A 72089-nucleotide genomic window follows, 5' to 3' on the forward strand; every position below is an offset into this window, starting at 1 on the left:
GAGGAGAGGAACATGCGGCGGAGAGGCCGAGTCGTCCATGAGTGGGTTCAACCGCCCGGGTTGAACGCTTAACGGGTCAGAGACCCACTACAATCCCGATCCGACGGTCCATATTGCGACTTGGCCAGATCTGACGGCTAGCGAGTTTGCAGGTGACGTGTCCCTATCCGTTAGCGCGCTTTTGGTGCAGGATTCTTGCTGCAGGGCAGGAGGTAGGCCTCCGGCTCCGGGAGAGCTCCGGCATGCTGTGTTGCTGCCTGACTAGAGATGGCCGATGAGGTCGACTCCTCCGGAGACAGTCGGGACTCGGTGGCGCTCACCCTAACCAGGCGAATACCGTGCACTAGCGGGATTTATTTATGCAAAATATTCGAATTATGAATAATGATTGCTATCCATTTTACGTATTTCGTATGAATGTTCGGATTGCAGCCGTGATAGGTATTTTAGCTTAGGCTCCGTTTAGATCAGCTATTTTTTAAGCTATGATAGTCAAAGAGAACTAGCTAATTGTGTTTTATAATCTGGATGATTGAATAGTTCAAAATAGGTTACAGATAAACTATAAAGTAGGCTGTTTGAATCAGATAGAATTTTTTAAGAGCTAGCAACTTGTATTAATAAATCAAAACAGGGCTTTAGAAAGTTTTATTTGAATGATAGAATCTATGTTCGAGTCTTGAACTCGAACTGAGGTGTCTATTTTCTTCTTAATAAAAAATTAGCATCCATTAATTTTGCTAACTTGCGGGCTCTATCAAAGATGTTGATAGCGATACGGTTTGCGTTACTTGATCAACTCAAACAGACTTTTTATATCCTTTCTAATCTATAGGAATAGAGATTTTAGTGAAAAAATATTCTCTAATGACCTTTTAATTGGATGTCCAAATATAGACATCATGTATTCTGTATTTTTCGCTTCCAAAGATAAAAAAAAATAAGAATGACTCTCTCATGTACACAAGAATACAAGATATAGAAAAAAACTGTTGGAGGGTACAAAGATATAGGAATTGATTTTTATTCAAATAACTATCTAATGATGATTTAGAGAATAAGGCCCTGTTTGACAGGGCTTCACTTCACTAGTGAAGCCATTTTTTTTTTTTTGCTTCAGCTCCACGAACTGTTCCACCGGTGGGGCTGAAGCGGTTTTGGTAAACCGTTTGGCAAAATGGCTTCCCTGTGAGAGCATGTTTTAGGGGCCTGGAGGAGGAGCCGAGAGAAGCCACTTTTTTTGCTCTATCCCACCCCAAATCACTGTGAGAGCATGTTTTTAGGGGCTTCACAAGTGAAGCTATTTTACTTTACCCTGTTTGGTAGAAAATGGCTCTAAACGGCTCCTGAAGCCAGTGGAGAAGCCCTACCAAACGGGGCTTAAGTTTTACTAGCAAAAATACCCATTCGTTGCGGCGTGAGAAAAAATATCATATATTTATGAAAGCGACAGCAAATAGTACACACGCATGTGCGCGCACACACAATAATATAAGTTAATGATGGTAATAACATATCAATATCCTATTAACATGTATCAAATTAAAATACAATAATCTTGATAGATTTCTTTTTCTTCCAATGCAAAGCATTGAAAAAATTAGACATATTATCATAACTAGCAAATATGTCCGTGCGTCGTAATGGGAGGAGAAAAAAACTATTAACTGTTAATAGGAAATAACGACAATAATGATACATTTCTATTTATGTTTTATCATTTCTCTAAAATTTAAAATGTGTAATTTATTTTATGAGAACCATGACATCCATAATATAAATCAATATTAGCAATAATATGATAATGTTCTATTAATCCTATATCAAGTTAAAATACAACCTTGATACATTTTTTATCCTGTTGCAAAGCATAGAAAAGAAATATTTAGATGTCAATATATCATAACTTTATTTTTTAAACTATGCGTGTGTTGCTAAAGTTAAAAATCAAGCTCTCTAAAACTTTCTTTAAGGATTCATAAAAATATGTAATTCTAATTATGATTAAAGTCGACAAGAAATTACTTGCAGGCGTGTCTAAGAATTGGTTTGTCCGCCGAAGATTACTAAAGGAGACCTCTTTCGATTTTCCATTTGACAGGCCTTATAAGGATTTGATAGATACATTTATTTATACTGAATTCAGTTCATGGTTTAATTAGTCGGACCATCGACTAATCTAGATTTTTAATAAGAATAAGTTTTCATTTCTAATCAAAACTACATCATCAATTTCGTAGTGTAAATTTTGTTTTTTTAACAAAGGTCAATGGTTCAGAGATCTATAATTTGTTCGTAATCAAAACATAATCATCAATTGGATGGTGTAAAACTTTTTTAAAGAATGGCCAATGGTTCAAAAATCTATAATACTATATTTATTATTATTTTGACATTTATTTATAGAAGCATTGAGCGCAACAAAAAGTCACGTAATCAAAGTGTGACAAGAAAAACAGAAACAAAATCAGAAATCAGAAACAAAGGATAAAAAGTCAAAAATAAAACAAATCTAGAACTCCGGAACAACCGTGCGGAGGGGACTTGTCCACAACTCGGAAACAATCGAGCGGAGTGGACGACCAATCAGAAAGCTGAGCACAACAACAATAAAAGAAAACAAATCGACTCGGTTACGGAAACAAATCGAAACTCTAAAACTACTGAACGTGGAGCGGGCAGAGAACGAGCGCTGGATATGTTGGACGAATTAGGGATAGATTTGAAATTGATGTTGATCAAGCCGGTTTCATCAGAGGGAGGTCCATATCGGAGAATTTTGTCTACACCACAGAGCTTGTCCAGTGCTGCTACCAGAGGAAAGCCCCAACACTAGTCCTCAAATTGGATTTTGCAAAAGCATTTGATTCAGTCGATTAGGACTGCCTCGATGTGGTCTTACAACGTCGTGGCTTCCCTGATCGATGGCAGGAATGGATCCAAGCAATTCTGAAGTCCTCACGATCAGCAATTCTGGTGAATGGTTGCCCTGCCCCCTGGATATCGTGCAAGAGAGGACTAAGACAAGGAGACCCCTCTCTCCTCCTATCTGTTCCTCATTGTGGCCGATGTGTTGCAAACCCTGATCAAGGCTGAGGGGGACAAAATAAGACACCCGATGACTGATCAAGCCTGCCCGGTGCTGCAATATGCAGACGACACATTGCTGGTTGTCCGCGTGGATAGCAGCGACATTAGTCACTTGAAGCTGTGCTTGGATCAGTTTGCCCAGGCCACCGGCCTGAAGATTAACTTCCACAAAAGTACAGTCATCCCAATGAACGTTCAACCTGCACAGATTCAGCAATTGTTGCAAATTCTTCAGTGTCAGCGAGGTGCTTTCCCGCAGACATACCTAGGGTTACCACTATCGAACACAAAGTTGATGTTAGGAGTATGCCCTAGAGATAATCATAGAGATGATTATATTGCCTTGTATCCATGATATATTATGAGTTCATTGAATTTCCATTAAAGACAACCTGTATCGATTAGCAATTATGTGAATTGTTTGTGAAGCTCTTTTACTTGAATGGTTATTCTAATGTTGTCCCTGGTCAGAGTTCGTGTGAGAACACACATGAATAATGGATCAGCACATTATTAGTTGATGACTATGTTTCACAAGTCATAGACATGGAGATGTCAAACTGATAATGTGGGCACATGTATGACATGGGGCTGGACTGACCCAACGTGAGATGTCGTTATTATCTCTATTCACATCATGTACGTTATGTCCTTAGATCTGAGATTGTTGTACGTATTCAAGATGTAAAACGACCTACTCAGGGACTATCAAACGCTACTCCGTAACATGGGAGTTATAAAGGTGGTTTTTGGTTTTGCCGGGAAACATGCTATGAGACATAGACAATCAAGATGGAATTTGCTCCTCTCTATATATGAGAGAGATATCATTGGATCACTCTAATGATTAGATCAAGAAATGCATGGCCGTGCTTGGGTTAAGTGTTAACCTATGAGTTGGACCAAATATCGTGAGGCAAGGGAATAACAAGTATATGGTTTTGTGGTGGTTCGTCTGATATGATCTTTGCGTACGCATAGGAGTTGACAAGCCTTGCTAGAGGCCGCTATCAACTAATGACCGAGTAGGAGTACTCGGGCCATATCTGTGTGTGCGTGAACCCATAGGGTCCCACGCTTAAGGGGTTAGAAGCCTACTTCGAATTGGATCCGAATTAGACAAGGCTTAGGGTTATTAATGGGTCTCCAACTCAGAAGCTCATTAGGGACGCCTATAAATATGTGGGGTGGGGCAACGGGGCAAATCAATCCACGCCTTTTGGCAGCCGCCGCCGCCCATCCTATGCCCGCACCTGCTGCTCCTCGCGGACCTAGCAGTCCGGAGGCGCAACGCTTCCTCCCTGTACGTGTGGATACATCGGAGGTGCTGCATCTGGAGCACAAGGACGAACCGCACGAAGGGGACAGATGGACAGACGACCTTGTAACTGCACGGCACTGCTACGACGCGTTCGACTACATCGAGTCGCTTCCGCTGCACCTGCGCGTCTAGTGGTAATCCCGTGATCTATAACTAGCAGTAGATTCTGGTTTATGAGGTCAAAATTTTTGTTTTTCGGCTAGCGTAGCATCCCCATAACCCTTCAGTGGTATCAGAGCAAGGTTCGTGATTTTACCGTGTTGGTCTTGTAATGATCTACTCGTACCGGTCGGAATTCCGCCATCCGAGTTAAGTGATACATGTAAATCCAGTCATGGCAAGATGGAGATTAATCAGATTGATCGAATCAAACCTAGGTCAAGTGCCGAGCGCATGTGATGCGCAACGGTGATGGATTGGATCTACTGCGGGGCGCCGGGGTGCAAGGAAAAGTATTGTTCGGTAAAACAGTCATAACTTTTGCATACGACCTCGGATTGAGACGAATTCTATATGAAAATTGTAGAGAAAAATTTTTTACATCCGATTCTCGCCGGCTTTGCCGGTTTCGCTGAAATTAGATTTGCGAAAAATGCCGAGAAGATGGTGTTTTTGGTGTTTTAAGAATAGACGTCGGAATCGGTTAACTCTGTTTTGCAGGAATTTATGACTGGTATAGCCCTTATGTGTATGTGATGCATGTATGTAATTAATTCATGGCTTGCATGTTGTGAGTATGACAATATGGCTGGAGCCACTGAGATATTGTCAAATTGATGTAATGGCCTGCGTGCCAAACTGTGATGATCCTATCCGCGACTATGTAATCTTCTTCACTGCCTTGCGTTAGTGATAGCTAGTCTTGGCGGACTCATCACTGAAGGATGGCATACATGGATCATGGAGATGGAGATCATCATGAGGAACAGTTCGATGGAGATGGAGATCCCCAAAGGAACATTGGGCTATACCATGACATAACTCTGTGTTAATGCCGTTCTTACTATATTCTACTTTCATGTGCGATAATGTTTTTGTCTACATGTGATGGTGAAGTAGAACGATCCCTCGGCAATGTTTAAGTTAAAATGCTTCCCCAAACCTTGCACTGTCAGGTGTCTTGTACAATCGGTGGTGGGTCTATGAAATTAGGGTGCCACTGGTTTTCCTTGACTAGACAGGTTCGTATCGGATACTTACAGCAGAAGGTTTGGTTACTTAAACAAGGTCATCCTAACGGTTAGGGACCTTGGAGCATGAGTAGTTGGGCACCAAAGCATAGAGATGCTACCCAACAACAAGAGTCATATGTGATATGATTAGCAAAGAGTTGCTTACCAATCTACCATGTCTTCTAGTGGTGATGCTAAAGCTCACTAGTAGACTTGTTAGTTGTGGGTCTTGAATCACTAAGTTTCAATAGAGGGATATTGATTTTAGTGGGAGTAGATTATATTAAAGTTTTAATATTGTTTACTCTATCTTGGATATATTGTCTTAGTATTTTGCATTACTTTTGTTGTAGATAAATGACACCTAGCAATCAACCATTTACTTTGTGTTCAATTCTTGAGAAAGATAAGTTGAATGGAACAAACTATGCGGATTGGATCCGCAACCTGAGAATTGTTCTCAAGGCAGAGAAAAAGGAAGAAATTCTAGACACCCCATTACCAGATGAGCCTGCTGATAATGCACCTGTTGCGGAGAAAAACGCTTACAAGAAAGCATGTGATGCTGATCTTGAAGTGAGTTGCCTTATGCTTGCTTGTATGGAACCAGATCTGCAGTTGCAGTTTGACAATAACCATGCAGCGCACGATATGATCGTAGTGCTCAATGATATGTTCTAGACTCAAGCCAGGACTGAAAGGTTCAATGTCTCAAAGGCTTTTGCTAAAACCAAGCTACCAGAGGGCGCAGCAGTTGGGCCACATGTGATCAAAATGGTTGGTTACACTCAGAGGTTGGAGAAGCTGGGCTTCCTAATTGGCCCTGAATTAGCTACTGATTTTATTCTCGCATCTCTTCTGCCCAGCTATGGAAATTTCGTTGCGAACTACCATATGCATGGGGCAGAGAAGGGCTTGAATGAGTTATGTGGCATGCTTAAAATAGCAGAGGCTGACATCAAGAAAGGTGCTAGCAGTAGCCATGTGATGGCGGTCCAAAACAAGCCTAAGTTTAAGAAGAAGGGCAATTCTTGGAAGAAGAAAAAGGGCAAGGCTAAAGATGAGATCTCTAAGCCAAACCCACCTGCGCCCAAGGCTGGACCACCTGCTGATGCTGAGTGCTTTCATTGTCATGGGAAAGGTCACTGGAAGAGGAACTGCAAGCTGTACCTGGAATCCATTAAGGATCGTGGTAGTAAAGGTACTCCCGCAGCTTGTACACTTGTTGTTTATGTTATAGACATTTTCCTTGCTAATTCTTATATTAATTCTTGGGTATTTGATACCGGATCGGTTGCTCATATTTGCAATACAATGCAGGGAATGATAAGAAGTAGAAGCGTGGAAAAGGGAGAAGTTGATTTCCGCGTGGGCAATAATGCAAGAGTTGCTGCGTTGAACGTTGGGACGATGCAACTCCACCTCCCATCAGGATTTATTATGGAGTTGAATAATTGTTATTTTGTTCCTAGTTTAAGTCGAAACATTGTGTCACCTTTATGTTTGATGAAGGATGGTTATTCATTTGCGAGTAAAGACAATGGTTGTGTGATCTCTAAAAATGACATGTTTGTGGCTTCTGCATCCATTGTGAATGGGTTATTTATTTTAAATCTTGAAGATGCTCCTGTCTATAATATAAGTGCTAAAAGGCCTTGGCTTAATGAGTTAAGTCCTACCTATATGTGGCATTGTCGTTTAGGTCATATAAGTGAGAATCGCATGAAGAGGCTCCATTCTGATGGGCTTTTAACTTCGTTTGATTTTGAATCATATGAGACATGTGAGGCTTGCCTGCTGGGCAAGATGACCAAGACGCCTTTCACAGGTTTTCCTGAGAGGGTGGCAGACTTGCTGGAACTCATACATACTGATGTATGCGGACCAATGAGTACGACAACAAGAGACGGATTCCAATACTTCATAACCTTCACTGATGACTTTAGTAGATATGGCTATGTCTACTTAATGAAACATAAGTCTGAGACATTTGAAAAGTTCAAGGAGTTTCAGAGTGAAGTAGAGAATCAACGTGGCAAGAAAATTAAGGCTTTGTGATCTGATCGTGGAGGCGAATATTTGAGCCATGAGTTTAGTAATCATCTAAAGAGTTGCGGAATTGTTCCACAGCTTACGCCACCTGGACGCCTCAGAGAAATGGCATGTCCGAGCGACGTAATCGGACTTTGTTGGACATGGTTCGGTCTATGATGAGATAGTCAGACCTACCGTTATCATTTTGGGGATACGCTCTAGAAACAGCAGCTTTCACATTGAATAGGGTACCATCTAAGTCAGTAGTTAAGACACCACATGAGATGTGGATTGGTAAGAGTCCCAGTTTGTCTTTTCTGAAAATTTGGGGTTGTGAAGTTTATGTCAAACGACTTATGACAGATAAACTAACACCCAAATCAGACAAATGCTTTTTCGTGGGATATCCGAAGGAAACTTTAGGGTATTACTTCTACAACCGATCAGAGGGCAAAAGTGTTTGTTGCTCAGAATGGTGTTTTCTTAGAGAAAGAGTTTCTCAAAAGAGAGAAAAGTGGACAGAAGGTGTATCTTAAAGAAGTTCAAGATGAGCCAGTTGGGAAGGACTCTACGAGTGATGCTAATGTAGCAGAACAAGTTGAGATACTCGTGGCAATAGAAACACCGCCACAACCACGAAGGCCAGCAAGAATTCATGAGTTGCGTGGGGATTTGTTATTGTTAGACGATGATGAACCTACAACTTATGCGGAAGCAATGATGGACCTAGATTCCGATAAATGGCAAAGTGCCATGAGATCCGAGATAGATTCCATGGGAAACAATCAAGTTTGGAACTTGGTTGACCCGCCTGATGGGGTTAGACCCATAGAGTGCAAATGGATCTATAAAAAGAAAAAGGATATGGATGGAAACGTTCACATCTATAAAGCTCGACTTGTTGCAAAGGGTTTTCGGCAAGTTCAAGGAATTGACTACGATGAGACTTTCTCGCCGGTAGCGATGCTTAAATCTATCCGGATCATTCTAGCAATAGCTGCTTATTTTGATTATGAGATATGGCAGATGGATGTTAAAACAGCCTTTCTAAATGGAAATTTGGATGAGGACATGTATATGATACAGCCCGAAGGTTTTGTTGATCCAAACAATGCTGGAAAGATATGCAAGCTTCAGAAATCCATTTATGGGTTAAAGCAAGCATCTCGGAGTTGGAACATTCGTTTTGATGAAGTGGTCAAAAGGTTTGGCTTTCATCATAATAAAGAAGAACCTTGTGTTTACAAGAAGGAAAGTGGGAGCGCTGTTGTTTTTCTGATCTTGTATGTGGATGACATATTATTGATTGGGAATGATATTCATATGTTGCAATCCATAAAGACTTCATTGAATAATAGTTTTTCTATGAAGGATTTAGGAGAAGCAGCATATATTTTGGGCATCAAGATCTATAGAGATAGATCGAAGAGGCTTATAGGATTAAGCCAAGATACGTACATTGATAAGGTGTTGAAATGATTCAACATGGAATAGTCCAAGAAAGGGTTCTTGCCTATGTCACATGGTATGTGCTTTAGCGATAAACAGTGTCCTTCGATAGCTGATGAGTGGAAGCGCATAAGTAAGATTCCATATGCCTCGGCAATTGGTTCCATCATGTACGCCATGATATGTACTCGCCCAGATGTCTCATATGCTCTAAGTGTTGCGAGCAGGTACCAAGCTGATCCAGGAGAGAGTCACTGGCCACTTGTTAAAAACATTCTTAAGTACTTGAGAAGGACTAAAAATGTGTTCCTAATCTATGGAGGTGAGGAGGAGCTCGTTGTAAATGGTTACACCAATGCTAGCTTCCAAACTAACACGGATGATTCACAGTCTCAATTAGGTTTTGTGTTTATAATAAATGGTGGTGTTGTAAGTTGGAAAAGTTCCAAGCAGGAGACGGTGACCGATTCTACAACAGAGGCCAAGTACATTGCAGCTTCTGGAGCTATGAAGGAAGGTGTTTGGATGAGGAGGTTCCTCATTGAACTTGGTGTGTTTCCAAATGCATCTAGCCCATTGAGTCTACATTGTGACAACAATGGGGCAATTGCGCAGGCTAAGGAGCCAAGGAATCACCAAAAGAGCAAACATGTACTGCGGAAATTTCATCTCATTCGAGAGTTCATTAGACGAGATGAGATCAAGATGTGCAAGATACACATAGATTTGAATGTTGCAGATCCTTTGACAAAGGCTCTTCGACAGCCTAAGCATGAGGCGCACATAAAAGCTATGGGTATTAGATATCTTCGTGATTAACTCTAGTGCAAGTGGGAGATTGTTAGGAGTATGCCCTAGAGATAATCATAGAGATGATTATATTGCCTTGTATCCATGATATATTATGAGTTCATTGAATTTCCATTAAAGACAACCTGTATCGATTAGCAATTATGTGAATTGTTTATGAAACTCTTTTACTTGAATGGTTATTCTAATGTTGTCACTGGTCAGAGTTCGTGTGAGAACACACATGAATAATGGATCAGCACATTATTAGTTGATGACTATGTTTCACAAGTCATAGACATGGAGATGTCAAACTGATAATGTGGGCACATGTATAACATGGGGCTGGACTGACCCAACATGAGTTGTCGTTATTATCTCTATTCACATCATGTATGTTATGTCCTTAGACCTGAGATTGTTGTATGTATTCAAGATGTAAAATGACCTACTCAGGGACTATCAAATGCTACTCCGTAACAGGGGAGTTATAAAGGTGGTTTTTGGGTTTGCTGGGAAACATGCTATGAGACATAGACAATCAAGATGGAATTTGCCACTCTCTATATATGGGAGAGATATCACTGGATCACTCTAATGATTAGATCAAGAAATGCATGGCCGTGCTTGGGTTAAGTGTTAACCTATGAGTTGGACCAAATATCATGAGGCAAGGGAATAACAAGTATGTGGTTTTGTGGTGGTTCGTCTGATATGATCTTTGCGTACGCATATGAGTTAACATGCCTTGCTAGAGGCCGCTATCAACTAATGGCCGAGTAGGAGTACTCGGGCCATATCTATGTGTGCGTTAACCCATAGGGTCACACGCTTAAGGGGCTAGAAGCCTACTTTGGATTGGATCCGAATTAGACAAGGCTTAGAGTTACTAATGGTCCTTCAACTCGGAAGCTCATTAGGGACGCCTATAAATATGTGGGGTGGGGCAACGGGGCAAATCAATCCATGCCTTTTGGTAGCCGCCGCCACCCATCCTACGCCCGCACCTACTACTCCTCGCGGACCTAGCAGTCCGGAGGCGCAACGCTTCCTCCCTGTACATGTGGATACCTCGGAGGTGCTGCATCTGGAGCACAAGGACGAACCGCACGAAAGGGATGGACGGACGGACGACCTCGCAACTGCACGGCACTGCTACGACATGTTCGACTACATCGAGTCACTTCCGCTGCACCTACGCGTCTAGTGGTAATCCCGTGATCTATAACTAGCAGTAGATCCTGGTTTATGAGATCGAAATTTTTATTTTTCGGCTAGCGTAGCATCCTCATAACCCTTCAGTTGAGAATATCCGTGTTTGCTCCACTGATTGCCAAGGTTGACAGACATTTGGTAGGTTGGAAGGCAACACTCCCGAGCTCCGCTGGAAGAGTTGTACTCATCAATGTAGTCCTTGACGGTTTACCTACATATGCAATGGGTGCTTTGGCGCTACCGATCGGGGTGAAAGAGGCACTGGACGCCAGGCGCAGAGCATTCTCGTGGAACGGCTCTAACAAAACCTCAGTGGCTAAATGTCTAGTAGCTTGCGAGAAGGTCTGCAACATGAAGGAAGATGGAGGCCTTGGCATCAGAAGGCTAGACACGCAGAATGCGTGCCTGCTACTCAAACTCATACACCGGCTCTACCATCCAGGTGATTCATCATGGGCAACATGGGCCAATCAACATATTCGGCTGGCTGATCTCCGTGGCGACATCACTAGAGACCACTAGGGTGCACTAAGGGACTTGTTGCCGGCTTACCATAGTATCTCATTCATCACACTGGGGGTAGCCTATTAGTGTTCTTCTGGATGGACCACTAGCTGCCACTGGACTCAACACTTGCTGCAACTTTCCCAGCGCTCCACAGTCACTTCGTGGGAGGTGATATGATAGTTCAAGAGGTGATGACCCGAGGCATTATGTTGCTCTTACAGGCAAGACTCACCCCTAGGGCTGCCGATGAGCTTCTTTTTTTCGCGATCATGCATGGACACATATTTCATTAAGAAGAATAGAGTTTGTTACAGAAGGCAGGCGTGACGGTAATTCAGGGTTACCGAGGGCCGACCGAAAGAGAGCACCAAGGCACACGAGGTTGTAATCATGGTTTCCTTTATCGGCCGAAATCTTCTGATATTTTCGATATATCCTTTTTATCCGTAGGTGCCCATAAGAAAATATCTATCTTTTTCGTATAAATTTTGTTTAAATTTACTTAAATTCAAATTAAATTTTATTTGAATTTGGTTCGATATTTCTGATATATCCTGTTTATCCTCTTTATCTGTGACCCCCAATAAATTTTAATTTCCGGAAATGAAAACCTTGGTTGTAATTACGTCATATAAATTTCACGACCGTTGTTCCAGGGCTCAAATTGACGCCATCAGTGCACCGAGGTGCTTGTAGCCTGCCATGCACCAGGCGTCAGCTTCTTCCTAGATGGAGACCTCAAGACGTGCCGCTGAGGTTGACACTCCATTGAAGGTTCTCGCATTGCGTTCTTCCCAAATGGACCAACCGATGAGGAAGAAGAGGGAGTCAAACCCACGGCGGAGCTATTTTGGTAGCGCCTTCCTGCATCGCAGCCACTATGGGATAGCCAGTTCATCTTGAACAACGATGGTGTACTACAGGTGTAGCTTCCTGAACCAGGCTTCCCAGACCTCATGACTGAAGGGGCATCCAAGAAGGATGTGGTTCATCGTTTCGGCGCCCTAGTCATAGAAGATGCATGCATTCAAATCTTGCAGACCATGGTAGAACTGTCTATCCGCTATCCAGCATCTACCGTTCATGACCAGCCAAAAGAAGAATTTAACCTTCGATGGCGCGGATGTTTTCCATATGTGCTTAGCTCCAAGAGGCGATGATGATCTGATAAACATAGCACCATATGCAGATGCTACAAAGTAGCACTGATCAGCGGTGAACCTCCAGGCGAAGGTGTCTGGCTGCGCCGATAACTACACCCCCTCCAATAGGTCATACAGGCAGTCGAACTAGAGCAGGACCTACATGGTTAGCGTTCCGGTGATGTGTCGGATCCATGCGTTGTTGTGTAGGGCCTCAGCAACGGTGGCCCTCCGCTTTCTCGCTTTCACCGCAGCGGAAATAGAGGGAGCAACATCCTCAATGCTGTGGCCATCAAGCCATCTGTCTATCCAGAAGAATGTGGACTCTCCATTCCCAAGCATGAATATAGTGGCCGCCTGGAACACGGCAATAACTGCCCATTCCTTCGAAGCCAGTTGAGCATATTGCCCTTCCATTTCAGTATTCTTGCAGCGACTTTATCGATGAGAGGCTGCTCGTCAGATCTCTTGAGTCTCCAGACAGAAAGCGGTGCCCCAGATAGCGACATGGGAGGTCCTCGATCCGGCAGGAGAGGATATCCCTAACTCTGGCAATGTCGTTCTCCGAACAGTGGAGCAGGGACGCTACACTCTTGTCGAGGTTGGAGAACAGGCCCGACGGTAAACCAAAAATGGTGAGCACTGCCTTGATGACCTGTAGGTCCCTCACATTAGGAACCATGAACAGAACTAGGCCATCAGCATATAGACTCGTCCTGTTGCTGACACTATCATGCAGAGGTGTTAGAAGTTGCTGCTGCTCTACCCATTTTAGGAAATGGTTAAGGACCTCCATGGTGAGCACAAATAACATTGGCGAGAGTGGGTCTCCTTGGCGAAGACCGTGAGCATGGCAAATTCGCCTCCCCGGGCGGCCGTTGAGTAGAATCTTCGTGCTTGCAGTGGCCAAGATTATTGAAATCCAATCTCTCCATTGCTGGCCGAAACCCATGTGTTGGAGGACTTCTACGAGGAATGGCCATGAAACCATGTCAAAAGCCTTTGCTATATCAATCTTGAGCAAGATGGTCGGCGACTTCTTTTCATGGATGGCTTTACAAGCAATCTGCACATTCCTGAAGTTATCATGGATGCGACGTCCTTTGATGAAAGTGCTCTGGTTGCGTAGGACGAGAGCATCTAGAACGCCTACTAGCCTGTTGGCCAAGCACTTGGTGATGAGCTTGCTGAAACTGTGTATGAGGCTGATAGGGCGATAGTCACGGATCTCCGTCGGATGTTCCTTTTTTTATTAGTATCAGGTGATTGAAGCTACGGCAGTCCAGCGACCAGAAAGCATTGAAGGCGTTCATGACATCCATCTTGATTGTCCCCCAGGACTTCTTGTAGAATAGGCCGGTGAAACCATCCAGAGCCTTGTCATTCGGCAGATTAGCAATGACCGACCGAACTTCCTCCTCGGTGAACAGGTGCTCGAGCTCTTCTTGAACATCCATCCCCTGAAGGTCCTGTGGATCGAATCTTCTTGAACGCTCTAAGTTTGGTCCAAGGACACTGATGTAATAATCTTAGAGAGCATCGGCCATCACGCGAAAGGGGTCAGCGTTTGTCACACTTGGTTCCCATGCCGTGGCAACAACATCATCGAAGCCCAGCAATTTCGTCCAGAAGGACTCAAACCAGAAGCTACGCTTTAGATCGGTGTTGACCTTAAGCTGTAGTAGCAACGAACAGTGGTCTGAGCAGTCCAAGGATAAAGGCTTGAGCATGTGGTTCGGGAAGGCCGCAAACCAATCCATCGATGCAAACATATGGTCAAGTAGTTCTAGTGTTGGTCTTTCCCTTTCGCTGGACCACGTGAACCTTCTACCGACCAAGTTCAACTCTTCGAGGTTCACCCTATTGAGGAACGCACGGAAGCATCTCATGTAGCGGTGATCTAGCCTATCATTGTTCTTGTCTTGTGCACGGTAGATCATGTTGAAGTCCCCGCAAAGGAACCAAGGCCCTGGGTAAGAGTCCCGAAAGTGCAATAGCTCGTCGAGGAACTCCACCTTCTTGTGATCAAGCTATGGCCCGTAAACGATAGTGATCCACCATTGATCTATCGACACGCCTAGCACGGATAGCTTCATTGAAATGGTGTACCGGCCCTTATGGACATCAGACGTCGTCCAGCAGTCGTTGTTCCAACCGAGGAGGATACCGCTGAACACATTCGTCGTCGAGAGGAAGTCATAAGCAAACGTGGTTCCTAGGATTTCATTAGCTAGTGCATTACAAATGATGGAGAGCTTGGTCTCTAGAATACACACAAGAGTTGGCCTTTCTTGGACCAGGAACTCTCGGACGATGTTCCAGCGCGCGTGGCCATTGAGCCCCCGCACGTTCCAAATGAAGCAGTAAGCTAATGGTGACATATGGGTAGAGTTTTACGACAGTTGGTAAAGAGACCGCTGGAGACTAAGCCTCAACAACGTCCAGACCAACCATGTTGAGCTCCATGGCTACTGGGTCAAAGTCACCGGAGAAGAGTAACTGAAATGCTTACTGCTTGCCACTAGACATGGGCCCTCGGAACATTTCCTTGAACTTGCGCTGGATCTCCGAGTCGCCCGCATCTTCGTTGACTCACACTCCAAGTTTTTCAGGAGCACAGATTGCGCCTGATTGGTGGAGTTCGCCACCCGAGGTTTGGCTGCTAGCCTGCCGCTGCGTCTGATGGAGTGGATTGACACCGGCGTCCTGGAGCGACGCAGCCTTGGCCCCCCATGGAGGACCGACATTTGGAGCCACTGGCAGACCCTGGCCTCCAACTCCTCCTACACCATAGCAACATTTGCAGCATCACCCTCATCGTTAGCCATGGAGTTGTCTTCGTTGCCACTTTCATCTGAAGTAGGTGGATTGGATGACATTAGGAACTCAAGTTCCTTGACATCAAAGCCCAAAGCCTCTTACGCAGTAGGTAAGGCCTAAAGGTACATGGTGATAGTAGGGAGCGGCCTGCTCCCTCGAACATCTGGGCTGGTGTCGAAGGCTGTGTTCGCTTGGAGGAATCTGGATGAATCAGGAGGAATTTGGGAGAGAGAATAGTGATTTTTAGTCATGAATAGTAAATTTCGGCTAAAATTCATGTCATCCAAACGGCCCCGAAATGGGATCCCACAAAGCTAGATGGCCCAAAAGACTGAGTCGTGCGAGCTGGAGCCAACTCAGGCGACTATAGGCCCATAGCCCCTGATATAGATAAGGTCTGATCTTCCGAAAGGTATGATAGCGTCGATTGATGGAGACTTGACATTCATGATCTAGGCTTCAAACCAAGACTAATTCAGACCCTCGCAACTATTACACCACCGCTCCGTTGGTTATCAACCACGTGAACGTGATTGACCTCACCGAGAAGGCTTTCCTATAAGCAAATCAAGAACACAAGCAAGAATGGGATGAACGCAATCTAAAATTGCAAATAAATATGAGACTTATGAAAACAAGGAGTTCAAGTCTTTATTCGAAAGGACTAATCACCACAAGTGAACAAGATCAAGAACTAGAGCCTTGGTTCACAGCAAGCGACCTTGGTGGCACAGTTGCAGCAAAACGATGTCTGTTTCACAAGGAAATCAAGAACTAAACAAAACCCAAACCCTAAGGAGAGCGACGACTGCTAATTATAGAGTCTTGGGTGTCACCCCCTGGACGCGCCCCCTACTGGGCCTAAACATGATACACGGTCCAACGAAACAAAAGACGGTGTTACAGCACCCTAGCAGATTCTAAACGCTGGCTTATTTTTATGATTCCTATTAATTCCGAAGAGCTTTTGACATGAGACCACTTACATTGGCTTCCTTATCTAATTAGCTTTCCATCCATATGTGGATCGTCGAAAATGGAGCCCGGACGTGCCCGTGTGACCAATTTTATGATAGATTGGTCCTAGAACCCGAGATGGGCTCCAACTTCAATTAGACTGGGCTTCCACCATGAGAAAGATGAATTGGACACCCATGCTGGACCTCCTCCTCTCCCTTGCTTATATGCGATGAAATAGTGATGTCCTCATCAGCCCCAATGGGCATAGATGGAGCCGGTTGTCGCATGTCCCCTAGCATAGCTTCAAGCTGCATCGGATCCGAATCAAATCTTGGGGCAGGTGAGATGTGGTCATCGTTGGTGAGGAAGTCAACTTCGCATGCCTGTCGCAGTGGCATGCCTGGCGTAGCCTGCACCCCTATGTCAAGCATAGGAGTAGACACAGGGGGGCATGGTGCCTCGAAGTTGTGGTTGTGGCGATTAGACGTCCGGCATCTCGCGCCCAAGGGGCCCCTACCGAATCGACGTGAGCCATGCCACGACCATGCCCTACCATCCAACGAGCATCAGCCCTCGCGTACCAGTTGGTACATATGTGGGGCCCACCAGATAATTGTCTTCTCTAGCATGTCACGACGTGCATGAGCCCTACCATCAAGGATGTCGATCGGCGATGACTGGGACATCCTTTGCTGTCTCGGGTGGAAGGACGGCTCATAGCCACACCCTAGTGATGGACCACCAAAGCCACCTAGCCTGAAGGTGGCTGGACCAAACGAGTGTGACCTCGATGGCCTATCGATGCCTAGATGGTAGCCGTTGTAGTTGTTGTCCCTGCTGTCATCCGAGTCCTATGTGCCGAGGAAGCCATCGTCATCCAATGAGCTCAACAACGCTTCCTAGTCTTGGTACTTGATCACACGCATCTGAGCAAGGTAGTGAAGTATCGGAAGGTGGAAGCGAATGATCTCATGCTCCCTAAGGAACAAGATGCCTGGGTCATGTGGTTCTAGCGGCTCTGGGATGAGGAGGAGCTTTTGCTCAGGAACCAAGAGCGCATGAAGACAGCATGCCACGACGAAGAGCTCTTGGGCATCATCATCATTGACACCATCAGCCTCAGCGGTAGCTAGCTCAACCTAGGCATAGGATGATCCAAGGAGCTACTGTGCGATGGACTCACTTATGGCGTGGGTGGGGACACCCTTGATGCCGACGAGCACCCTAAAAGTGAAGGAGGCGGCAACTATACAAGAGAGGCATGTCCAGTGGTGATAGGTCAGCATGAATGGCGCTAAGCCATCTGACATAGCGGCCAACACCCGCTCGAGGTCCACCCTATGACTAAAGCGGACTATGAAGTCCTCAGGGTTATGACACATGACCGACATGGCCGCATCATCAGCCCCAAAGTCGACCCATAGGTGCTCATGAACCATTGTTGGCATGATCGGTGGTCTGGTGCCACCGACAAGGGCGACCAATGCTAGTGACAAGGCAGTTTATGCCATGTTGATCTCATCGGAATGTGGAACAACCACCACCTCGATAGAAGGGCCATCAATCTTAGTGAGGCACCAGCGGTGCTCCATACAGATCTGCAGGTGAGGGCACTGCAATGGCCCTCCACCGACCTACACCTCAAGCGCCTGCTCTCGTAGCACCTCATGTGCAGCAGCGTTGTGGGCGCCAACCTCCAATGTGTGGCCCTCCCTAACAGCCGTGGAAGTAGGAGCCGGGTGCACGTCAACCTCCAGAGGTGGCAGGTCAGTGGCAGCAACGACCATTGCCCGTTGGTCAGCATCGTTGGGACTAGGTGGCGCACAATAGCGAGGAATGGAGGGTGACCTACCGGTAGAGTATTGAGCGAGCAGATACCGTGTCATCCCACGCCACCTGCCAGCGCACTAGAGAAGCATGACGGCAGGCCACCCTGCAATGACCCCAGACACCGGCTGGCGAGCGCCGCATCTTGGTGCGTGCCACCATGATGGAGGGTTGCGGGTAGTTGTGTGCCTAGTTGAAAGCTCTAGTTTGGTTTTGGTGAATTGATGAAACCCTAAGTGCTAACCTAGTTTATCAAGTGATCATGAGATAGGTAGCACATTCCAAGTGGTAAAGCAAATGAAGATCATGACATGATGATGGTGATGCCATGGTGATGATCAAGTGCTTGGACTTGAAAAGAAGAAAGAGAAAAACAAATGGCTCAAGGCAAAGGTATAAATGGTAGAAGCCATTTTATTTTGGTGATCTAGACACTTAGCGAGTGTGATCATATTTAGGTTCAATAGCCATACTATTAAGAGGGGTGAAACTCGTATCGAAATGCGGTTATCAAAGTGCCACTAGATGCTCTAACTCATTGCATATGCATTTAGGATCTAGTGGAGTGCTAACACCCTTGAAAATGTTTGTAAAAATATGCTAAAACATGTGCACAAGGTGATACACTCGGTGGTTGGCACATTTGAGCAAGGGTTAGGAACTTCACTAGCGCCCTAGACAGAAAAGATGGAGGTCACTGTAAGTGACCAGACGCTGGTCTCTGAAGGACCGGTGCGTCCAGTCAGTAGCAGCAGAAGAAGCGCAGCGTCGGTCATCGACTGGACGCTGGCGCTGAAATGACCAGATGCTGGCTGGCTACATTCGGTCACACTAACATGGTCATGCATAGGGGAAACGCTAAGTGACCAGATGCTGGGTGAGTCCGGTCGAGCATGATCGGACGCGTCCGGTCGTGAAAAATCGTCTCTGGATGCTTACTGGAAACAACCAGACGCTGAGGTCCAGTGTCTGGTCACTTTGCAGCAGCGCATCCAGTCATCACTTAACCATTGAGATCAAGCGCTCAGTATTTGAAGAGAGAGGGCACATGGCACGCATCGTGTGACTGGACGCTGAGGTCCAGCGTTCGGTCAATATGACCAGAGCGTCCGGTCACCCCATGTTGTGCCTAGTGAAGGGGTACAATGGCTCTATTTCATGGGGGCTTCTATTTAAGCCCCATGGCCTGCTCAAGCTCACTCTCTTGGCCATTTGCATTGACATAGCAACCTTGTGAGCTTAGCCAAAGCCCTCCCACTCATCTCCATCATTGATTCATCATCTTTGTGAGATTGGGAGAGAATCCAAGTGCATTGCTTGAGTGTTTGCATCCAGAGGCACTTGGTGTTCGTGTTTTGCTGCAGGATTCACTTGTTACTCTTGGTGGTTGCCGCCACCTAGATGGCTTGGAGCAGTGAGGATCATCGAGCGGAGGTTGGTGATTGTCTCTGACTCCGATCGTGGTGATCGTGAGGGGTTCTTGACCTTTCCCTAGTCGAGAGCCAAAAGGTACTCTAGTGGATTGCTCATGGCTTTGTGATACTTATCTTGTGTTGGTTGTGCAGCACCTTATTGTGGGTTTAGCGTGTGATGCCCATTAGCGCGTAAACCTCCAAGTGAGTAAATCACCACAACGAGGAGTAGCTTGCTGGCTAGCAAGTGAACCTCGGTAAAAAATCATTGTGTTCATCATTTGATTCTGAGGTGATTGGTCTTCATTGGTATTCATTCTTGTGATTGATTGGCTCCTTCCTCGACACGGCGGTATAAACAAATTGCTCACTCTCTTTACTTTACCGCAAACTAGTTGTCAAGCTCTTTAGTGTAGCTAGTTGTGAGAGCTTGTTAGTTTGGTTAGTGTGGCTCTTTAGTTAGCCTTTGAGAGCACATTAACTTAGTGTAGTGTCATAGCTTTTGTGTGGATAGAAACTATATAAACTAGAATTGTGGTAGGTGGCTTACTATTTTAGTAGGCTAGCACAACACTTGCTTCGCCTTATAATTATCTAACTGGTTTGTTAAGTATTGTTGTAGAAATTTTTAATAGGCTATTCACCCCCCTCTAGCCATTAGGACCTTTCAAGTGGTATCGGAGCCAAGGTCACCGTGATTTGAGGCTTAACAACCTTCGATGTAAAAATGACTCAAATCAACAACACCAAGAAGCCACCCTAATTTGATGGCACAAATTATCCATATTGGAAATCAAAGATTACCACACATATTAAGTCAATCAATAGAAAGGTGGTGGAAACCAAAATTGAGATTGGTGATCCGGAGAATCCCACCGCGGCCGAAGAAGTGCTTCTCCAAAACAATGACATTGCTCTAAGTGCCATTCATGATGCACTTAATAAGAGAACATTTGAGCAAATCAAGAATATTGAGATGGCTCATGAGGCTTGGAAGAAGTTGGAAGAATCATTTGAGGTCACTCAAGCCGTGAAGGGTGCAAAGGCATACATTCTCAAAGAGAAGTTTGCAAGCTTCAAGATGAAGGAGGATGAGAGTGTGCCAGAGATGTTTCATAGGCTTCAAGTGCTTGTCAATGATCTCAAAGCACTTGGAGAAGAGGTGAAGGACAAAGACTTCTCCCACAAGTTCTTGAGATGTTTGCCTTCAAGATTTGGCACATTGGTCACTATTCTAGTGAGGAGTGGTTTTGACACCATGACACCAAACCAAGTGTTGGGAGATATAATGACCGATGATACATATAGAGATGATGATGAGAAGGAAGAAAGGAAGGAAAAGAAGGATGAGAAGAAGAAGAGCATGACATTCAAGGCCACATCATCCAAGGGCAAGGCAAAGCAAGATACATCAAGTGAAGATGTTGGCTCATAGGATAATGATGATGATGAGAGGATGGCTCTCTTTGTCAAGAAATTTGGCAAGTTCATGATGAAGAAAGGGTACCATGCTAGAAGAAAGAAATCTTCATCCAAGAACAAGGAAGAGTCAAGAAGGTGCTTCAAATGTGGAAGCAAAGATCATCTTGTTGCCCAGTGTCCATATAATAGCGACAATGATGATGACAACAAGAAGAATAAGAAGAAGGACAAGAAGGAAAAGAAAGAGAAGAAGGACAAGATGACCTTCAAGAAGAAAAAGGGTGGTTCATATGTGGTCACTTGGGATAGTGATGCTTCCTCAAGTGATGATGATGATGATAGTGATGATGACAAGACCACCAAGAAGAAGACACTTGCAAGCATTGCTATCAATGAGAAGCCTTCTCTCTTCGACACTCCATCATGCTTCATGGCTAAGGCCACTAAAGTACAAACTTGTGATGATGATGAAAGTGATGATGAACATGGTAATGAAAATGATAGTGATAGTGATAATGATGAACCTACTAAAGATGAATTATTTGACATGCTAGAAGATGCCAAAGAACACTTTGACATTAAGAGAAGGGAATGCAAGTGCTTGAATAAGGAGGTAAAAGCCCTTAAGCAAGCCCTTGATGAGCTCAAAGCAACTCATGAGTGGCTAGAGGAAGCCCATGAGAAGCTTGGTAAGGCTCACAAAAAGCTTGAAAAGGCTCATTCCTCTTTGCTTAATGAGCAAGATAAAAAAGAAGCATGTTGAGACTTGTGATGTAGGTTTAACTTATGATATAATTGATGAATCATTATCTATGCCTATTATTGTTGCTCCCACTAACCCTTCTTGTAGTACTTCTACTTTCACGTCATCTAGTAGTGATGGTCTCACTTGTGATACCTCACTAATGGTTGAGAATGAGAACCTCAAGAAGGAGGTCAATAAGCTCACTCACACCTTGGCTAGGGCCTATGGTGGTGAGGACCGCTTGCTTATGTGCTTGGGTAGCCAAAGAGCTTCTCTCTACAAAGAGGGATTAAGCTATACCCCCAAGAAAGGCAAGGTGGCCTTTGCTCCTCACAAGACTAGTTTTGTGAAGAATAATGGTCGGTTTTGCACTAGTTGCAAGCAAGTTGGTCATGTAGAGCAAAAGTGCATGAACAAGAAGTCACAAGCTAATGTATCCTCTATTAAGCTTGATTCTTTCTATGTGCTTACTAAGGGGGCAAATAGTGTAAAGGCTAAGTTCATTGGTAAACCATGGATTGGCTCAAAGAAGAAAGCAATTTGGGTACCAAAGAGCTTAGTAACTAACCTTCAAGGACCCAAGCAAGTTTGGGTACCTAAAAAGAATTGATCTTCTTTTGTAGGTCAATTACAAAGCCGGAGGAAGGCATTGGGTTCTTGATAGTGGGTGCACTCAACATATGACCGGTGATACAAGAATGTTCAACTCAATCAACACCAATGGCAATGATGGTTATGATAGTATTACATTTGGTGATAATGGCAAAGGCAAGGTCAAAGGGCTTGGTAAGATTGCAATATCCAATGACATGAGCATATCCAATGTGTTGCTAGTAGAGAGCTTGAACTTTAATTTGCTATCCATGGCTCAATTGTGTGATCTTGGATTCAAATGCATATTTGGGGTAGATGATGTAGAGATCATAAGTGTATATGGCTTTAATTTGATCTTCAAAGGATTTAGATATGAGAATCTATACTTGGTTGATTTCAATGCTAGTGAAGCTAAATTATCTACATGCTTGTTCACTAAGTCTAGCATGGGTTGGTTATGGCATAGAAGGCTTGGTCATGTTGGAATGAAACAATTGAATAGATTGGTTAAGCATAACTTGGTTAGAGGCTTAAAAGATGTTGTGTTTGAAAAAGATAAGCTTTGTAGATCTTGTTAAGCTAGAAAACAAGTTGGAAACACCCATCCTAAGAAAAGCATGATGAGCACTATTAAAGTGTTTGAGTTATTGCATATGGACTTATTTGGGCCAACACAATACACTAGCATTGGTGGAAACAAATATGGCTTTGTGATATTGGATGATTATACTAGATACACATAGATATTCTTTCTAGTGGACAAAAGTGATGTGTTTGCAATATCCAAATCATTTGTCAAGGGCATTCACAATGAGTTTGAAACAACCATCAAGAGAGTTAGAAGTGACAATGGTAGTGAGTTTAAGAACACTAGAATTGATGAGTTATGTGATGAATTTGGAATTAGACATCAATTCTTAGCCAAGTACACTCCATAATCAAATGGCCTTGTTGAGAGAAAGAATAGAACACTCATTAATATGGCAAGGTCTATGCTTAGTGACTACAATGTGAGTCAATCTTTTTGGGCCGAAGCTATCAACACGGCTTGCTATTGTAGCAACCGCCTCTATTGTCACCCATTAAAAGAGAAGACACCATATGAGCTCTTGAATGGTAGAAAGCCCAACATTGCATATTTTTGGGTCTTTGGTTGCAAATGCTATATCTTGAAGAAAGGCACTAGATTGGGTAAGTTTGACAAGAAATGTGATGAAGGATTCCTACTTAGTTATTCCACTACAAGCAAAGCATATAGAGTTTGGAATTTGGATAGTGGTACTCTTGAGGAAGTTCATGATGTTGAATTTGATGAAACAAAGGGTTCACAAGTAGAGAATGAGAACTTAGAAGATGTTAGAGGCATTCAACTTTCAAATGCCATGAAGAACATGGATATTGGTGAATTAAGGCCTAGGCAAGTGAATGATGATGAAGATGATCAAGTGCAAGTGCTCTCTAACTCAAATGTGCAAGATGATACAACTCAAGCAAGCTCTCATGATAATGAACAAGATCAAATGGCTAGTACATCATCTTAACCTAATGATCAAGCAAGTGCAAGCAATCAAGTTCCAATCCTCCAACCAACCAATGTTGCAAGGGATCATCCATTGGACACTATCATTGGTGATATTTCAAGAGGTGTGCAAACTAGATCAAGATTGGCTTCATTTTGTGAGCATTTCTCAATCGTGTCATCCATCGAACCAAAGAAGATAGATGAAACATTAAAGGATGTTGATTGGGTAAATACTATGCATGAAGAATTAAATAACTTCACAAGAAATCAAGTATGAGAATTAGTAGAGAGACCAAAGGGACAAAATATGATTGGAACCAAATGGGCTTTAGAAACAAGCAAGATCAACATGGGATAGTAGTAATGAACAAAGCAAGATTGGTAGCACAAGGCTATACACAAGTTGAAGGTCTTGACTTTGGAGAAACATATGCCCCGGTTGCTAGATTGGAAGCAATTAGAATCTTGCTAGCCTATGCTTGTGCCCAAAATATCAAGCTCTATCAAATGGATGTTAAGAGTACATTTCTAAATGGTTACATCAATGAAGAAGTATATGTTGAGCAACCTCCTAGTTTTGAGGATGACAAAAAGCCCGACCATGTGTACAAGTTGAAGAAGGCATTGTATGGCTTGAAGCAAGCACCTAGAGCATGGTATGAGAGATTGAGGGACTTCCTACTCTCTAAAGGGTTCATGATGGGCAAGGTTGACACCACTCTTTTCATCAAGAAGATTGGAAAAGATTTATTTGTGTTGTCAATCTATGTAAATGACATCATATTTGGATCAACTAATCAAGATCTTTGTGATGAGTTTGGAAAGATGATGGCTAATGAGTTTGAGATATACATGATTGGAGAGTTAAGTTACTTCCTTAGTCTTCAAATCAAGCAATTGAAGAATGGTATATTTGTGAGTCAAGGCAAGTATATCAAGGACATGATCAAGAAGTTTGGCATGAGTGATAGCAAGGCTATTAGCACACCAATGGGAACCAATGGCAACTTGGATAGTGATGCAAGTGGAAATATGGTGGATTAAAAATTGTATCGGTCTATGATTGGAAGCCTACTCTATGTGACTGCATCAAGGCCAGATGTCATGTTTAGTGTATGCATGTGTGCAAAATTTCAAGCCTCACCAAGAGAAAGTCATTTGAAGGCTACAAAGAGAATATTGAGTTACTTGAAGCATACACCAAATGTTGGTTTGTGGTATCCCAAAGGAGCAAAGTTTGAGCTAGTTGGTTACTCCGACTTGGATTATGCGGGATGCAAGGTTGAAAGGAAGAGCACCTCGGGCACATGTCAATTGTTGAGAAGATCACTTGGTTCATGGTCATCAAAGAAGCAAAATAGTGTTGCATTATCAACCGTCGAAGCCGAATACATATCCGCCGAAAGTTGTTGTGCACAAGTACTTTGGATGAAGGCCACTTTGAGTGACTTTGGAATCAAGTTCAAGAAATTGCCATTGCTATGTGACAATGAGAGTGCAATCAAGTTGACCAACAATCCGGTTCAACATGCAAGAACAAAGCACATTGATGTCCGCCACCATTTCATAAGAGATCACCAACAAAAAGGGGACATTTGCATTGAGAGTGTAGGCACCGAATATCAACTTGCCAATATATTCACCAAGCCATTGGATGAGAAAAGGTTTTGCAAGCTAAGGAATGAGTAGAACATATTGGATTTCTCAAATATATGTTGATGCACCCCCCCACTTATATGACATGCCTCTCCTTCGAGCAATCTAAGGTAAAAGTTGATTGACATGGCAAACATCCTTGCTAAGGACATGATTAGTGCATCTAGTCATCTCTCAATTTTAATAGGCTCATTCATGAAAATCAAATGATTTTGATTATTGTATGGTACCACTATTGCTTCTATGCTTGACTTGATCTAGTGGTAGCATGTGACATGTTTATGGGCTTGTAAACCTAGTGTTTAATCTAGAAAATGAGCTCTAAATGTTTAACTCAACATGGTACAAGATAACCCTTATTTGGAGGTGTGAAGAAGCTTGTCCTTGGATCAAATCGAGTTAAATGTCTTTGGCAAGTATTCTAGATTGAACCAAATTTGGGAAAATGGTCCTCACCCCATTGATTGACATTGATAATCTCAACCTATCTACTTTTTGAACCTTTGTGGTCATTGATGACAAAGAGGGAGAAAAATAAAGATATTAGTGATATTAGTACATGGGGAGAAAAACAAAGATATTAATGTACTAAGATGGTGAAAAGACAACAAAGGGGGAAAGAAATAAAGATATAAGTGATAGGGGGAGAACTTGACATAGGAGGAGAGATATGGCAAGAGATATGACAAAGGAAAGGGGTCAATTAAAATTTTGAGCACACAAGTAGGAGGAGCAAGCTCATGAACGTGTATGATGCATTTGAATGTGCATTTCATATGTTTGCTTGCATGGCACAAGTGTTAAATTTCAATATTCATGCTTGTGTGGTGTATGCTAGTTATAGGTTTGAATCATGAAATGAAAATCTAGCATGCATAAGTTTATCTAGTGATTTCATTTCCAAGTGTTTCCAAGTGGTATCGAGCTAACCATGGTGCTAAGGATGGTATAATGGTGCACTCCGATTGGTATCATGCTTCAAAGGTCCACCTTTTATACCTTCGCATCATTTGGTAGACATTGTCTCCTATATTTCCTATCTAAGCATATGTGCAAGTTACAATCCAAATTCTTAGCACACATGTAGGGGGAGCAATTGCTACCATTTGGTATTCATGAAACTTGTCCATATCCTTTTACACATGGTAAATATGCTTGGGCAAGCAACATGGATTCAATTGAATTTCAATTCATATCTTTATGAAAGGGTTGTCATCAATTACTAAAAAGGGAGAGATTGAAAGCTCTAGTTTGGTTTTGGTGAATTGATGAAACCCTAAGTGCTAACTTAGTTTATCAAGTGATCATGAGATAGGTAGCACATTCCAAGTGGTAAAGCAAATAAAGATCATGACATGATGATGGTGATGCCATGGTGATGATCAAGTGCTTGGACTTGAAAAGAAGAAAAAGAAAAACAAAAGGCTAAGGCAAAGGTATAAATGGTAGGAGCCATTTTGTTTTGGTGATCTAGACATTTAGCGAGTGTGATCACATTTAGGTTCGATAGCTGTACTATTAAGAGGGGTGAAACTCATATCGAAATGCAGTTATCAAAGTGCCACTAGATGCTCTAACTCATTGCATATGCATTTAGGATCTAGTGGAGTGCTAACACCCTTGAAAATGTTTGTGAAAATATGCTAACACATGTGCACAAGGTGATACACTTGGTGGTTGGCACATTTGAGCAAGGGTTAGGAACTTCACCGGCGCCCTAGATAGAAAAGACGGAGGTCACTGTAAGTGACCGGACGTTGGTCTCTGAAGGACCGATGTGTCCGGTCAGTAGTAGCAAAAGAAGCGCAGCGTCGATCATTGATCGGACGCTGGCTGGTTGTGTCTGGTCACACTGACATGGTCATGCATAGGGGAAATGCCAAGTGACTAGACACTGGGCGAGTCCGGTCGAGCATGACCGGACACGCTCGGTCATGAAAAATCATCTCTGGATGCTTACTAGAAATGACCGGACGCTGAGGTCCAGCGTCCGATCACTTCACAGCAGCGCGTCTGGTCATCACTTGACCATTGAGATCGAGCACTCAGTATTTGAAGAGAGGGGACATGTGGCACACATCGTGTGACCGGACGCTGAGGTCTAGCGTTCGGTCAATATGACCAGAGCGTCCGGTCACCCCATGTTATGTCCAGTGAAGGGGTACAACGACTCTATTTCGTAGGGGCTTCTATTTAAGCCCGATGGCCAGCTCAAGCTCACTCTCTTGGCCATTTGTATTGACATAGCAACCTTATGAGCTTAGCCAAAGCCCTCCCACTCATCTCCATCATTGATTTATCATCTTTGTGAGATTGGGAGAGAATCCAAGTGCATTGCTTGTGTGTTTGCATCTAGAGGCACTTGGTGTTCGTGTTTCGCTGTGGAATTCACTTGTTACTCTTGGTGGTTGCTGCCACCTAGATGGCTTGGAGCAGTGAGGATCGTCGAGCGGAGGTTGGTGATTGTCTCCGGCTTCGATCGTGGTGATTGTGAGGGGTTCTTGACCTTTCCCCGGTGAAGAGCCAAAAGGTACTCTAATGGATTGCTTGTGGCTTGTGTGATCCTCATCTTGTGTTGGTTGTGCGACACCCTATTGAGGGTTTGGCGTGTGATGCCAATTAGCGCGTGAACCTCCAAGTGAGTGAATCGCCACAACGAGGAGTAGCTTGCCGGCTAGCAAGTGAACCTCGGTAAAAAATCATTATGTTCATCATTTGATTCTGAGGTGATTGGTCTTCATTGTATTCATTCTTGTGATTGATTGGCTCCTTCCTCAACACGACGGTATAAACAAATTGCTCACTCTCTTTAGTTTACCGCAAACTAGTTGTCAAGCTCTTTAGTGTAGCTAGTTGTGAGAGCTTGTTAGTTTGGTTAGTGTGGCTCTTTAGTTAGCCTTTGAGAGCACATTAACTTAGTGTAGTGTCATAGCTTTTGTGTGGATAGAAACTATATAAGCTAGAATTGTGGTAGGTGGCTTGCTATTTTAGTAGGCTAGCGCAACACTTGCTTTGCCTCATAATTATCTAACCGGTTTGTTAAGTGTTGTTGTAGAAATTTTTAATAGGCTATTCACCCCCCCCCCTCTAGCCATTAGGAACTTTCATCGGTGGCCCTGATGGCGATAGGAATAGCAACACGATGGGAATTAGCAATATGCCTTGACGTGGTCGTCGCCTAAGCAGTTGAAGCAAAGACCGATAAGGTCCATCGGCACTGGCCTTGGCTGCATGGGGGAAGGCCGACGACGCCAATGACGCTGGCTATGGACCTCGTAGAACCCATCGGTGTCTGGGTCCACCAATAGCCTAGTTAGGTGCTCAACAAGGGAATGCAGCCTGGGTGGGGACATAGGTACGTCATGCCGGTGGGCGCGACGCGCGTCAGCCATGAAACCCCTAGGGCCGTGCTGCCTACAAGTGCGATGACCATGATAGGGCCTCCTATGATGGACAACAGCGGCAATGGGCCCCTTGCCCCGCTCCACGGCAGACATGCTTGGAGCCTTAGAGCCAAAGGAATCCTCTGAGTCGATGAAGGATAGCTTCTTGCCCCAGCCAAACCCCGAGCCAGTCAGGGAGAAGGGCTCCATGTTAGGGTTGAGGTCGGTAGATGGGGAATGGATTAGTTCATTGGCGTCCTCAACCTCATCTGCCTAGGTCCGACGAGAGCTGGAACTATGCTCCATGAGGACGCGGGGGTTGGGGGTGGAGAGTGGGAAGGCTGGGGAGGGGCTGCTTGGGTGGCCGACAGTGCCATGCAGTGACCGGCGGTGGCCGTCGGTAGGGGAAGGGGGAGGGGGCCTGGGTGCCTCACTCACATGTGACTTTTGATCTATTAACGTCGACTGATGAGCTTTAGCAACTACAGAGTTTGATATAAGAGGTGGAATTGGCAGACACGACTGATGAGAGAATCTATGCTTTTGAAAAAGAGAACCACAAGCTGTCAATCGCTATGATCTACAAGGCATCGGTTAGGGGTGAGCACAAACTTCCCTCCTTCGCCTTTATTTGGCACAATTTTGCCCCACCTAGAGTTTGATTCTTTGCCTGGCTACTAGTTTAGAACCGAATTCAATGCAAAGTCAACCTTGCCAAGAAAGGAGCGGTCACTAACACAATCCGTGACATTTGCAAAATGCAAGACGAAGGTGCTGACCACATCATCTTGACCTGCACTTTTGCCAGGTAGTTCTAGACAAGAATTGGTTAGAAACCGAAAGATGTCTGGCCTATTGAAGATCTATGGTGCACAAAGCCCCATGAAGGAACACCGAAGAAGGCAGGATTGACATTGATCCTCCTCCGCTGCTGGGAGTTATGGAAGCATCAACACGATGTCATCTTTAGAAACCTTCCCCCTAGCATGGATAGATTGGTGATGGCTTGCAAATCCTCCGCACAGCTATGGCAGTGTCGTATTCCTAGGAATGCCCCTCTCCTCTCTAGCTTTTGGAGTTCAATCTTTTGGATGTATCATCTCCTTGCCTATTCCCCTGTATTTGTAACTGGTTCCATGCCATAACTTAGGCTACGGCCCTCCACCCAGACACATCTAGAATCAGTGGTAATATAATCAGGTAGGGACTCATCGTCCCCCCATTGTTCATGTTAAAAAAATTCTTCTTATATCCGATTTGGAGCGGTGTGGATTGCTTGTTTCCTTCTCATCCTTTCGGTTCTATTTTTTCTTTCCTTTGTACTTCAACTTGTGCTAAACTTGAACTCCGTTGAGGGGGCGACTATGACTCCATGAGGCAGACATAGTCCAGTCATGATGAGAAGAGGAGATAGACAATAGCCAAAAGCGCAAAGCGATGGACTATATCTAGAGAGGAGAGGTGATAGTTTACACATTCACATTATTTGTTAGGGAGGGCTAGACCAAAATAATGGTACCGAAAAAGAGGTGAAAATTTTGTCTCTTTATCATTAAGTAGGTATAGGTATAGAAATAGACTTTTGGAGATGCCCTTATGAAAGTGCAATCAAGCCCTAATTGTGGGTTTTGGTGATAATGACCACGCAATTAGAGAACTAATGAGATTTATCAAGATGACAAGTAGGGAATTCATGTTCGAGGATGCTACACGAAATAGAGGAGCCCCCAATTACAAATGTAGATGGCTTCAAACTCAAAGGAGGTTTAAATTCTTTTATATTTTGAATTTGAGTATAGAAAAAGGCATACTATAAAGGGAGACATAATGCTTAAGCTAATATGTGCTACCAAGTATTCAAACATGCATATGCATCCTCAGATTCACAGCCAAGACATTCTACACTTTATTCTTGCCCTTGATGTCTTGTGTGGTACGACACTGCCCCACTTGAAGAGAGGCACAGCCGCACTTGAGCCACAGCACTGTCGCGACATAAGTGACTATTGGAGGCTAGGGGGTATTTATATCCTTCCCCTTCCTTCCCAGCGGTACTCTACCTCTTCTTCCTCACTTCAGCACGCCCAAAACAGAGTAGGATCTCTCTCTCCCTCCATTGTTGATCTCAAGCCCCCAAGCAAATCCATTGATTTTCCCATCAATCCTTGAGGGAAAAGGGTCCAAAACTCGATTAGAGAGCAGCTCCATTAATTCCCCAATTCTAAAGAGCACTTGGTTTATGTTTTGGCCGGTGGTTGTGTTTGTTACTCTTGGAGCTTGGCTCTTAGCTGACTAGAGCATCGTCCGTGGAGCTTGCCAACTTGTGTGGCAGCCCCGGGAGGTTTGTAACCATATCTTGAAGCTAATAAACTTACCCCTCATCTCAAGAGTTAAGTCTCTTGACTTGAGAATGAGGAAGGGTTAAAAAGCCCTAAGCCTTAGTGGCTAACCTCAACAACATGGAGGTAGGCAAGCCTTGGTGGCGAGCCAAACCACGAGATAAATCATTGTGTCACTTGTGCATGATTTACATTACTTGCATGACATATTATGGTTGAGGTGATTTCTAGGGTTTCTAGTCGATCTACTTGTGTGTGGTGTTCCTACTACTTCTAGCTCTTGATCTGTGTTTGCCATACCTATAGTAAGCTAGGAAATTTCTCTGATCTAAGTTTTTATTCATGGATTTTGAACTATAACTCGAAGTTGTCTGCAGGTGCGGTAGTGCCGCTATTCTAGCCTGGTAGTGCCATAGTCCGGTAGTGCCGCCCTTCAGAGCAGCAGTGCCATAGGGTGAATTTGATAAAAGTTTGAGTGTTTGTTTTAACAGGCACATTCACCCCCCTCTTGGCCAACCTAATATCCTACAAGTGGTATTAGAGCAGGTTACCTCATATCCGCTTCACCACGTGAGGTATGAAGCCCGGAGGAGGAACTAGTGGCGCAAAGTGGGTGGATGTCAACATGAACAGCAGTGAGCTGAGCGCATCAACAATAAGCAACACCATGCTACCACATCTTGAGGCTACCAATGCCAAAGGAGTTCTCAATGAGAATGAGAGAAGAAAAAGGAAGGAAGAAAGAAAGCTAAAAAGAGAAGCAAGAGAGAAGAAGAAGGAGGAGCAGTGGTTAGAGAAGAAGCTAAGAAAAGAAGAAAGAAGGCTCAAGAGATAAGCAAGAAGAAAAAAGAAGAGAAGCTAGGAAGAAGAAGAGAAGACAACAAGTGTATCATCAAGCATATCAAGTAGTTTCAAAGATGGAGATGATGATGAGTCATACCAAGTGTCAAAGGGGAACAAGAAGGAGAAGAAAGGAAAGGGAAAGACCAACAACAACAAATATACCACCATATCCTTTAACTATTCTTCTATTCCTATGACTAACCATGATTAGATGTCTTTCATCAATGTGCCCACAGACAAGTTACCTCATTTCAATGGGACTAACGTTGCCAAGTGAAAACACTTGATGAGAGCCTATCTTATAGGTCTTCACCCCATCATTTGAGAGATTGTTTGCAATGGATTTTATGCACCAGTTGACCTTAAGAACCCAACACTAGAAGAAATGAGAATCATTCACCTCAATGGTCAAGCCACAAGTGTGTTGCTTAGTGCCTTAGATGGTGATGAGTACAATAGAGTGATTAGAGTTGATGTTGCCAAGCAAATATGGGACACTTTGCACCTAGCACATGAAGGGGTTGACAAAGTGAGAAAGGCAAGAATTGACTTGTTAATGTCAAAGCTCAACTGGTTTGTAATCTTAGATGGAGAGTGGCCACAAGAGATATTTGATAGGTTGATGATGATGGTGGGCAAGATTAAAGGCTATGGTTGTGATGAGCTAGATGATCACAAAGTTGTCAAGATTATGTTGGAAGCTTATTCACCTAGAAATGAGACCGTAGTCACTCTAATTAGAGACAAGAAGAAGTTTGAGCACTTCACACCAAATGATGTACTTGGGAGGATCTTGACCTTTGACATGCAATGAGAAAAAGCAAATGAGAGGAAGAAACTTGGAGAATTGCAAGCAAAGTTAGAGGGCATCAAGATCAAATATGTAGCTCTCAAGGCCAACAAATCAAGCAAGCAAGGCTCTACAAGCAAGTCCAAGATCAACCAACAAGGTTCAACTAGCAAGCCCAAAGCAAGCAAGCAAGTTCAAGAAAGAGTAGAGACCACATCATCTTCAAGTGAAAGTAAAAATGATGATGATCAATATGAGAAAGTTGATGATGTTGCTCTCTTTATGAATAAGTATCACAAGGGGCTAAAGAAGCAAGGCTACAAGGTAGTGAAGAGAAGCTTTCCAAACAAGAAAAAGAGGACATGCTACAATTGTGGAAGCACCGATCACTTCATTGCCAAGTGTCCATATGAGATCAAGGACAACAAATACAAGAAGGACAAGAAATATGAGAAGGCCGATCATAAAAAGAGCAAGAAGTACATGGGAGAGGCTCACATTGAGCATGAATGGGATTCAACTAAAGAGAGCACAAGTGAAGAGGATGAGAAGGTTGCAACTATTGCTATTCACAAGTCATCCCCTACACCAAGGCTCTTCAATGACATGTCCGATGATGACTACTACTCCCCTCACATTTGTCTCATGACTACTACTCCCCTCCACCTCCTAGTGATATCTCTAGTAGTGATATTAGTGATAGCTCTAGTGATGATGAATCTAGTGATGAAGAAATAAACATGATAACTAAAAATTTAGATGGAAAAACTAAATTATTCATCACTAAGCTAATGGAAGATTTAGGGTGTCCAAGCCAAGCTAGAATCTAGAGAAGAGACTCTTATTCAACAAGATGATCTCTACATTGCTAGCAAAGAAGCTCTTGCATTACATAGAAGTGAGGTGGAATCCTTGCGCGAGGCCTTGGCCAAAGAGCAAGAGGACCATGCTATCACAAAGAAAGTAAATAAAGCTCTCAAGAAAAAGTATTATGACTTAGATGAAAAGCATAAAGAACTTGAGATGCAATATAGCATTCTTTGGGATAGCAACTCACATCTCACTAAGGCAAAGGAAACCTCTACTCCCTCTACTTGTCAAGGTTGTGGAAAATGTTTTAATCTTGACTTGAATGCTTATTCCACTAACCTTGCAAACATGGAAGATATGAGAAAGGAGATTGCTAGGCTCAATGAAGTCATTGGAAAAGGGTGGATAAGTGTGACCCAATCCAATGACAAGAAGAATGATGAATCAAAAGGGCCACAATTCAAGCAAAGAAGGCATCCCTCAATCAAGCATCGGCTTGGACACACAAAAGGAGCCAAGACAAATGAAAGAAAGATAGTGAATGGCTATGAGTGTGTGAGTTTTAAATAAAGGGCAAAATTGGTACAAATCAGCCCACACAGACCACGGCAGTGCAACGTCCCCGAGCGGCAGTACCGCGGTGAAGGGCGGCAGTGCTGCACCCCACAAAAATGGGAAGGCTGCCAATTCTTCTCCTGATCAAACTAAGCCCAAGAAGAAGGTGTACCAGGAGAAACAGGTTTCCTAGAAGCCTAAGGAATTAGTGTGGGCCACCAAGAATAAGTATGTCTATTAACCGAAGACTTATGCACCTCGACAAAGCTTGACATCATGCTTTGGTTTGAGGAACAATAGCAGTGGGAAAATGGTTGTAAAATATGTTGGAAAGAAAACCAATATATATAAGAATATTTCTATTTGGGTTCCTAATATTCTTGTGACTAACATGCAAGGCCCCAAGTCAAATTGGGGACCTAAATCTAGCAACTAAACTTGTTTTGTAGGCATACTTCTCCGGTGGATCAAGTTGGGTGCTTGATAGTGGATGTACAAATCATATGACCGGAGAAAGGTGTGTGTTCTCATCATATTCCCCGATGACGCACTCAAATGAAAATATTGTCTTTAGAGACAATTCAAAGGAGGATGTGATTGGTCTCAGTAAAGTTTCTATAACCCTTGAGCATTCAATTACAAATGTATTACATGTTGATTTGTTGAGTTACAATTTATTGTCCATTTCTCAATTGTGTGAGATGGGGCTACAATTGTCTCTTTTCGGATAAGGGTGTGGAATTCTTTAGAAGGGAGGATTCCTCTATTGTCTTTATGGGTCAATTAAAGAATAAGCTTTTACTTAGTTGATTTCAACAAAAGTAAAGCTAAGCTTGAGACATGTTTAGTGGTAAAATCTAGCATGGGTTGGCGTTGGCATCGTTGACTAGCCCATGTTGGGATGAGGAACTTGGCCAAACTTCTAAAAGATGAACACATTCTTGGACTAACAAATGTTCACTTTGAGAAAGATAGGATTTGTAGCGCTTGTCAAGCCAGAAAGCAAGTTGGAGCACCTCACCCACCAAAGAGCATCATGACCATCAAGCAACCATTGGAGCTAATACATTTGGATCTCTTTGGACCAGTCACCTACCTAAGTATCGGGGGTAACAAATATGGTCTTGTTATTATTAATGACTATTCCCGTTTCACTTGGGTATTTTTCTTGCACGATAAGTGCCAAGTTCAAGAGAAGGTGAAGATATTTGTTAGAAGAGCTCAAAAGGAGCTCGGTCTTCCCATCAAGAAAGTGAGAAGCGATAATGGGACTGAATTAAAGAATACTCTAGTTGAGGAGTTTCTTGATGAAGAGGGCATCAAGCATGCGTTTTCAACTCCATACATCCCTCAACAAAATGGTGTAGTAGAGAGGAAGAACCGTACACTCATTGACATGGCAAGGACAATGCTAGATGAGTACAAGACGTCAGACATCTTTTGGTGTGACGCCATCAACACCGCTTGCCATGCCATCAACCACCTCTACCTACATAAGAAGTTGAAGAAAACTTCATATGAGCTTCTAACCGGTAACATGCCTAAGGTGTCTTACTTTAGAGTGTTTGGGTGCAAGTGTTCATACTTAACAAGAAACCAAAAATCTCTAAGTTTGCACCTAAAGTTGATGAAGGTTTTCTTCTAGGTTATGGATCAAATGAGCATGTTTACCGTGTCTTCAACAAAACCACCGGGAGAGTTGAGATTGCGGTAGATATGACATTTGATGAATCTAATGGTTCTCAAGTAGAGCAAGTTGATTCAAGTGTTGTAGGAAAGGAGGATCCACCATGTGAGCAATCAAGCAATTAGTTATTGGTGATATTAGACCACAAAAAGAAGAAGTCACTGAAGTGGAGGTTCCTCAAGTTGCTGCTACACCTATTTTCGCTGACGTACCTGATGCTTCACTGCAGCAAGCATCTACTGCAACTCTAGAGCATGGCAGTGCCACAGCTACACAATCAATAGTAGCTGATTCGACTCCAGCTTGAGGACAAAACCTACAACCCATATTTGAGCAAGATAATGATGAAGATCCAGAAGATGAACAAGAGGCCATTGAGCATCCAAGGCTAAGGCATATAATTCAATAGGATCATCCCATTGACTACATCCTTGGGAGTCTTCGAAAGGGGGTAACAACTCGTTCACATTTAGCAAACTTTTGCTAATTTTACTCGTTTGTTTCCTCTTTGGAGCCTCTTAAGGTAGAACAAGCACTTGGAGACCCAGATTGGGTGATGGCCATGCAAGAAGAGCTAAACAACTTTGAAAGAAACCAAATGTGGACTTTGGTGGAATGACCCAATACCAATGTCATTGGCACTAAGTGGGTCTTCCACAACAAGCAAGATGAGAATGGAGTCGTGACAAGGAACAAGGCAAGGTTGGTTGCTCAAGGTTTCACTCAAGTAGAGGGCTTGGACTTTGAAGAAACATATGCACCGGTGGCAAGACTTGAAGTAATTCGAATGCTTCTAGCTTATGCCGCTCATCACAACTTCAAGCTATATCAAATGGATGTGAAGAGTGCATTTCTCAATGGCCCTATTCAAGAACTTGTCTATGTTGAGCAACCACCGAGCTTTGAAGATCACAAGTTTCCCAACCATGTCTACAAACTCCAAAAGGCACTCTATGGGCTTAAGCAAGCACTAAGAGCATGGTATGAATGTCTTAAGGTATTCTTGCTTAAACAAGGCTTTGAAATAGGCAAAGTCGATCCTACCCTTTTCACTCACAAAGTTGGGCAAGGATATATTTGTGTGCCAAATATATATCGATGACATAATATTTGGTAGTACTAATTATTCTTTTTATGAGAAATTTAGTAGGATCATGACCAAGAGATTTGAGATGTCCATGATGGGTGAATTGAAGTTCTTTCTTGGATTTCAAATCAAGCAAGTGAAGGATGAAACTTTTATTAGACAAACAAAGTATACCCATGATATGCTCAAGAAGTTTGACATGGTGAATGCCAAGCCTATCAAAACTCTCATGCCAACCAATGAACATCTAGATCTCAATGATGAAGGAAAAGCCATGGATACTCAGGTATATCACTCTATGATCGGCTCTCTACTTTATTTGTGTGCATCTAGGCCCAATATTATGCTTAGTGTGTGCATGTGTGCTAAATTTCAAGCTAACCCAAAAGTGTGTCACTTAGTGGCTGTTAAGAGAATCTTGAGATATTTAGTACACACTCATAACCTTGACTTGTGGTATCCTTAGGGATCTAGGTTTGATCTACTTGGATATTCAGATTCCGATTACGCCAGTTGCAAGTAGATCGAAAAAGCACTTCAGGGACATATCAATTCCTTGGACGGTCCCTAGTGTCTTGGTGTTCTAAAAAGCAAAATTGTATAGCCCTTTCCACCACCGAGGCCGAGTATGTTGCAGCCGGTGCATGTTGTGCTCAACTACTTTGGATAAGACAAACCCTTCAAGATTTTGGATGTCACTTCACAAAAATCCCACTCTTGTGTGACAACGAAAGTGCCATAAAGTTAGCCAACAATCCCATAAGCCACTCAAGAACTAAGCGCATAGACATCCGACATCATTTCTTGAGAGACCATGAAGCCAAAGGAGATATCGAAATTCACCATGTGAGCACTGAAAAGTAACTAGCCGATATCTTCACTATGAGTCAAGGATTTGTGCTTTGCGTAGTGAGCTAAATATTCTTGATTCTCATAACGTGGTTTGAAACTATAGCACACCTTGATTGATAAACTAGCATGGATAGGAGAAATGAATTGCAAAAGTATAAATATTGTGCTTAAAATGTTTTATCATAAGAAACAAGTGCATTATGATCATTGTTTGTATTGATTATTTGTTGCTGATCATAGTGTGCTTGAGATATGTGTTCATATCCTATATATATAGAGGTATTTAGTTAGTAGCTAAATTTGCTATACTAGGGAGTCTGGTTGTGCCGCGCCTGCCCTGCGGTAGTGTCGCACTGCGGTAGTGCTGCGTGTGGCGAGCAGCACTGCCGCACTTTGAATTTCAACTAGAAATTTGGCCCATATCAGCTGTTATCGTGGGGGCCCACATCTTATCTCTTATTTACCTAGCCCCCTAGGGTAACCCCTCACCTCTTTCCTCAATAGTTGCCGCCGCCACCTCTTTTCTCCTCCACACATGCACAGCCAGCCGCTACCATCTCCTTGCTGCCGCGCCACCGCTCCGGCTGTGCCGCGACCTACTGCTACTCTTCCTCACTGACAACAGCAGCAGCTCTAGCTCATGGATGGTGACATTCTTTTCCTTTCCTCTTCAATCCATGTGAATCAAGGTGAAACCCTAACCTAATCCCAATCTATGCCATGGAGTTCTATATTTGTTGGAAGATGGTTTCTAGTGACTGCATATTAGGGTAGAAACTAGTTTGATGGATGAATTAAATCAAAACAACAATTCGTTGGTTGAGCATCATCTGTACCCACGGTAGTGCTGCATGTTGTGTGTGGCAGTGCCGCACTCAATAGATTGAACTTGTAAATGCAGATGTTGTTCCATCGATGACTTTCTATTTTGGTTGGATTTGTGCACCAGATTTGTTTCTATCTTAAATATGTAGCCACTTTACCTATATTGTAGACAACTCCATGTATTTATTTAGGTCTATTCATTATGAGATTGTCTAGTGGTTTTGGAGAATATTTGAGAAATAGTCTGAATAGTTGAGAAGAATTAAATCATGGGAGAGGTGAAGCACTAGGTTCAGCAGTGCCGCACCCTCTGACCTGATTAGTTCAGAGTGCTTTCCTAACTCAAGATTTGAATCATCTCATCTATCCATAGTGTTTTACAAGTGTACTTCTATACCCCTATGTATAGTTTTTATTTAGACCTATATTTGTTTACATAGATGTCCTCTGGAGGTGATGATGACCGGAGGGGGAAGAGGAAGGTGACTGAGCCTTGGGATAAGCAGATGCTTCATCGTGGTCATGGCAGGACCACATGGGGTAGCAGCAGTGTAGCAGGCAAAGATGTTGCTAGTGGTAGGGGAAGAGAGATCAGATGATCTAGGATGAGGAGAACGTGGAGAGGGCTGGCCGCACCATTCCTCTAGGTGCTTTCCCAGATACTCCACCTCATCTTGGGGAGTTTGATAGGAGCTACATCAGAGAGTATTCTGAGGATGTAGTCATTCCATGCTCAATTATGTGGGAAAGTTGAAGATGGTGGAGGAAGCACGTGAGAACAATCCCTATGAGCAACCAAAGGATTTGGAGATAGACTATAGGTTTTGGAATGAATTTCATTCCAACTTCTATGCATCTATGAACTTCAACTCCAAGAAATCCAAAGTTGTCAAGATGAAGTATGTTGATTGGGAGGAGATGAAGGCAAAGAATGAACCAGAATTCAATAAGGTGATCAAGGCTTGTGAGTTGTTTGGCCTCACTGATATTATGAGCTTCAGATATAATTAGAATGAGGAAGTGCTAGCCTAGTTCCATGCCACTTTCTTCTATAGTATCTACACTAATGAGAACACTGGATGACTGAGGGACAACATTATAGAGTAGATTTTATGACTTTCAGCCGGATCCTTGGTTTTGGAGAGGAGGAGCGGGGCTTCACTTACATTCATGATGAGGCTAGAGCTGAGATCGGTGACATTGCATATATGTGGATTGATAGGAGAAGTGCAGATGGGAAGGTCAGTGGCCTGAAGAGCTATTATTACATTCTAAACAATTTAATCAGGCACACTATCAATCCCAATGATGGAGTAGCTTCTGATCTTAATGGATATGTGAGGAATGTGCTTGCTAGATTTGCTCTTGGAGGTGACAAGTTTAATGTCCCTCACTTCATGTGGTGTGAGCTGAGGAACGCCTTGGAGGATAGGAGAAAGGGGATACCATATGCCCCCTATCTCATGTTTATGATTGAGAGGGTCTCTGGCTACAGATTTGAGAAAGATGGTCTTCACACCATCTACAAAATTGAGAAGACCCATGGGGTAGGTGCTAGCAGGGTAGTGAGATACTCTCCATCAATTGTGGACATGCCTGAGTCGTCTCGCTCTAGGCCTCGCAAGGAAAAGAAGATGGAGAATTTTGGAAGTGGATCAAGGACATCTTCACCACATGCACTTATGCAGCGAGGACTGCATATTAGGACCAGTTGGAGAACCGTGAAGCCAACCAAAAGGCTAGAGAGCGTGTAGGGCTACCACCTCTTTCTCTAGTTTAGTCACCGCCGAGGTTTGATGACCTCCCTAGTCTTTCTGAGACAGATTCAGAGGATGAGGATGAGGAGGAGCAGGAGTAGCTAGAGCTTGATCCTCACATGAGTTTGAGGTCCACCTTGCACTCCATGAGGAGGAGCACTATGCGTGAGCGCCACACTTTGACCACTCATCGTCAAGGGAGGGTGATGGTGTCTTCTTCTTCCTCCTCCTCCGATGACGACAATGATGATGGTGGAGAGGAGGATGTTGTAGGTGCTAGTGGAGCTGCTGGTGGGGATGATGTTGATTGGGACACCATCTAAGAGGATGAGGAGTGAGTGTTGGTCTTTCTTCTTTTTTTCTCTTTTTGGTGCTTTATGCCAAAGGGGGAGAAAATTAGAGGGGTCAACAACTTTTTTGATGCCATAGAGAGGAGGTTGCTGTAGCTAGAGTCATGTTCATATTCGTTTAGAGTAGTCTTCGTTAGGTGAGAGTTTGAGAGTCCATTAGAAACTCTATTTATGTAATAATGCTACTTAACCACTTTTTATATGTGTGGGATATGGACATATATTAATCTATGCTGTCGCTTAAGATACAATTATGCTAGAATATATATCTTTATATGTATCACATGATGTATGGTGTTTGATCTGATCTGTGCTATTACAGCAAGTGTGGCAGTGCCGCACCCAGCTGCAACAATAAACCATGTTGTGCATAAACTATCATTTGCATCACGTTTTACATACCAGACACAGTATGCAGCACCCCACAGGAGCATTGATGTAGGGGCAGCCCCATCACTTTCACTAAAATATGAATCTTGGCTTCTTATGCCAATTTAAGAATTCAATTCTATATTCACATACTTAGGGGGAGGCTCTACACCCAAGGCTCGAAAATCTCAGTATTTATTTTATATATTTTGTAAGCTCTAATTGGGTTGTCATCAATCACTAAAAAGGGGGAGATTGAAAGTGCAATCAAGCCCTAATTATTAGTTTTAGTGATAATGACCATGCAATTAGATAACTAATGAGATTTATCGAGATGACAAGCAGGAAATTCATGTTCAAAGATGCTACACGAAATGGGGGAGCCCCCAATTACAAATGTAGATGGCTTCAAACTCAACGGAGGTTTAAATTCTTTTATATTTTGAATTTGAGTATAGGAAAAGTCGTACTATAAAGGGGGACATAATGCTTAAGCTAATATGTGCTACCAAGTGTTCAAACAAACATATGCATACTTAGATTCACAACCAAGATAGTCTATACTTCACTCTTGCCCTTGCTATCATACATGGTGCGGCACTGCCACACTTGAAGAGAGGCACCACCACATTTGAGCCATGGCACTGCCGCAATAGAAGTGATCATTGGGGGCTAGGGGGTATTTATACCCTTTTCATTTCTTCCCAACGGTACTCTACCTCTTCTTCCTCACTTCAGCATGTCCAAAATAGAGTAGGAGCTCTCTCTCTCTCCCTCCATTGTTGACCTCAAGGCCCCAAGCAAATCTATTGGTTTCCCCATCAATCCTTGAGGAGAAAGGGTCCAAAACTCGATTAGAGAGCAGCTCCATTGATTCCCCAACTCTAAAGAGCACATGGTTCACGTTTTGACTGGTGGTTGTGTTTGTTACTCTTGGAGCTTTGCTCCTAGCCAGCTATAGCATCATCCGTGGAGCTTGTCAACTTATGTGGCGGCCTCGGGAGGTTTGTAACCATCTTTTGAAGCTAATAAACTCATCCCTCATCTCAAGAGTTAAGTCTCTTGACTTGAGAACGAGAAAGGGTTGGAAAGCCCTAAGCCTTAGTGGCTAACCTCAACAACATGGAGGTAGGCAAGCCTTGGTGGTGAGCCAAACCATGGGATAAATCATTATGTCACTTGTGCATGATTTATATTACTTGCATGACATATTGTGGTTGAGGTGATTTCTAGGGTTTCTAGTCGATCTACTTGTGTGTGGTGTTCCTACTACTTTTAGCTCTTGATCTGTGATTATCATACCTACAGTAAACTAGGAAATTTCTTCGATCTAAGTTTTTATTCATGGATTTTGAATTGTGACTCGAAGTTGTCTGTAGGTGCGGTAGTGTCGCTGTTCTGGCCCGACGGTGCCACCCTCTAGAGCGGTTGTACCGCAGGGTGAATTTGATAAAAGTTTGAGTTTTTGTTTTAACAGGCATATTCACCCCTAAAAGGACCTAGGATGCCGCCTAGAGGGGGTGAATAGGCGTTTCTAAAAATTAACACCTTTAAATGCGGAAACGATTAGTAAAGGGAGTTTCCAAAATAGAAACTCCAAATAAAGAGTTGTACCACCCCTCACAAGTTAGCCACAGAGTATACAAGGTATAAAAAATATATCTAGAAGCTACAACCCTGCAACACAAAGTTAGAATAGAGAATGAATATATTCAGCACAGGCAGGAAATAACGGACATGTCCGGTAGGTATACCTGACGTGTCCGGTATGCACGTGTTCAGCAGAACAGCCTGTCATAGTGATCAATACCGAACGTGTCCGGTATACACGGTTTCAGTGGAACAACCCTAAACTTGCTTCTTTCGATTTCTAACTTCAAATCAAATTATAAGTACCTAATAGATATGACAATATACACAGATAACCTGCACAAGAGCAAGAGCAACACAAATATCGAATGAAATGCGAATTGAGACATGATATTTGTTTTACCGAAGTTCGGACTCGTTCGAGTCTTACTCTCTGTTGAGAGGGCTACGGGCAACCCAGCGAAGGTTAGCCCTAGAGGATACCACGAAGGTCACTCTAGCCGGAGTCTTTTCCAACTCTTTTTCCTCCTTCCACTATTTGATTCCGAGACGGCAGATCGACCATTACAAACTTTCTGAGGCACACCACAATCTCTCGGGTGCTCTCCGACGACGCCTAACCGTCTAGGATCGAAGAGTCCAAGAGTAACAAATGTGAATCACGAAATAGACAATATGCACAAGTGCTCAAGTGGTGGCTTGCTCTCTTTTTTAAATTCTCTCTTAACCCACAAATGGATTTTGCTATTTGGATCACACACTCACTAAGAGTGTATGTGTATCAGCAGAATCAGCAGCCTCCAAAGGTGGAGGCTTGGGGGTATTTTATAGCCCCCTTGGAAAAACTAGCCGTTATATAGCCGTTGCCATACCGGACACGTCCGACATACATACCGGACACGTCTGGTATGACTTACACTGCGCCAACGGTAACTGAGTTATGTAACATTGTGAGGCGTCAGAACTCCCGATGAATGCTAGAACTTCCGACCGTCGGAACTCCCGACTTACATCGAAACTCCCAACCCTCAACACATTTGAAAACTATGGTAACTGAGTTAAAGTATGTGAGGTGTCGGAACTCTCGACTCATGCTGAAACTTTAGACCGTCGAAACTCCCGACCCTCAAGGCTTTTGAAAAATAGCCGTTGGCTTCTGGCCGTCCATACCGGACACGTCCAGTATGACCACCAAGTGAACTCTCCAAGTTAGTTAAGCACGAGATGTCGGAACTCCCGACCATTGCCAAAATTCCCGACGAACTAACCCAAGATCAACAATATTGTCATTGCTAGGCAAATACCGGACATGTCTGGTATTGCCAGACCAGCAAAAATCAGTTAGCTTTTTTGTCTCTCAAACACTCTAAAAACTCACATGAGTTGGCTTGAGCACTTATTAAACATTATCTATCAACATGATGCATCCCTCTTAATAGTACGGCATTCCTATTAACTCAAATTTAAAAGTATAATGAATTTAAACCTTTTGAGTTGATCTCTTTCAACTGAAGCTGTGTATTCCACTCTTCATCAAGTGAGGGTGCCAACATGTTGATATTGATCTTTTCACTTGAGCATACCCATCTTGAGCACGTGACTTGATTCTATTCATCAAATTTGAATAATCCCAAATGTATCGTCACTTCCATCAAACACACCAATAGTAATTTGATCCTCAACATAGACATGACCATCATAGCTTGATTAGTACCTCAATTAAATGCAAGTACTTCCATCTTCACCCTAGCTAGGTTCTTCGGCCGCCAAGCCGTCGCTTGCCCTTCACCCTTGCTTAGTACCTCGAAGCCTTTCATTGCTATCTTCACCATCTCAAGCCATCAAGTCACATCTTATTTTGAATCATCCATTCATTTGTATTGTTATATTTTTCATTTCAATTTAGCAAGCTTCAAATATGAGACCATTCCATATGCAATCCCTCATGTCTCATTAATTAATTCTTACAAGCTTGCTTTTACATAGTACATGAAAATCCCACAATAAATAAGCATTTATATGAATTTCATTTGCATTGTTGTCTTGTGCTTGAACTAGATTGTTTATACAACAACACATCATTTTGGCTTTCATTAAGTACCTGTGAGATAACCTATTACCTGTCCACACTTAGCAAACAGGTTAGACCTTTAATCATGTTGTTATTCAATCATACAAAACCCACTAAAGGGCTAGATGCACTTTCAACCCCCTTATAGACCAACCAGAGATCCTACACCTTATATATATTCGATAATGCTCTCCTCAGGGCGTCTGGACGGACGGCCGTGGATTCCCCACTCCCGTCCGTGCGATCCGCATCCCTTCCGCCCAATATACCGGCTCCCCCGATGCTCCCCTCATGGCTCCTCCATCTAAAAAACAAGATGCTAATTCCCCATTCCGGTGCTACTGCTCGTGCTCTCCTTGGACTCGCTCTCCTCTCTACTCCTCTCCTCTCCTTCATCCACCTCGACTCCACACCGCCGCCGCCGCCTCCCGCTCTCGCCATCCCTCCTCCTTCCCCGCCGTCGTCGGAGGAGAAGCAGCATCAACAGCAGGCTCCCAAGGTCGCATGCCCGCCGCCTCCCCTTCTCCAGCACACCGCGGGGACCACGCCCGCCCGTCCTGTTTGCCAGGAGGGCGTAGCAGCTCTTCGGGGCTGCGCCAGCCGCCCGCCCACTAGCAACCCCCACGCGACTCTGCGGCATCGAGCTCTGAACCGACGTCGAGCTCCACGTTGACGAGCCTCTATTCGTCCAAGCAGCAAGTAGATGTTGCGCTTGAAAAAAATGTTGCAAGTTTATGTTTCAAGTGTTTTAGATGTTTTAGAGATATGTTGCAAGTGTTTTATATGGATGTTGCAAAACTAGATCGAGATGTTGATATGTTGCAGTGGCTACGCACGTATGTTGCAGACGTCTGTTCTAAATGTTTTATCTGTTTTTTCATATGTACGTTTGTAAGTGTGTGTTATCTGGATGTTGCATGTATTTCACACATATGTTGCATGCATTTTATCTAGATGTTACATATATTTTGTAATGGCTTTTTCAAGCGCTTTTCAGTTGTTTTTACAAGTATTTCAGACGTACGTTAAAAGTATTTCGGTCGTTTCAAAGATACGTTACAAATGTTTTATTTATACGTTTTAAAAAGTAGATGAGGTGTTAAATCTCCCTCGTCGTAGGGCCGGACGTCCTAGTGTATTGTGTAATTTTAAATAAAACAGCTAAATTTCTCTACAACGATCATGTTACTCCGATTAGTAGTCGCGGTCCTAAAATAGACGGCTTTAAATTTGGTGACCACGGTCTGCATCTTCTTCCGTGGGCCTCACTCTCCCTCTCGCGTGCCCGCGCCGCCGCGATCGCCAATCGCCATGGCTCCTCATCCTCCCAACTCCCGCCCGCCAACGCCGACGGCGTCAGCGGCTGCGGGCACCTCCTCGTCGCGAATAGACTCGCCGTCGCTAAAGGCCGCGCTCGCAATGGCTCTCATCCACTACAACCGCCTCCCCGGCAAAGCCACCGCCACTGCCGCCGCCGCAGGCACATCGCCCCCGCCTCTCGTCCACTGGAAGCGCAAGGTGCTATTCCCCTAGCAGCAGCACCCCTCGGACTCAAACCCTACCCCCCGCCTCTGACATTCGATCTCCTTCTCCCGCCCAGGCCAAGGACCGGAAGCGCGAAATCCTCCGCCTCCGCGAGGAGCTCAAGCTCCTCCAAGGTACGTACGCCCATGCCAATCTATCCGCCGCTACTGTTCGGCTGGCCGAATCCCATTACCGGCATCGTGTCAATTGAGTTTGTTATGGGAGCAGATGGGGCGCGCGGGGAGGAGATGGAGCCCCCGGTCGCGTCGTGCCGGTGCCACTTCTTCGACGGGTGCGGGGACCTTCCACCGCAGCAGGGTGGCGGTGGTGGGGAGCACTGGGTTGACGAGGTGCTGAGGAGGAGGTTTCTCAGACTGGGTATGGCTTCGGTTTGCTTCGATGTGTAGTATTTTGAAATTTGTGTGGGCTGCTAATGGAATTTACACTTCTGTGATGTGTGACAGTGCGGTGGAAGGAGAAACGAAGGCGAGTGGATCGGCCTCTTCCAAGTTGTAGTTTGATTGGTTGGTTCTGCCTTGAATCTACTGTCATTATTTTAATGTCAAAACATCGAAAATTTGAAAAGTCTGTAAACAACAACCTTGCCCTTGCCTTGGACTTCATTTCTCCTGCAGTAGAAAATTTTGCCCTGTGACACTCATTTCTGATTATCTAGGGTTACTCTTGGAAGAGGAAATGTTATAATTTCTTCAGCTATAGTTTCAATTGTTTCGCTTCTCCAGATTTCAACAGTGAGGATGAGATGCAGCAGCTCAGCATGTCGATTGATTTCCTGGTGGAGCTATCAGACGGCATTTTTGCCAAAGTAAAATTCTATCATTTGTTCACAACTAAGGTATTTTTTGTTTCGTTTTTCTAAAGGTAAGATTCATTTGTGCAGAGAGAAGCTGGCCCCTCATTTGCTACATTTTCTCACCAAGCAGTAGATTTCATTTTGGGTAAGTTATAATTGATCTGTTATGTGTTTGTGCTCTGAACATTAATCTTTGACAAAAACAGAATTCAATGAGATGAAAAGTATGAATGTTCAAATGATGTTGCATATGCAATCTACGCTTGGTTGAAACGACCATGGGTAATCATTAATCATTCGGTAATCATGTTCCCTGTTCAGCTACACTGAAGAACATTCTTTCATCGGAAAGGGAAAAGGAGCTAGTTGGGGAGATAATCGATGGTTTAGTGACTCGTTTGATGAAAAGGATGTGCACCGTTCCTGAAAATCCTGGTACTTCAGATTCAGGTGACACTTGGTATATTTATTTTGTATTTGTTTTCCCAGACAAACACATTTAAAGTAATGACATGGTGCAGTGGCACAGAAGCTACGATTTTATTTTGTAGCATCACTGCTTCTCCATATGTTTGTTGGGTAGTGGACTTACCCTTTGATTAAGTTGATTGTAGTTTGGGCTCCTAAGTTATTCTTTGTTGATTCATGTTCATTGTTTCATATTTTTTTGTGAACATAAGCCTAGTCCCTTTGTTCTGCAGTGGAGCACAAGGGTCCTGATGCTTCAAGGATCCATTTTTTTAAAATATTTTTTTTTCTGTGTCCACATCTCTCTTAAGCTGAGTGTTAAGTTAAACTTGTGAAGTCATGGTCTCATGGACAGTATTTTCCAGTAGATACTGAAATGCAAAATAAGTATGTCTTCCTTAACATTCCATTTCCAATGAATCAGAATGCAATAATGCATGCAGCTTCCAAGTTTCATCTGCATGAGATAACTATGAGTATGTAGCTGTACTTTACATACTATCCCCATAATAATGTCAACTACACCTTAGGTACCGTTTGATTTTTAATCCTCATGATAGTGGTACCAAGTATGATAAATTAATTGGAGACTCATTACTTTTATGTTGTATATGTAGAAAGTGTTTTTTCCATTATTATACCCTTATTTTCTTGTTTTCCTGAGTTACTTTTTATCGTTTCGTTACTGAGAACTGAACATTAAATAAACGAGGAGCATTAAGCTCTGAATTCGACAATCAACAGACATGTCTGTTTGCTTCCTATTATAACATGCCTATTGATTTATGTTCCTTCCATCTTGTTCAATATTTTGCAGGATCAACTGGCTGCTCAGATGCCCAGTTCTCTGTGCAGCACTTATTCCGTAAGTTGGGAAATGATGAATTCATTGGTCAGCGGGTAATCCTTGCAGTTTCTCAAAAGATCTCAAATGTATCTGAAAGATTGCTCTTGGTTGATCCGTTTGATGATGCTTTCTCTGATATGCATGACAATATATTCATCATGTAAGCTGATCTTCATTTCTTTCTGATTTAAATTTCATTCGAAGAATCTTTACTCCTTAAGTCAATCATGAGTGTCCATTGTGTTCTTGAGAGTTGAGAATAAACATTTGACTTCTTTAGTACTGAATTATGGATGGAAAAATATTCATTAGTTCAGTAGTTTGCCCATTGTATATTTTTTCAATGCACAATAGTTCATATATAGAGGAAGTTTCAGACTGTCAGTAGCCTGGTTCTCCTTATATATTTGTATGGTCACTGGTTTTATATTATGGCTACTGTGTTGCAGGTTCTGTTGAGATACAAAACATCTTGTTTCCCTTTTATGTTGGCTTTATCCATTAATTTTTATTCAAAACATGCTATGCTATGATATTCCGAGTTGGCATAATTCTGAAAGATTGTAGTTTTGATTCAGCTAGTTTTATCTATGAGGGTCATCAAAACTAGGACAGTTTTTTATGCTCTCTAATACGCCATATCTGAAGCAAGTTCTATCGATGCCTATTTAGTATCTGTTTATATGGATTGTATTCTTGCTATATCCATAAAGATTTTTTTTGTGTGTTAAAGTTGGACTCTAACTGTATCATTATAGGTTATGCATGCTCATTTTGTCCCATGTTGCAGGATTCAGTTACTCGAGTTCCTCATATCTGATTACATGAAAGTTTGGCTATGCTGCGAGCATATTGACAAAAGTTAGTGCATTCGTGCCCCCAACAGTCGTATTTTCTATTTGCTATTGTGCTATATGAATTGCATTGTCACTCAACATGACAGCGGAAAACATTGACTCACTTGAATTGGGGAAAAGAGATCGTATCCATTGTTTTTACTTTGCTAAATTCTTCTGGTTCTTATAACTGCTGTTTAATACCTTCCATTTCTGTATTATATCGCACTACATAATTAATTGCTGTATTTTGATTTACAGACATAATGTAGAAAGTACATTGACTGAATATTATATTGTTAATCACAAATCTCAATGGGAAACTACTTAAAGATACACACACCTGATGCCAGTTCAAATACTGATCCATCATTGTGGGTCACTAGAAGAGCTTAATTAACTTAAATAAAACTATTGTTCAGGACTTTTTGAAGAATGTACCAGATCTGTTCTCAAGGCACGCAATGATTTGCGAATCCTGGAAAACATGAATGGGCTTTATGTCGTGTACATTGAGCGTGTGGTCGGAAGGTTGGCAAGGGAGGTGGCTCCTGCTGCACATAAGGGGAAGCTGGACCTAGAAGTCTTCTCCAAACTGTTGTGCTGATAGTGCCTGCATTTGACTTTCCAAGCCCGACCCGGCCCACTAAATGCTCAGGTCGATTCAAAACCACGATATCATTGCTCCACTTAGATTATGCGTATTTACATTTCTGTTTATAAGACAAACTTTGGAATCTGGTAGTGGATCTACTTGTGTGGCCTGACATTGTTTCATGTCACTATTCATAGTTGATTAGTTTCATTTCGCTGACATAACTCCATACCCTGTGAGTTGCTATAGATATGCTTTGTCTACTCTGTAAATTTAGGTGCATCGAACGATTTCTGCACTTTGCCTTTACTCTCTACTGCTAGTTCAAAACAAAATGCATTGTGTACTCTGCAAATATGATAGTATAAAGTTTAAAAAACAACTTTTTTAGTTTTTACCCAAATACACGCCATTCATGTTGATAGGTACACATGCACATTTTGTATCTGCTTTAAAATGGGAGAGTGTTTTTCTCAGATTAGAACACATGATCACCTTACAGCCAAGCTATTTTTGCATGATGTGCAGAGGGTGCTGTTGTCTGTTGCCTTTGGCGTGCATGTTGTTTTCAACATTTCTATAACTTGCGAGACCGAAAGAAATTTACAATAGGCATGTCTGGGTGCCTTTTAGTCAACAAGTAATTTTCCCCCTTCACACTTGTGGTTTTATCAGGGTGCTCCTTGTGGCCAACTATATGATGATTAACTAGGGATGTAAAATGATTGGCTATTTGGCTCACACGTGTAACTGGGAGAATAGAGCAAATCTGGGACTGGGATCCATACTTGCTTGACATATCTGATTAATGTTGAGGAGGTATCGCAGCTTGCAGTTTGTTCATAGGTATATGCATGCACATTTTGAACTGGTAATCTTCCGTTCAGAATACCGCCAAAATTTTTCCATATCAGAGCCTAAATCTGTTTGTTAGTGAAAGTGGAAGGCATCTTAGTTCATTAGTTTGAAGGGGTCTAGCGAGGTTTGGAAATTCTCTAAAGTTGTTAGCCCCATTGCTCTTGCTTTAACAACATGCTAAAGACAACATAGTGGAATATGAGGAAGACTTTGATCACGTTCAAAGAACATAATTTTGGAAATGAAATGCCATATACCCAAGAATGCCAGTGTGCTTTCACTCTCCTTTTGGGAAAGAATGTGCTTGCACTCTTCACCCTAGGACAAGGTTGATAACCCCGTGCCCACTGCCCAGCTCGGCTCTACCAAATCGGTGCTTGAGTAGTTACATCACCTTTTAGTCAGCAACTATCATATCTCCCTGTCTCCACCTGTATAACAACAACAGCTATCACGAAGCAAGGTACTGGTAATCAATTATCTCAGGCTCTTCGGTGACTTTATCTTGGCTAAGCTCAACCGTCCTCTTCGTCCATTGACAAGCCCTTATGCCAGATCAATGCAAGGTCCTTTTCATGTAGACCAATCCCATGAAGCATCGTGCTGTGTCCTTTCCGATTCACGAGTCACGTGCATTTCGTAGCCGCCTGAATCTGGCCTTCAGCCTTCTTCCTGAACGGTGAAAGATCTACATCCAGTTTGCTATGATGTAGTTTTCTTACCTTTAAACCTGAAGGAACCGAATTGGTGCACAGTGCGCACTACTTCAGAGCTTGAAGGTTTAACTCGCTATTGAGCTCAGCTAACTGGTTGATCAGGGAAGTGAAAAATCTATTCAAAGATTTGATACTGCCATATGTCTTTATCAGATTACCTTTGATGAACTTGCTTGAGTAGAAGTGGTTTCTCTTTTAACCCTAGAGTACTATCCCATTAAAGATTAATATAGGCATGGTGCAAGCGGTAGAGTCTTACCGTCTGTGACCGGAAGGTCCCGGGTTCGAGTCGCGGTTCTCCTCGCATTGCACAGGCGAGGGTAAGGCTTGCCACTGACACCCTTCTCCAAAGACCCCGCACAGAGCGAGAGCTCTCTACACTGGATATGTCCTTTATATGTCATAGGACATTAAATTTATCGTATACTATATATTTGTACACTGACAAATTGTAATCTACAAATAAATCATGTACCTTCTGTATTTTCAGCCTGAAGTTTGGTGGAGGCCATCTAGAATATGATGTGATGATAAGCTGGTCGATTGTGACAAGCCTAACCACCCCCATATCTGAGGCTCTTACAGCCTGTTCGTTTGGTCGTATTTAACTTATAAATCATAGCTTATCAGCTAACAAATATTATTGTTCTCTCACATCAAACCAGTCAACAGTACTTTCAGCCATGGCTTATAAGCTAAACAAGTCCAAACGAACAGGGCGTATATATAGAAGTTGCAAGCATGCAGGTAGCAAATATAGGATATTATGCATAACCTTCTGTACCGGTGCGAGTCACACTCACGCCTACAGTAAGGGTTAGAGAGGAGGGCCACAGAAAGTCAAAAACCTTTTTTCTGATGTTTAGTTGTGGTGTGTGCAATCGTGCAGGTGTTTGGCTGCCGTGCTGTACTTGCTTGCACACGTCAAGCTAGATGACATGCTGGGTAACATGCTGGGTACGCTGAGCTCTTGATGGAGAGCTAGCTATGCGCAGCGGCGACAAGGAAATGGCTGGACTTTTGCCTAAAGCAGTTGCTTTGGTTAGTAGGACATGCATGCATTGACCTTTATTAAATTTCTTGCATCATTGTGTCTTGTTATGTATAGCTAGTCACCAGTCTCCTTCAGTCAATGCAATAACAAGAAGGCTCTCGGCCTGCTTGGTCGTTTGAAAAACTAAATGCACTATACAGCCTCATGCTCTCATGCATGATAGGATTTTTATCGTTGAGCAAGAAGATGGAGGCAAGATGAGAGTGATGTAAGCGAGATTAGTAGCTAGGGGAGAAAATGGCCATATATCTCCTCCACGCATCACAAATATTGCAAGCAACAACTAGAGGCAAACCTGATGTGATCACCTATCATTAGATTAGTCACATCATATATTTTATACTAAACCTATTTAGAGATATAAATATTAATAATAGTTTTTATAAATCTAGTCAAACTTTTGATTGGTTGACTTCTCAAGGTGCGAGAACACTTATTTTAGGAAGAAAGGAGTACTAAACAATTAATGGCATGTGACAGATACTCATACCCCGTCCTCGTCCACAAACAATGCAAATCCTACTTTCCAAAAGTCAGACGATTTAAAGTTTGACAAAATTTATATAAAAGTATCCGACATTTATGATACAAAATGGGTATCAATAAACTAATTACTGAGATATATTTCCGTAGTAAACCTAGCTGAAGACATTAATATTATTCATTATAAACTTGATCAAAGTTAAGTTAGTTCGATTTGCATAAATCCTATAGTTGCATCTTTTATGGAGGAAGTGTTAAATTACTCCCTCGTACCAAATTATAAAGGGTTTTGGTAATTTTTAGATACACTATTTTTACTATATATCTAGATATAGTATATATCTAAGTGCACAATATGGAGGGAGCAGGTAGCAGTAACAAACTGTCATATATAGCCGGCTACAGCTATGCACAAGTGTGCGTACGTACGTCCATCAGGGTATCACTCGTGTGGTTGCATACATCACTTTGAAAAGCCCTGACGGTAGTAGTGCCTGCCAAGGATCACATGCAGAAGCAAGATGTTTCCATTTTGATTCTTATATATACATTAAATACATTAAATATAGGATACTGGCCGTTTGGCTTACCTGATATGCAGCTTGTTTGGCTTTTTTTTTTAGCCAGAATAATGTTTTTCTCTCCCAATAATTCAGCCAGAACAGTGTTTTCAGTTAGTTTCAGCTAAAATTCAGCCAGCCCAACAGAGCCACTGATGAAAAGAAGTGGCACATTTTCGTAGGACACCTTGCCATGTACTCTGCCTCTTTTATGTTGTGTGAGCATCTTTTCGCCTGCTAGTATACATAGTCATAGCTGCTCTACTGCATTTGGCTTCATGCGTGCGATGTCTCGCTTCTCAAAAATGACATTGTAACACACTAGTACAAGTACCATTCGTCACGTGAGAGCTAGTGCTCTCCTGAAATATAATTTATCTAAATGTATTCTATGTCATATATATATGATTCTAAGTTTTGACTAAATTTATTAGAAAAATATTACCATCTAATAACATATCAAAAAGGTGAATTATGAAAGTACATTTCAAACTATATCTACTAGTTATGCTAATTTGATATATACCATAAATGTTGTTGTTCTTTTTTTATACATTTGACAAATTTAAAACAGCTTGACTAATGAGGACAACTGGAAGTCCTTATATTTTAGGACGGGGAAGAAATAACTCTGTTGCTTATAACATTTATTAAGAGACCAATCCAGCTTTACTTGTCGTTGTGATAATTACTTGCCATCGTCTTGTCACGGCATGCAAATCAAACTTTTTGTCTAGCTTGCCAGCTATATATATAGCTGAAAGAATAGGGCTGGTACCTAGGCCAAGCAGCTGAAATGATCCAGATTCACATGTACTGAATCACGGTTTACGGGAGTGTTCGGTTCTCAGCCATCATACGCCAAGCCACATCCAAGGCTGCCACACTGCTAAGATAGGTAACCACATAGCTTTTATTTTGCAGTTCATTTTTCCACCACGGCTGTGGCGCCGCCACACATGTGCGTGCCGCAGTTCGGCTGGGACCAAATACTCCCTACATGACTTCATATATATACTACTGTATATGAGTTTAATTGTTTGATTCTTATTAGTTAGTTTTGGATTCATTGTTCATGTTAAACTTCAAAAGAAAGAAAAAATGCACATGATCAACTACAAGGACAATATATATTAACCGAGCAACATAAGTATATATATGCATCATATTATTTGCGAGGAACAAATATAATCCTAGCATATATAAAATATATGGCTAGTAGTGATCTTTTGTTCTTTTGCTTGCCTTCAATTTCTTGCGTGTGCTAGCTCATGTAATTAGCACTGCACACGAACACAGTACCCTGTACCCATGCATGCCAATTCGATCGATATGCAGCAGACACAGACGTACCTTAGATTTGATCGATGCGATTCATCAAGAACCAATAAATGTTACTGATGTACTAGTGCTAGTACTAATTTATATATAAAATCAGGATAATCAATTCAACAAATAAACGAGCTGCAGAACATACTAATTAAGGCAATGCATAAATCATATCAAAGCATGATGTTCTTGGCGAGTTGTAATAAATAATGCGATCCTCTCATAAAACCCACAGCTTCAACACGCGTACCGCGCGCGTACGTACATACATACATACGCATGCATAGCGCGCGCTTAGTTAGCTTACAGCTTGAGCGACAGGTCGATGTCGTCAGCGGCGTCGCCGGCCGCCGCGGCGGCTTGCACGCGGTAGGCGTACCGCCGGCCGCCGTCGGCGATCCAGCTCACGACGGCCGCCGCGGCTGCCTGCTGGTCCCCTGGGCCTCCTCCCGCGTGCGCCGCCGGGTACCAGCCACCGAACTCGGAGGCCGCCGGCTGGCGGAGGCGTGGGCGGGGCTGCCGCGGCCGAGGAGGAGGAGATGGCCGCACTGACGACCGCGACGGCAGCCGGAGAGCTCGCGGCTGCGCTTGGCGAGGCTGCGCTCCAGCTTGTGCGCGTTCTGGTGGCCGCCCAGCGCCTGCGAGCTGAAGAACTTGCGCCGGCAGTAGGTGCACGAGAAGGTGCGGTCGGGATCGGCGGCCACTACCGGCTGTAGGTGGTGGTGCTGCTGCTGCTGCCTGCCCATGCCGCCGTTGCCGCCGGACGCCGACTGGTGGTGGACGAGGCGCAGGTCCAGGTTGACGTCGTCGCCGCCGGCCGGCTGCCTCTCCATGAGCTCTCTCTCTCTCTCTCTCTCTAGGATCGGAGTTGTGATGTGATCGAGCTGGGTGATAGTAGGTTGCTTAACCTTGAGGGAGGAGGAATGGAGGATCCACTGCACTGCACTAATACATGGTGTATAAATAAGCGATGATCCGTGAATGTGATGTCAGCTGCCTGCATGTCTCACGTCTTTGGTTTGGCTTTTTCTAAAAGCCATTTCATATTCTCTTTAGCAAAAGTCCACACATTTTAATTAATTTCAGGTCTTGTTTTCTTAAGATCGGCCAAAATTTGATACTGTGCTAATGAAATGCCTTGATACCAGTAATTTAATTTGTGTAGAGCATTCTCTGCATGCAGCACCATGGTCCATGTATATACTCCCTGGTTATAATTTATAGGTCATTTTAGTTTTTATAGATGCATATTTTTTATTATGTATCTAGACATATCATATATCTAGACGCATAAGAAAAACTATATATCTAGAAAAGCTAAAACTGATCAATAATTTGAGACCGGTGGTATTAGATAATCAATTTTAATATACCCTGCATTTGAGTTCTTGAAAGACCTAGCTAGCTGACATCACATCTGGGGAAAGGAATGATAATTGTTGTGGTGGGTAGGAGGTGAGCAGAGAATCCAAGAGCTAGCTAGCTAGGCTACCGCTCAGGATTGAGGAATTGGACTTCACGTGTGTATTTGCCACTAGCCCCCTCGTAATGGCAACACGTTAACCATTCCTCTTTTTAGCCATCTTACCGTCTAACCCCAGCAAGACAAGCTACCTTGCAGCGCCAAACCAATTCTATGGCACACTAATGATTTTTGGAAGTTTGGTAAAGTTGGAAGAGACCACTCTAAGGGCGTGCTTGGTTCCCGGCCACAGCCTGCGATAGCAGCAGCTGAGGCGGCGCCAAAGCTTAAGCGGCAAAACATCAGCCTCACATCCAGCACAAAGAAATGAACTAGCAGCTGCATGCAAAACTTTGGCGCGCCGCAGGTAAGAAAGCAACCAAACAAAGTCCTCGTTTCCTGTGGCGGCCGCACAACTGTGGCATGGCAACACATGACGTAAAACACGCCGTAAGGCCTTCTCCAATGGCTGAACCCGCGATGACGTGTCAACTGAAGAATGATGCCTCGCCATCGGAGGCCAACTGTGAACCCTGCTGTTAGGGAGGAACCGAACCCAAAATCGGAATAAGTTCTCACACATTAGACAAACATTTGTGGTGGCAAAGGAGAGAAGAAAGGAGAGGCAAAACTGAACCATCACTAGAGAAGGGAGAGGAAAAACTAAAACCCATCCTGTCTAGGCCTTGTTTTGGTATAGCTACTTGGTGCTCTAGTTCTCCTCTGTAGCAGCTTGGCACTGTAAGAGCCGTTTTGATTTCCGAGGCAAGGAATGAATTGGGAGGAAGAGGAGCCGACGCAACCATGATTGCTAGCTCCACCGGCTTCATGGTACAGTTCTTCTACTGTGATCAATAGTACCGGAGCCAGAGCAGAAGTCGTGCCAAACAACTCCTTAGTATCCCTTTTTTATCAGGAATGGAACCGCCAACTGGAGAATGCCTAACTATTCCTACTACTAGAAAATAGACTCAAAACCACTAGGGAAATACAAAAATATAGTAGAATAATTTCCCTGGTTATAGCTTGACAGAATAATATAGATTGTCTGACAAACAAATGTGAAAAACTTAAAGTTTAGTCAAACTTCATAATAAACTTATTTGAAGATACATGTAGTCAAACTTAAGAAAATGAGTGAAATACACTGGCGGCCCTTTAACTTGTCAGCCTGTGCCATTCCGGTCCACCAACTTGCAAACGCGGATAACGGGCCCATGAACTTGTCAATTGGTTCACCGGAGGCCCATTTTCCATCCTGGCGCGGCCTCTAGGCGACGTGGCAGCACGTGCGCCGCACGATTGAATACCGACCGCAGGTGACATTATGCAACTAGGCCCGTCCGCATCTGCCAATCTCCAAAATCTCTTTCTGTCTTCGTCAAGTTCGGCGTGCTGGAGGCGAGGCGGCGGCGGGGGCGCGGCGGCTTGCGATGGAGGCACCATGCGGTGAACTGGGGCAGATGCGGCGGCGGGGCGAAGCGACCGCAGGTGACATTGCGGCGGGGGAGCGCAGGTTTCGCCAGCGACTGCGGTGAATCTGCGGCATGGCGCCGTGCCTGCGACCGGAAGGGGAACCACCGCCGGACTACGGTTAGTCAATCGAAGCTCAAAACCTTCTTATTAGTGCCTTTAGGATGCGGTGGTGTGCATGTACTTGTTCCTGGTGTAGGCCAATTTTATTTGTTTTGGTGGCTAGGGTTTAGGGTTTCTGGTGTCGCCTAAATAAATCAAGTAGTAATGAGCATCATTTGGTTCAATGTAGGTGATGCTGATCACAAGTTCACTGTTGAGGTGCACCACTGTGGTTTCTTTGTTGGTCAGGAGTCGGATAAGGCTTACATTGGTGGAAAAGTGAACTGGTTTGACCATTGCGAGGTAGATACCTGGTCTCCATTGTGGTTCTTGGATTTTATTGATGAGTTGAAATGTCCTAAAATAGATGCTCTGAAGATATACTGGTTGCTTCCTGGAATGGACCTTGGTCGTGGACTTAGGGTGATTGAGTCAGATTCAGAGACATTGGTGATGACTGGCATTGTTGACAGGGTGAAGAACCTTATTGTCTATTTTGATCATGATAACAGCATGCCTGGCATAAACTGGGATGACATAGTGGCAAACCCAATTGCTTCACTGCCTGCAGTAATCAGCCCAGCCAAGGGAGGATTTGTTGGGAAGGAAGAAGGAGAAGATTCAGTGCAGCAAGATTCAGTGCAAGCATTCAGTGCATGGAGATGATGGTGACAGTGAAGATGACTTTGAAATGGAGCAGGAATCAGTGCAGCAAGATTCAGTGCAGCATGATGTGCATGGAGATGATGGTGACAGTGAAGATGACTTTGATTTTAGTGATAGTGATTTTGATTTAGAGGGAGATGATGATGATATTTTTGTGGACTATGTTGATGAGGATGCTACAGAGGAGACTGGCAGCAAAGGGCAGCAGAAAGGTAAGGGCAAGAAGGCTGTTGGTAGCAAACTGAAGGGGGACAAAGGTTTTATCTTTGGCTGTTATGGAGAGGAGTCAACAGATGAATCTGAGCTAGAATTGCCAGAATCTGATGAAGAAGGACAAGGTCTAAGGTTTAAGTCATTCAGAAGTGAAGACATAGACAATCCCATCTTCAAAGTTGGCATGATATTTGAATCAGTTGAGATGCTCAGGAAGGCTATCACACAATATAGCATGAAGTAGAGGGTAGAGATCAAGATGCCCAGGAATGAGAAGAAAAGGTTTAAGGCTCATTGTGCAGATGGGTGTCTTTGGAATTTATATGCTTCAAGTGATAGCAGGACTCAGGGATTGATGATCAAGACTTATCATGGGCAGCACACTTGCCAAAGGAAGTGGACATTGAAGAGATGTACCTCAAGGTGGCTTGCTCATACATACTTAGAGTCATTTCGGGCTGACAAGAAGATGACACTAACTAACTTTGCAAGGATAGTCCAGAAGGAATGGAATCTGACACCCCCAAGAACTACACTTGCTAGGGCCAGGAGACTAGCTATGAAGCAGATACTTGGTGATGAAGAAGAGCAGTACAATAAGTTGTGGGATTATGCACATGAATTGAGAAGAAGCAATCCAGGGAGCACTTTCTATCTTAATCTTGTTGGAAACCTATTCTCATCCTTGTATGTTTCTTTGGATGCCTGCAAGAGGGGCTTCCTAGCTGGTTGTAGACCTATAATCTGCCTAGATGGTTGCCACCTTAAGACTAAGCATGGAGGGATAATGCTCACTGTAGTTGGAATTGATCCAAATGACTGCATTTATCCAATTGCATTTGGAGTTGTAGAAGTTGAGTCTCTGGCTACTTGGAAGTGGTTCTTGGAAACATTGAAACAAGACCTAGGCATTGAAAACACATACCCATGGACTATCATGACTGACAAACAGAAGGTACCAGCTTTTGCACATCTTCTTAACTTGCAGCTGTTGTATTCATGCTAATCTGTTCTTGTCCATTTGCAGGGTCTAGTACCAGCTGTTGCACAGGTTTTCCTAGAATCTGAACACAGGTTCTGTGTCAGACACCTTTATTCCAATTTCCAGATGCAATTCAAAGGTGAGAACTTAAAGAACCAACTCTGGACTTGTGCTAGGTCAACCACAGTAGTTAGATGGAATGAGAACATGGAGAAGATTAAGGTCCTTAACCAGAAAGCTTTTGAATGGCTAGAAAAGATGCCACCAAATACTTGGGTTAGGGCTTTCTTTAGCACTTTCTCCAAGTGTGATATTCTACTAAACAATAGTTGTGAGGTGTTTAATAAATACATACTAGATGCTAGAGAAATGCCTATCTTGAGCATGCTAGAGCAAGTCAAGACACAACTGATGACAAGGTATCATACAAAGTACAAGGATGTAGGGACTGTGTGGGATGGTACTATTTGCCCCAAGATAAGGAAGAAACTTCATAAGAATTCTCAGTGGGCAAACACCTGTTATGCACAGCCTGCTGGTAATGGCATTTTTCAGGTCAATGTGTTGGACAGACAATACACAGTGGACCTAGGCATTAGGCAGTGTGATTGCAGGAGGTGGGAGCTGACTGGTATCCCTTGCTCTCATGCTATATCTTGTTTGAGGATAGAGAGAATTCCTTCTGAGTCCATGGTCCATGAGTGCTACTCTACTGCAACCTACCTGAAAGCATATGGTCCCAAAATCTATCCTTGCAAAGATAGGAGCATGTGGCAGAAAGTTGAAGGACCAAATGTACTTCCACCAGTCTATGAGAAAAAAGTTGGCAGGCCACCCAAGAACAGAAGGAAGCAACCTCATGAAGTCATGGGCAAGTTTGGTCCTAAAATGTCCAAGCATGGTACTGTCATTACTTGCTCTTATTGTGGAACAGAAGGGCATAACAGAGGTGGTTGCAAGCTGAGGAAGGCTGGGATCAGGCCTGAACTACAACCTCAAAACAATCCAAATGTGGATCATGGCCAAGAAGGAGGATCAGCTGAAGGTTTTGAAGCACCAGTTACTAGCCAAGTAAGTGAAACTCATTTAGCATGTCAATTGGATTAATAGTTCATACACTCTGAAGCATGGCATTGTAGGCTTCCATGCAGTTTGGAGAGGGGAGCCAGCCAGTGCTATCAAATATGACAGAAACTGTCCTTTCTCAATTGCATGCAGATGTAAGTGCACATAAACTTCGTCCACTCTATCAAATTGAACTTGTAAACACCTAACTTGATTCCATGCAGTCCTCACAAACAAGCAAAAGACAACTTCACAAGGAACCATTGCCAGATTCCACATTCATCAGGAGCAACCAGCCTACTATGAGGCCAGTGCCCCAACCACTTCAAGCAAGGCTGGAAGAGGAAGATTGAAGCGCAATGCGCTGAGTGGCCCATGTAATCAGCAAGGCAAGACCAAGAAGAATACAACTACCAAGACAAGAAGGCTTGAAGACCTGTGAATGTGGTATGTGATGCTTTTGTATAGGTCAATAGGCAAACTGTGCCAGTTTCTGTGAACCTGTAAAGCAGCAGCAAAAACATCTTAGTTGATGCTTTAGGCTTATTTTGCTTCCTTTTGGTTCTTCCAGCCAGACAGGGAAGATAGTTAGGGATCTTTTGGTTCTTCCATATAAGCACAGGAAGATAGTACTTAGTGCCTTACATTCAGGACAATGACATGTGTGTCTCAATGTCCATGGTAATGGTTGATGGACAAAATCTGTGAAAATACATCATCCTATTATGGTTCCATCTTGAGGAATTGACATTGCAAGATCTGTGAACATCATCTTGTTGTTATTCATTGATGGTTTCATACATGGCTTGATAACAGTACTGATTACACATTTACCTACTTCACCAACAGGACTAACAGAACAAGAATGAGCACAAACAGTAGAGCAACACAGACTACAAATATAGCCTTCAACACCATGACTACTTCTTTCACCATTTCAGCACATACAGCTTCCCTCTTCATCAGTGTTCTTGCAGATGGGTGTGCCTGCATTGCTCCATCAGTGTTCATCTTCAAATTAGGGGCTTCCACCATGGTTGTGCCTTCATTGCTGGGACTTGCTTTAGCACCAGCAGTGTTCTTGCCAAACACCACCTCCAAGTACTCCTTCTCCCACTTCCAGAAAGGGCAACCGGTCCCATCTCACTACAAAGATCCCTAATATCAGCTTTCGAATCTAGCAAGAACAAGAACTTCATCTTAATTCAACCACTAACCTTGTAGAACGCGCAGCAGTAGAACGCCTGCCCAAAGCTCCATTCCTGCTTCGATACCCGGCTGCACCACCCTTGCCCGCCCCGCACTCCCTGCACTGGATCAGCGGTATATCGGCTGGATCTGCCGTAGACGCCCTTGATTCGCTAGCCATGGTGCCTCCGTCGCAAGCCGCCGTGCCCCCGCCGCCGCCTCGCCCCCAGCACACCGAACTTGACGAAGACAGGAAGAGATTTTGGAGATTAGCAGATGCGGACGGGCCTAGTTGCATAATGTCACCTGCGGTCGATATTCAATCGTGCGGCGCACGTGCTGCCATGTCGTCTGGAGGCCGCGCCGGATGAAAAATAGGCCTCCGGTGAACCAATTGACAAGTTCATGGGCCCGTTATCCACGTTTGCAAGTTGATGGATCGGAATAACATAGGCTGACAAGTAAAGGGCCGCCAATGTATTTCACTCTAAAAAATTAACTAGCACGGTTTCTACAGTGACTTTTTTAAGTATTGAGGGGGTACATTTACGTATCTATAATGTACGTGAGCACCTCCGCACACGTACGACGTAATCTCTGCATTGACGTCATGGAATATACTAATCCAGTGGAACGAGCAATGGAAGTACAGTTGTTACTCACACATGTACACAGATGTCTGTGTGTGTTGACGTAAGGCTGTCTCCGGTTGCGAAACCTAAATCTAAAAGGTCTTCGATATAATATCTATAATCTTCAACAGAGTACATATATAGAAAATCTATTTTAGTTGTCAGAAGAGACGTAACCTAAATCTAAGTATCATCTCTCCTAAAGACCTATTTATAGAAAATATTATCTTTTGAGTCTTGTTGTTGAAGAAGACTAAAACTAAGTATTAAACTCTTTATTTGTAGCACTACTCAAAAGATGAATGAATCTTAGCGCGCGTTTAGTTTCTGGAAGTTGGAATTTGGGGCTACTGTAGCACTTTTATTTTTATTTGGCAATTAGTGTTCAAACATGGACTAATTAGGCTCAAAATGTTCGTCTCACAATTTCCCACCAAACTGTACAATTAGTTTTTTTTCGTCTACATTTAATGCTTCATGCACGGGCCGCAAACATTCGATGTGATGGCTACTGTAGCACTTTTTGGGATTTTGGGTTGGAACTAAACAATGGCTTATATTTTGGATCGTCATTTTTTGAGACAGTAGAACGGATGGATGGCACTGATATATAGTCAGCCTATTCGCTTGTTGGTTTCAGCCAGACCAAACTAGTCAGCTAACAATGTTTTTCTCTCAAAACAAACCAGTATCAGCCAATTTAAACTAGCCTAGAAACCAACCAACAAACATGCTGAGTGTATGATCTGATCGATTGACAGACAAGTGGTACGTCAGTAGACAAGAGCTCCGTTTGACTGTCGAATATTATGCCTTTCGAGCCCAGAGGCCAGAGTACTGCCTACTATGGGAGGTTATCTTTGTCTTTTTTACTAGTAATGGTACTAGCTTATATCACTATACCGCGCGACCTACCGAGGGTCTGTTTGATTTCTGCAGTATCTCTTAATTTTTTTTATCACATTGAATATTTGACACATGTATGTAGTACTAAATATAGATTAATTATAAAACTAATTACATAACTTGTGACTAATTTGCGAGACGAATCTTTTAAGCCTAATTAGCCCATGATTTGACAATGTGGTGCTATAGTAAACATGTGCTAATGACAGATTAATTAGGCTTAAAAAACATCTCACAAATTAGCCTCCATCTATGTAATTGATTTTGTAATTAATTTATATTTAATACTCTTTATTAGTATCTAAACGTTCGATGTGACATGAATTTTAGGAGTGACTAAAGAACCAAACACCCCCTGAAATAATCCAATTCTAGATTTACTACCTCTGCCCGTGAAAGAACGAAAGCTGCGCGCCACGTAAAGTGGTTCATATTTGATCAAGTTTATTTATGACTCTAAATTAATTTATTATAAAAATACACTTCATAATTAATCTAATGATATTTATTTAATATTATAAATATTTATACTTTTTTATCTATTATTGGTCAAAGTTGATATACTAGCACATGACACTGTTCCACAGTTGCATTCTTTTGGGGACTGAGGGAGTAGTTGAGATCAAACTACCTTAATTAGGCTTAACTAACTAATTTATAAAAGTATTATATTGATGATTCCATAATTATAAAAGTAAAACTACCTTGAGTGATTGTATCAAGGGATTCGATTATTTTGCATGTCTGAATCATTTGGCGAAACTAATTAAGTTCATAAATTCTTATATTCTCGTTCCGGAATTATGGACAAATACAATTAGATACCGGACTTTTAAAAGTACATAAAAAATCCTTCTAAGCCTCGTTGGTTTATTATAGGGTACCTCCTTTTCTCTAACTCCGAAGTTCAATTCTCGGATATAGCACTTAATTTTCCACCAAGTTTTATGCGGGGCTCGCTTGTAAGCCTCTGGCCAAGAATAGATAAATAGATTTAATGGTTGGTTTATTGGAGGATTCCCAGGTCCGAAGTTCAATTCTCGAAGTGTTGCCATAAATATGGTTGTGTAGCCCGTTTACACATAGTTTAATCTGGTTACTATATATATAGCACTTAATTTTGCACCAAGTTTTACAAGGGACCCGCTTGTAAGCCCAAGACCAGGAATTGATAAATAGATTTCATGCATGGTTGGTTTATCAGAGGAATGGCACCTTTTTCCCAAGTCCGAAGTTCGATTCATAGCTACAACACTTAGGTCCTGTTTGGAACGACTTGAGCTCATAGAAAAGCTAGCTTTTGGTGAGGTGTCCATAGAAGTTGCATTTTGGAGAAGCTTTGGAGGTAGAAACCAAGTGTTTGGCTCCTCAGGTTTTCTATAGCTTTACTCAGCCAACGCATGGAGCCATGGAGGCGAGCTCATTGGAGAAGCCTGCGGGTGAGCCGTGGTCCTCTGAGAGGCATCCAAGCAAAGGAGAACTTGCTGAGGAGCACACGGACGAGGTGAGCTTATTGGAGGAGTGGTCCAGCAGAGGGAAGACGAGTGGAGGTGCAATTTTTATAGTAATTGGTTGATAAATGGAAAATATTTAATGTAAAACCGGTTTTTATCCTCTAGAATGCATTATAATTGAGGATAATTTTTTAATGCTATAATGCATTATAGTTCGGATATCAATGGTCATCAACAAGTGTGTGGCCAGCCATGCCACCATTGTCGCCCCATAGCAATGATGCTCCTCCAGCCATCTTTCCTCCATAGCCTTTATGTCTTGCTCAACCTCGCGTGTGGACTAATCACATATTCATCTCATAAGAAACCTTATTAGTCCATCTAAAACTGTCACTCAATTACCAAATTCAAATCAGGATTTTCGCAGGGAGGCTATGGACATTTGATATCTTTCATCTCTTACTGAGAAAACTAAGAAGTCCTTTTATCAAACGTTTTTCTACCGGCCGGGCTTTAGCTCCTACCAAGAAATTACTCTATAAAAGTTAGAGTCGGAGTGGGAATCCCGCTAAACCGAATCTAAGTTATTATGCAAGATTATTTTTCTTTCTTTCTTTTTATCCCAAGTTCAATTATAATTTCTGCAGTATCTACGGAGTATCTAGCTGTACCGATCCTAATGTCAATCAGGCTGAGGCTAGGACATATATAGGCTCCAGCTGCATGCCAGGATTGTAGTACCGGCCAGGAATGGGGTACCTACCGGCTAGATGTCCAGAATCAGGCAAGTAATCCAATACCATCACTTGCACAGTGAGATGACATGCTCACATGCCTGGTACTGTACTGTACTTTGAAATATTCATGGGTCACCAGCTCTACGCTAAACGCCTATACATAGGCACTATTGGCTAGCTACTCTGGTCGTCACCTCTACCTACTGTACTGTACTAGCTAGGTGACTACTCCCTCCGTGCAAAAAAAAAAAAAGTGTCGTTTTTTACTTTCAGAAATCTGGTTTGATAGTTCGTTTTATTCAAAATTTTTATATAAATATCATATATTTTATTATAACTTATTTTATTATTAGAGATAATTTAATAATATTTTATTTATTTTATAATTTATATAAAATTTTTGAATAAGACAAACGGTCAAACACGATATCTCAAAATAAAAAAACATCACTCTTTTTGAGACAGAGGAGTACCATATCTTCCATGGATCTACCACAGCAGTCCCGGAGAACTCTACTACAGTGTGGTACTCCCTCGCCCACAAAAGAATTCAATTATCACATTTCAAAGTATATAAAAAATACTAACATTTATGAGACAAAATAAGTAATATTAGATTAGCTATAGAATATATTTTTATAATAAATTTATTTATAGATATAAATGTTAATACTATTTACTTATAAATTAGTTAAACTTGAGTTAGTTTGACTAATATGGCTTTTATAATTACATTCTTTTGTGGACGGATATAATACCTCCTGAATGACGTATCACACTTACTCCTATATGCCAATACAGGGATCAAGATGTGCAATGAGGCTATATGATCGAGCGAGTTTAGTACTCCTCACTCCACAAAACATTATAATTGTAGTGCAGTACCATATTAAGTATCTTAAATTTGACAACTATAAATAAAAATATCAATATTTGAAATATTAAATAAGTATCATTAGATTTATTATGAGGTATGTATTCGTATTATATTTATTTGGTTTTATAGACATTAATAATTTTATATATATCTTCAGTCAAACTTTAGATACATTAACCAATAATGCATCTAGCTAGAATTGCATTCCAAGACGGAGATAGTTGTTCAGAAAGACAACAGCTAGTCATAGCACAAGCACACATGCTATATACTCTCTCCACCCAAAAAAATATAATTCTCACTTTTGAAAAGTCAAATGATTTAGAATTTAACTAAAGTATATAAAAACACTAACATTTATGATACAAAATAAGTGTATCACTAAATTAATTATGAAATATATATTTTCATAGTAAATCTAGTTGAAAGCATAAATATTAATATTATCTACTGTAAACTCGATCAAAGTTAAGCTAGTTTGGCTCGTTCGCTTGAACTTATCAGCCGACTTATCAGCTAGAATCAATAGTATTTTTCTCTCACAATAAAATAGCTTTAGCTGACTTATAAGCCGGCTTATGTATCAGCCCCACAGAGCCCACGGTCAAACTAGATGTGTCATGTAATGGGAGTATATGGCACCATGTGCGCTATGACTAGTGTCATGTAATGGGACAAGACATCGAAGATACTCGTTGATCAGTCTAAAAATCTTGCTTTCGACTCCACAAACTCCAGGAGCTCAAAAAAAAACTAAAGTCTGTGAAGTATCTTTTTAGGTGCTTTTATAACTTCACTATTTTTCCTCAAATAAAGTGTGTGAAGCTGAAACCGTTTAACTAAAAAACATAAAGCGAAACTAAAAAAACGTGAAGCGAAGCAGTGTCAAACACCCCTAAATATTATTAGAGTTGTTTGACTCCTCGAATAATCTTCCATCAATCTGCCCCACGGCATGCAGTCCCAGAGAACTTTACAGTGTACTTTCTGAATGACGTATCACACGTACGTACAGTATATGCCAATACACAGGGACCAAGATGTCAGTACGCGTGCAATGAGGCTATACGATCGAGAGTTCAGTAGTTCAGAAAGACAACTGCTAGTCATAGCAAAAGCACACATAGTACTATATAGTACTTAGTACTGCCTCCATTTACAAAAGAATATAATTCTAAGGACAATCTTAGTTAATATGTCCTAAGTTTGATCTAATATATAAATACAAACATTAATATTTATAGTACCAAATAAATATAGTATAAATATATCTCATGATAAATCAAATAATACTCATTTGGTGTTGTAAATATTGATATTTTCTTACTTATAGTTAGTCAAACTTAAGTTACATTAAGGACATGTTTGGATCATCTCTTTTAAAGTTTAGAGCTTTAAAAACTTTAGAGCACTTTAGATCACTTTTTGAGGTCTAAAGCTCTAATGTGAGGTGGGCTAGAGGCTTAGAGCTAACTTTAGAACACATGTTTAGAGCTTTAGCTCTAAAGTTTAGAGTTCTAAAGTTTAGATGAGAGGATCCAAACAAGACCTAATTTGATATATTACTCCCTCCCTCCCAAATTATAAGTCATTTCGACGTTCTTGGAGAGTCAAAGAATCTGAAATTTGAACAAAATTATAGAGAGAAATTACAAAGATTTATGACATCAAATAAGTATACTATAAAAAATATAATTAATAAAGAATTTATTGATAATTATTTGGTATCATAAATGTTGTTATTTTATTATATAAGTTTAATTAAAATTTAGATGCTTTGACTTTCTAAAAAAATTAAAATAACTTATAATTTGGGATAAATGGAGTAGAATTGTACTTATCTGTGGACACAGAAATCACGCTATATGATATTATGTGCTACGATTAGTGTCATGCATTGGGAGGAGACATATCGTCGATACTCCGATCCCTCCATCCAGGAAGAATGAAAATCTAGTTTTCTAGTAATCAAATAATATCCTAAGAATAATTAGAATTGTTTTACTCCTCAAATAAATCAAGTAATATTTATTAAACATCATAAAAGTTAGTATTTTTATATATATTTAGTCAAATCTGATATTGTTTGATTCATTAGGAATCTATGCTTTTGGACGGAGGGAGTAGATATATAGATAGAGTACATGCATGATGCAACTTGTCAGGATTGACAGTAAAGTAGCTGGTCATCAGTTCGATCAAACTCGAAGTCTCGTTGGACTCGGATTGATGGACGCATCCAGTTCCTTCTCTGGGCCGGGATACTGCTGTACACACGCATGCAACCAAGATGCAGATGATCAGACATGCAGAGGAACATGGTCGCCCGGGGGCCGTGTGATCTCAAGGATCGGACAAAGATTTGCATTGGTCGGCAGCGTGCAGCCAGCAGGCCAGCAAGCATTATTCATGCCTGGGAGACTCTATGCATGGCTGTGAATGCATCATCATATCCATATACAACAACTTCGGCTGCCTGATAGATATATAGCATAAATTATCACAAAATGTCAAGACATCGCTTCAACCTCGACCCAGTTTTCGTGATGATAGATCAGTCAGTTATGTTGCTTGTGGTGGACCTGTCCATCCGGGTTTAAGTCCTTCACTTGATATGGGTGCTCGTATTTTTCTAAATTTATTTATTTCAGGATTTAACGGCATTATGCTTTCAGTGGTAGACGATGTCCCCGTCGACAGCAAGGCGCCAGTGGTTTAAGTCCTTCACTTGATATGGGTGCTCATGGGGGTAGGGTTTACGTACGTATGTTTATAGAGGTGAGTATGCGTGTGTATTGTGGACGTATGCGTTGTACTGTGTAATTCTCAAAAAAAAACCCTCGACCTAGTTTTCTCTATTCTTTTCCATGCAAAAACTTTGCATTTTAGTGCACTATATGAGGCTCCTTCATTGTCAATAATACACATCCGGCATGGCAGTTTCGAAAAAAAAAATAAAAGGGTGCAGTTGCAGGCACACATAGCTAGCCAATGTAGCTGCCTGATACAGCTACTGTACTACTTTGTCTATAAATAATAATCCTATTTGATCAAAAAAATTCAAACTTTATAAATTTTGACCAACAATTAGTCAAATTGTATAAAAGTTTAGAGCATGAAACTTACAATAATAGATTTGTGTTAAAAGTGCATCTGAGATGACATTAAATTTTTAGCCATCGACTTTACATTATTATAAGACAAATTAATGGTCAAAATCTATTTGTATGACTTTTTCTCTGATCTAATACGATTATTATTTCTGGACAGATGGAGTATTTTTCTTTTCATGGGATGTGTACTGTACCGTGGTTTTGGCATGAAAGTTTTTTTTTACGAATATAACACAATACAGATGCAGGTGTCCACGAACCTGTCTATGAGAAGTTGAGAACGCGCACGCAAGCAAAACCTAATTAAGAAGTGCTATTGATATAATATGCGTAGCTATTTTTCTGCATGATTAAGCTCTCAATCCATTAGATTCTCTCTCCATGCTTGCACCATCATAACCTTGCCCTCTAACTTGTGCTATGCTCAATCCATATTTAGCAAATAGACTGTAACACCCTCCGTGTTACCGCTTAAACAACTTGCTAAACTATGTCATGAGCATCATGTTTATATGACAATGCACGTGATAAAGTGTGTAGAATCAACTTCGGTAACCCAAAACGATCAATAAAAATGCAAAACAAAAAAGTTACTCCACGACTTGTATAGTTAGCAAGTAGAGTCGTAAACCAATTTTTATGGAACAAAAATGCTATAGAACTTATATAGGGAACTTTAATAAAGTTGGAAGTGTGAACTTTATAGATGCCAATGAAATACTTGTTGTTCAAAAATAATATTGCTAAGTAATATTTCTACTAGCCTAGAAATGCAATTTGAAATAAGACTTAGCTCAAAAACTTAGAAAAATTTTAAGTATGTTAACAGCTAGACATTGCCGTGTTTAGCAAATTATTGCAAGAGATTGGGTTAAGGGGTGATGAGGTGTTATAGCTCGATTTAGCAGCCTCATATACCACCTTGAGCTTAGAGAAGACAGTTTAGGCTTAGAAGCAATGGTTTAGTCATGGTCGATACTTTAAAATTCATGCATGACACTTGCTTCGGTTGCCTAGCCGAGTGTGCGCGGTCACCATCGCATGGAGGCTCGGATGCGCGCTCGCACACTGCCACGCGTGGTTAGCCATGACCTGCCCCGATCGGTGCTGCCACCACCGCCGGCTCGGTACCCTGGCCGTCCTGCCACGCAGACGTCCCGTCCTGCTGCCACGTTGTGTCGCTGTCACTTGCCGCATTGTGCTGTGGGCCGCTACTGCTGATATTGCGCAGTGATGTGCTCGTTCCCTCGTTGCGCGCACGAGGGCTTGCCCCCCTCCTCTGCTGCCCGCACCGTCGCTTTGCCATTTATGGCACGACAGCCCCTGCAGGCAGTGTCGATCGGTGGCGTGCGTGTGTTGTCCGTAGTAGAGACACGCGGGTCGGCCGAATCGCGATGGATGCATCCTACCACGCCCGGTCACTTCAAGCTTCCGGTTCTCTCTCTGCTCTCCCCGCCATGGCCTGACTGAGCCGCGCGAGTTAATACGGTTGGGAGGAGTCATCTCGGGTCGTGGCGTCGTGTCTCTGGCGCCGCCATCAAGTCATCTAGTCGACCGTCCCCACCCCGCCTTGAATGGCGCCTGGCCGAGCTCCGATTTTTGGAGTTTTGCCCCCACCATAGCGCCATTAAGACCCAACCCGCCACCACCGTAGGCAACCACCAGCTCATCGCCTCAAGCCAAATTGGCTGCACCACCTGACCCATCTTGCACCCCTTCTTGCTGTGCGCACCTAAGCCATACCCCTATGGCTACCCTCACGGCGCTGACGTGGCCGTGCCGCTGTGGCCTGCCATCACGCTTGCCACGCGCACGAGACTAGGCTTGCTCAGGGCATCTCTGGCCAAGCCACCACCACGGGTAGGTGTGTGTTGAGTCGTTGATGCTCACCCACTGTTTCTGTCACCTCTTTTATGCCAAGGCTCACTGGAACGTTGTTACCGTCGCCACAGGATGCCCACTGTCGTGGAGAGGCCATCCTACTATGTCTCGACTTGTCCCACCGCTGCCCGAAGTTGCGCGCCAGCCCGTAGGTAAGGGTCGACCCCCTAGCTAGGTCTGCGTGGGTCCCAGTTGGCTGGCATAGCGGCTCTGTGCCGGCCAGTTTGGCGCCGATGAGTGTGGAGGCATCGGGGACCTCTCCGATGTGA

General features: G+C 42.7%; 1 protein-coding gene and 1 pseudogene across 3 annotated transcripts; one reads left to right on the top strand and one right to left on the bottom strand.

Annotated features, from left to right (window-relative positions):
- The first annotated feature begins 46263 nt into the window (after positions 1-46263).
- Positions 46264-52717, top strand: LOC136473021 (protein MULTIPOLAR SPINDLE 1-like). Of its 3 annotated transcripts, XR_010762465.1 has the most exons (11): positions 46264-46503; positions 46586-46643; positions 46738-46887; positions 46974-47033; positions 47253-47335; positions 47411-47468; positions 47645-47773; positions 48609-48798; positions 49429-49499; positions 49897-50132; positions 52533-52717. XR_010762465.1 is itself a non-coding variant. In XM_066470719.1 (10 exons), exons 1-10 carry the CDS (start codon positions 46297-46299, stop codon positions 50079-50081), a joined length of 1191 nt encoding a protein of 396 aa, XP_066326816.1. In that variant the 5' UTR covers positions 46264-46296; the 3' UTR covers positions 50082-50444. The 3 variants fall into 3 exon arrangements, 2 of the variants coding, with proteins under 2 accessions (XP_066326816.1, XP_066326817.1); XM_066470719.1 differs by lacking the exon at positions 52533-52717 and having other exon boundaries at positions 49897-50444; XM_066470720.1 differs by lacking the exon at positions 52533-52717 and having other exon boundaries at positions 49436-49499; positions 49897-50034.
- Positions 52718-55372: 2655 nt separating this feature from the next.
- LOC136473022 (zinc finger protein 4-like) lies at positions 55373-55902 on the bottom strand (annotated as a pseudogene).
- Positions 55903-72089: the final 16187 nt, after the last annotated feature.

The sequence above is a fragment of the Miscanthus floridulus genome, chromosome 8 (genome assembly GCF_019320115.1).
Source record: "Miscanthus floridulus cultivar M001 chromosome 8, ASM1932011v1, whole genome shotgun sequence".
NCBI classification, from domain to species: Eukaryota; Viridiplantae; Streptophyta; class Magnoliopsida; order Poales; family Poaceae; genus Miscanthus; species Miscanthus floridulus.

Coding starts and splice junctions, on each gene's coding strand:
- LOC136473021 (XM_066470719.1), top strand. CDS start 46,297: ATGGCTCCTCATCCTCCCAACTCCCGCCCGCCAACGCCGACGGCGTCA. Junction 47,774..48,608: donor TCCTGGTACTTCAGATTCAG/GTGACACTTGGT, acceptor AATATTTTGCAG/GATCAACTGGCTGCTCAGAT. Junction 48,799..49,428: donor CATGACAATATATTCATCAT/GTAAGCTGATCT, acceptor CCCATGTTGCAG/GATTCAGTTACTCGAGTTCC.